Source organism: Camellia sinensis, chromosome 14, assembly GCF_055761805.1.
Source record: "Camellia sinensis isolate YWXY chromosome 14, ASM5576180v1, whole genome shotgun sequence".
Taxonomy (NCBI): domain Eukaryota; kingdom Viridiplantae; phylum Streptophyta; class Magnoliopsida; order Ericales; family Theaceae; genus Camellia; species Camellia sinensis.
In genome coordinates, this window is record NC_138974.1 from 45,873,795 (window position 1) to 45,945,883 (window position 72,089).

Genomic DNA, 72,089 nt, shown 5'->3' on the forward strand with positions numbered 1-72,089 from the left:
AAATTTTATTAAATATCTCACATGGGTTTGAGTCTCACATGAAACCCACATTATATGAATACTACACCTATGTAAAACATTTAGTAAAATTTTTAAGGTCTAACATTATTATAATGGATATAAAAATATGGGACTGGACAGCATAAAACCAAGTGGTTATGAAAAGCAAAACACAACAAAAACACTAGGTCTTCATTAAGGGAAGAATTAAATATAACAAATAAAAAAAAAAAATAGGAAATATATTTCAAGGCAGCTGGATTGATACTGACCGGGCAGACAGTTTTCATCTGTTTAAAATAACGATGTGTCAACAAATTTCAATGGGGTTTTTCATTAAAACCCACAAATATAGATGTCCAATAAAACAATACTGTTGAAAAATGGAACACAATCCTTCTGAACACTTAGCTCTGTGCAGTATTTGCATACCCGTGTCTTTGCATCACCCTTCGGGTTGCAAGTGCTGCAGCCTCACTGGCACGTAATGTCCCACTTGCCATAATGGCAGTGAATTCAGCGCAGATCTCCTCTTGTACCTTGTTCCGGGCATTCCCAATAGGATCATTGACAGATGACTTTAACTGTGACACCGTTTTGTCCGTCTTCTTTGACTCCCCAAACTTGGCAAGTTGCTCTTCAGATTTCACTTTACTTCCACTCTCTTTGAGATTCACTTTTGTTGTTGATGACTTGCTACCACTAGCTACAGATTTCCCGACGGTGCTTGTTGGCTGGGGAGTCTGGGCTTGTGTAGGGGGGCGGAACTGTGGCACTTGGGGAACAGCACCTGCTCTCAACGTTGTCTCCAGTTGCTGTATCATAGGCACTGCATGAAAAAATAATAATAATAATCAATTAAATTAAGCAGTTGCTCAAATAAGGTTTCTAATACAATCCGCTTCACTCGTTCAATATCATATCTAGCCTAAGAGAAACTTCGATTCAGACACAAACCCACAGATTCATAAAGAAACTATAAAAGACATTAAAGAACAGAATTCATTTTCAAGCTTACAGGTGCTCTAAAATTTTGCAGACAAAAATTCAGCAAGAGTCCCATTTCTCAAGTGACTTGCACCAAAAGAACAACACTTCCAAAATAGGAACCACGATGAACATGATGCATTTCAATTAATAAGCTCAAAGAAATCTAAAGATAATTGCCTTTGGAAAAACTTGGGAGGTTTTGGACAAGAAAACTTACATATCATAGCACCCATTGGACTGCTCATAACTTCATTGGGGAGGTTCAAGATATAGTCTGGAATAGTTGCACCCACCAAAAATTGAGCAACCTCATTGCTGAAATTGTTGCAATTGTGAGTGAGCAAACTGTAAGTTTCTGCAGCGTACCGGGGACTGATATCCTGCAAATACATTTCAAAAACTTCCTGGGGCACATGCGTGACACCAAGATCTACCACTCTCATTGGGGTTCCATATGGCGTTGTTCCAGCAGGAGAATGCTGTATACCACCACCAAAATAATATTCATTACCATAAACTACTACTCCTGTGTGCCTGTCATTCAAAGACGTAAAACAAACCATTAACTTTCAAAACCAGAAATATGCAACAGCATAATTCTAATTGGACAATGTTAGTAGGCCCCCTCGTGTAACCGGTTAATCAAACTGACAGGCTGGCCTATTTAGTGCTCCCAAAACGACTTCCCACATATTCCCCCAACCTCTATTAGATGAGGACAAAAAAACAACATTTTTTTTAGTATAAAATAAATATCCATACAGAATGATGTAGTTGTTTGTGGTTCTTCCATTTCAAACCAAAACACCCATCATTATTTGATAGATTTTAGGTGCAAGAGTTTTGATTGTGAGACATTTTCATAATAATAATAATAATAATAATAATATATCAGCCACTAATTAGCATTGTGAATCGCATTCATTGTGGAATTGGATGAATCACTGGAAAGAACCTATTTCAAGCTTTATGGAGTATATTTGCTGAATCAATTTTTCTTGAAAGTATTGACCTCCAAGACAATGTCACCACTCACATTCACTTATTTCCAATTCATAATTACCTCCAACAAATAAAATACTTACCATATCGCTTCAATAGCTTTTCCCAAAAAAGTTGTGGAGAGCTGGCGAGCCAATCCTTGGCTCAAGTCATACACATTCAGGGAAACCTTGTGACCCTCCTGCCATCAAACAGTTGTCCAAAGAAACAACATAAAATTGAAAACACCAGGCGCATTAGGATAAACCTGGAACAGTAGGTAACACATAATTAACAATCAAAAGCATTAAAATAAAATTTCCATTACCTCTTCCATCTCCACAGGCTTCACTAGTTAAAAAAATAACCCAAATGGAATTTTTTACGTCGTTGAACAAGATAACCTATGTAAATCACCAATAAATCAGCAATTCAGTAGCATACCAGAAAAAGCAAATAAGTAATGGCAACCATGTAAAAAAAAGTCAGAACATGCAAATAAATGTCTTACAATAATAAGTAATACAGACTGTGCACCAAAAACCTTTCGCTCAATTTTACAAACGACATGACCATCTTATTTATTTATTTAGGTTAAAAGCATCCATAAGGAAATATCAATAATCATACATATAATTCTCAATATTTTGAACATTGAACTAAAGAAAAATTACAGAAGATTAAGGGCCAAAAAACTTCAGTTACATGTGCTCCTTTATCCATTCAGTTATGAGCACTTGAAAAAAACAACATATTCAAGTAATAAGTGCTTAGTAATAGCTCCACTGAAATCAAAGACTACTTGGACCCAATAAAAAATTTCAAAAAAAGATAAGACATGAATATGAAACCCAATAGCGATGTGCAATCAGCTATCGTATTCGGCCACGCATGCATTTTCCATTATTATGTGCAATAAACCCATAAGTATGGGATGGGTGCAAAAACTTGCAAAGAGAAAAATGATTCATATTCGATCCAAAAAACTCCACAGCTTTGAAAACAATCAAGCAAAACAAAACTTTCCATTTTCTAGACAACACAACACTAACACTCCACAGCTTATATACAATCAAGCAAAATGAAACACTCAATTGCCAGACATTAACTGTAGTAACATGAAGAGGGAAAATAGTTTGTTTTGATGAAAAATATTTTTGACAAAAATATTTTAGTCATTTTCTGTTATTTAGTTGAACAGAAAGCAAGTAAAACATTTTTTAAAGAAATATCATTTTCTCACAAGTGATTTAATTTTAAAAATTCTATAAGGCAATTTTTATAAAATTGACTCTTACTACTTTTTCAACACATTCAGCTTTTTAAAATAAGTATCTTAGCTCAATAAAAAGTCATAAATAACACTTTATTAATCAAAATTTCTCTTTCTATAGATAAGATACTTTTGTTTCAAATGTCAACCAAACGCCAAAACAAAAACAAAATTATTTTTTGTTTATGTAAAATCAATTTACAAAGAAAAATATTTTTTGTGTAATATTTTACATCGAAACAAGCGGAGCCTAAAACCAAGATAACAAAATAAAAATTGTTACAAAGCTCCATAAATGGCTTGCAGTCTCACAGTCCCCACGTTCAAACTCCCAAAATCCTAAATTTTCCCTAACCAACATAGAACAAAATCAAAGATCTGTCTCACAATCCCCACATTCAAACTCCCAAAATGCTAACTTTTCACTCAATTGAAGATTATTCAAGATCTCGAAACATAATTAATTCCACGTAACCATCATAGGTTCTGTATAAGTCATATCCTCAGCTTCTCTGCCCAACACTCTCAAAATCTCAAATCCAATAGACAAAATATAATTAACAGATTCTTAAAAAAACCTAACATTTCATTTTTCAATTGTACCAAGGCCCGAACCTTCTCAAAACACAAATAAACGAATATCGTATACAGAATGCATACACACTCACCAAATCAAAACTACATTCATACACATCAAAACAAAAATTCATCCAAATCTCACAGATCAAACACAAAACCCTAAACTTGGCGCCCAAATCATCAATTTCAATGGAATTTCGGCACATATATACAAAATTTCTTTTTTTTTTTAAAAAAGGTACAAATACAGAAAAGATATACATATAAATGTGGATATGTAGAAGAAGACAATGGAGATTGGAGAGGGAATGTACCTGATTGAGGAGGAGAAGGAGCGAGAGAGCAATCGATGTTGCGTCAAAGAACAGAGCTTTGGAGAGGGACCGAGAGAGAGGGTGGAATGCGCCTTTTATAGTCGAACAAATGGTAAAAGCAAAGGGGTGGACCGAGTACCTCTCGGAGTTTCGATTCGCATTCTATGACCTTCTAGAAATTACTGGCTTCTTTGACGCGCAATGTTCGTTTTTGGACCTTTTCTGTTTTTTGTAATAACAAATTGGGAAAAAGCACCAATAAATTTTAAATTTGAAAATGTTAATCTATTAAGTTTTGAAGGGTTTTTGTTGGACTAATAGGTCTAATTTCTTTAAAAGTTTATTATAAGCCTTTTTTTGTTAAACATTATTCATCAAACATTAAATATTAGCAACGTCAGAATTATTTATCAAACATCAAACATTAGCAACGTCAGGATTATTCGTATAATGTCGGTGAAAACATTAGCAACGTTAGAATTATTCATCCAACATCAAGCATTATCAACGTCAGGATTATTCATCAAACATCAACCATTAAACATTAAGATTATCCATCAAACATCAAACATTATTCATCAAACATCAAACCCAACCATTAAACATTAGGATTATTCATCAACCATCAAACATTATTCATCAAACATCAAATTGGCCTCTCAAAACAAAAAAACAAAAAAAAAACAAACAAAAAATCATCATAACTTCTTTGATAATCCATTATAGTATACATCATCTCAGATTCAAATCCTGATTCAATTTTCCAATCGAAAACCTTTGACTTCAATTCAATTCTCATTTCAAATCCATTTCCTTTTCATTCACCTTCAACAATTTCAATTCCAAATCTCTATCTCTTCGATTCCTAGGGTTTCGTCTATGCCGATCAATTTGACTCCGAACGCGATTCCGACAATAAACGCCGCAAGGCAGACTTCGATCACTACCGACTTGGCATCGCGATCCAAAACCCAGATTCGATGATGTTCAATGTTAGAACAAACCACGAAAGCGGCGCAGTCGCCATCGTCTGCGGCGGTTACGGAGTAGGAGCTAATGGTGCGATGGATGGATCGCCGCCTAGGGTTTCATGATCTGAGAGAAGAACGTACCGCTGAAGGCGATGCCGGAGGTAGCGACGACGCAGGGTCTGAATGACGGTGTTCTCTTGGCGAGTGAAAGACTGTTTGAGGAGTCCAGACTTGTCCAGAAACTTGGTCCATGTCTTGACGAAGAAGGATCCCAAGAGCCCCGCAGAGACATTGAGAGAAGGTATAAAACTTGGTCCATGTCTTGTGATGTTTGATGTTATTTTGATGATGATGTTTGATATTGTTTTGATGATGATGTTGTGATGTAAAAAATGGACTAAATGGTTTATAAAAAAAATTCAGGACTAGATAGAGTAACATTTTCCAATATGGGACTCAAGAGTAATTTTTCCTAACAAATTTTCATTCTCATTTTTTTTTTAATTATTATTTTACAATTCATTTTTTGTAATCATTTTTTTTTATTTTTTATGGAAAATATTTGTAAAAAAATAAAGATAATGAATTGACTTTTTATTATTATTTATTATTATTATTATTATTGAGTATTTAGCTAATTATTAGAGTACCTCTAACAGACCACTAATTTTTTCATTCAAATTTATTTTAAATTTGAGTGTTATTTTAACAACACGCTAAAGTAGTTTTTTTTTAAATTCTAAAAAAAACAAAATTAACCCTTTTATCTAATTTTCTCCACTTTTTTTTGAAAAAATTGAAAAATTAACTAAAATAACTAATTCTCAAAATAACATTAAAAAACTTGATTTGATATCAACATTACTCCAAGCTTTACATTAAATTTCATCAAAACATTTTTACAAATTCTTTTGTTTTCTCAAATTTCTGTTTCATCAAATTTGATAAAATAAAAAATAAAAAATAAAAAAAAGTCATTTCAAATGCTTCATTTTTTAAAAATTTTTATCAAATTTGAAATATTTGATGAGTTTTCAATTTGATGGAAAATATGTCTCTCCCTTTATTCGATGAATAATTGATGAAATGATTCAAAATGATTTTTAAATTTTTTTTTATCAAATTTAAATTTAATGAAAGAAAACGTGAAGGTTTAGAGATACATTTATAAATTAGTTTTTATAATTACAGTTGTTTGTTTTTAAAAATATACTTATCATTTATTTTTCTAAGACAAATGTCATAAATTGAATAAATTGTAAGAGGGTGTTTGAGATGATATAAATAAATATATTTTTTGATTTAATACAAAAATATGTACAAAAAAATAGAGAGATTATATGACTCGAAAAGATGAAAAGATAAAAAAAAATACCACTTTTGTAGAGGATGTCGAATATTGCCTAATTATCATATTAACTTAATTTTTTTTATTTGAATAATATATATAAAAAAAAGGGTAAATTACATTTACCTCCCTTGAGATTTCTGACAAATACAAGGACCTCCCCTGTGGTTTGAATAATTACAGTAATCTCCCCTACTTTACCTGATAATATAAAGATTTCCTCCTGCTGTCAAAAATCACTAAACGGTGTTACTTTTTTCTTAGAAAATTACCTTATTGCCCTTCCCTTGAAAATATTAAAAAATGTTTTTGGATTGGAGGATAGGTTTGGAATGTTTGGAACAGTATTTTTGGATTTATTTTTTAAAAATATTAAAAAATGTTTTTTTAAAAAATATTTTTAATTTAAATATATAATTTTTATTTAAATATTTTATTTTATTTTGTAAATATTTTAATATTTTAATTTTAATGTTTTAAACTCAAAACACAATTTCACACTCAAATCATAACCAAACACATAACTCAAAACTCAATTCAAAAATTATTTTCAAACCTCATAACTAAACACATAACTCGACACTCCACACTACTTTCAAAACTCTACATTCAAATCGTAACCAAACTCATAACAAAAAAATTTAAATATTTAAAAATATATTTATAAAATAAAATAAAATATTTAAAATAAAACTATATATTTAAAATAAAAATATTTAAATTTTTTAATATTTAAAAAATATATTTAAAATATTAAAAAAAATATAACACATAGATGCATGAAACATAATGCACATTAGAATAAATAAATAAATATTTAAAATATAAAACATTTACCCTAAAAAAATAAATTCAAGAAATTATTTCTAATTGGAATTGTGATTCTATGAGTTTTGAAAAGATTTTTGAAAATTTCTAATTGGAATTGTGTATTTGGTTAACAATCTATGAGTTTTGAATTTTTTTTTGAAAATTTCTAATTAGAATTGGAATTCTAAAAGAGAACCAAACATGATTCTAAAAAAATCTTTTTTCGGAACATGTTTTTACTCAAAACTCAATTCAAAAATTATTTTCAAAACTCATACCCACAAACTTAAAACTCAATTCAAATCTTTTTTCAAAACTCAAAACTCTTTCAAAAACTCAAAACCAAACTTTTTCAAAAACACTATTTAAAAGAAAAAAAAATTCAAAAAAGTTTATTTTATTTTTTAAAATTATTTTTAGAATCATGATTTGAGTGTAGAGTCGTATTTTGAGTTATGAGTTTTGAAAAGAAAAAATTTGTTTGGTTATAAATTTTGAAATTTTTTGAAATTATTTTTTTAGGGTAAATATTTTATATTTTAAATATTTATTTATTTATTTTAATGTGCATTATATTTTATACATCTATGTGTTGTATTTTTTTAAAATATTTTAAATATATTTTTTAAATATTAAAAAAATTTTAAATTTTAATTTTTATTTTAAATATATAGTTTTTATTTTAAATATTTTATTTTATTTTATAAATATATTTTTAAATATTTTATTTTTTTGTTATGCGTTTGGTTACGATTTGAATGTAAAGTTTTGAAAGTAGTGTGGAGTGTTGAGTTATGTGTTTGGTTATGAGGTTTGAAAATAATTTTTAAATTGAGTTTTGAGTTATGTGTTTGGTTACCATTTGAGTGTGAAATTGTGTTTTGAGTTTAAAATATTAAAATTAAAAAATAAAATATTTACAAAATAAAATAAAATAAAATATTTAAATAAAAATTATATATTTATAATAAAAAATATATATTTTTTAAAACAGTTTTTAATATTTTTAAAAAATAAATCCAAAAATACCGCTCCAAACACTCTAAACCTATCCTCCAATCAAAAAATATTTTTTAATATTTTTAAAGGGAAGGGAAATAAAGTAATTTTCGAAGGAAAAAGTAACACCGTTTAGTGATTTTTTATAGCAGGGGAATCTTGATATTGTCAGGTAAAGTAAGGGAGGTTACTGTAATTATTCAAACCACAGAAGAGGTCCTTGTATTTGTCAGAAACTGCAGGGGAGGTAAATGTAATTTACCCAAAAAAATATAAAACTAATTATCAAAATAAGATATGAACCTCTAATTCGCCCTTCAGCGACTATTAGGCTACTGTAGTCATGTTCATAATTACTCCAAACACATTCACATGTCGAGTCTAATGCATTGACGTGGTGAACAAGCTACTTCGTCACATTGTTTTTAAAATTAATTTTTTTAGTAATTTTTTAATTTTTTATGAAAAATATGTATAAAAAAAATTTAATAAATTATATTTTTTTGTAGTAACTTTTTAAAATTTTAAGTTGACAAAACAACCCTAAGTTTAATTTTTAGATCATTGTTATTTTTTGTATATTTTCCTCTTATTGATTGTAAAAAATAATAATAATAACTATATCTGAAGTTTTTGTTTTGCATGCAAAACAATAACTTAAAAATAATTTTATTCTTAAATTTTTAATTTTATTTTACAAGCTAAAAGTATTTAATAATTTTATTCTTAAATTTTTAATTTTATTTTACAAGCTAAAAGTATTTAATGAAATGTTTTATTTTATAATTTTTTTTTTTTTAGTTTTGATAATATAGTTTTATTTTTTATATCAAACTAATGATTTGAGACCGAGGAAAATACAATTCACAATTATGAAAACACAGATACATTTGCATATACACAAATAGAAAGAAACAAAATCAGTAATCGTACAACACCAAAAGCAACTAAAAGTCATTGACTTTTAATTTACATAAATAATATAAGGTAATGACTCGTGACACCGCTTAATGATTTGCCCACAATTCACAACCCATAACTGCTTATAGCACATGAAAAGTGACGTGGTAGTGGGTCTTATCTACTGTCACATGTATTTTGTGTCTTAGGCCCTCTTTGGAGACTTACCATTTTAATTAAAAAGTCAAAAAGTTACATTTTTAGTCAAAAAACCAACAACTTATACAAAAAAGTCAAAGATTGTCTTTTCTCTCTACTTTTTGCATATCTTTTCGTAATTAGCCAAAAAGTCATCCCACACATATAAGTTTTTTTTACCTACTTTTTTAGCCAAATAGCCAAAAAGTTACTAAATTAGCATGTTCCCAAACGAGGCCTTAGTTTTTGATTTTTTTTTTTACTTATCACATCATTAGTGATGGTGTTAGTGGTAAAAATGGTCTGTAGCGTTGTTGTATAGCACATATGTTCTGTTTGGAGTTAAATTTATTTTTTATTAAAATATGAGATTAAAAAAATAATATATTTGAGAATGATTTTTTAATTTATATATATATAAAATAATAGGAATAATAAAGTTTTTTTGTTTTTTTAGTATGAGTTCAATTTTTTAAAAACATTTGTAGTAACTTTTAGTTAAAATAGTCATTTGTCAAATGGCATATTGCAAATTTTGAATTTCTATCAACTAATTGCAAATTTTGAAAAAAATTGTTGGACATTTTTATTAAATACCAAAATTAATTTCAATTCTTGCAAACCATAACCCTACTTTTACGTCAAATCATTACCTAAGGATTTGTTTAGGGTGTGGGTTGATTTTTTAATTTTTTTGATTTTTTAGTTATTTTAGTTTTGAGCTAAAAAAATCTCGTTTGGAATATATTTTTTTAGAATTTTTAACTTTAGTAAGAGAAAAAATAAAATAATTATAAATTAAATGTGACATTTTATCATATTTAATTAAAATAACATATTTTGTTCTGTATAATTATTTTAACCCCAACCTTTATCCCAGACCCCGGGGGGAGGTTTAAAGCTCCTGTTCACCTTCTACTATCACCCATCAATTTCCTGCATCTTTGTTTTTCAATGTCTTCACTTTCTATTTCTCACTTCACAAATCTGTTTTTTCTTATTTTTTGTTATTTCAAAATTATAGCTCTATAAATCACGCGAGAGAGTCACAAATAGAAAATACAAAGATTATATTTGTTTGAACGAATTGGATAAAGAAAAATTATAATTGATCGGATTGTTAATCTTATGATACATAGTCTTTAAATTATTTGGTTAGAAAAGATATGTATCCTATATTTGTTTAGTCATGAAATTAGATGTATGAAAATAACTATTCCATTAAATCCTAAATTTGTTTAAAATATTATGAAAAATGATAAATATTTAAAAGACAATTTTCCTATTTTAAGTTGTTTACTGAATAATAGCAATATTAAACTTGTCTTTAATATTTTTATTTTTTTGTGCTAGATTAAATAAAAATTTATTTTATTTTATTTTTAAATTAAATAAATTTATTTTTAAAAATTAAAAAAATAAAATATCAATAAATATTGTGTTGTTTTTTTAAAATAAATTTACTTTAAAGGGAAAATTAGTCTAAAGTCCCTCTTCTATTTTTAATAATGGAAGATGTCCACAATATTATTTTTTGATATCTAAGGTCCCTCCCATCTATCACAGAGAAATTCAGCCCCCTTCCTTTTGTCTACTCTCACTCATCACCACAATCAAACACGCACACACAGAGAGTTCACTACACACAGACATGTACATACATACAAAGAGAGAAACCCAGAGCTTTCTAGAGAGAGAAAATGAAGATGATCGGAAAAACAGTCCTTTCTCTCATACTCATCCTCATCATCTTCATCACCTACTCTATTTATATCGGAACCGTTGATGTCATATCACACTTCTTTTCCCGGTTGAGGAGCGACGATCCAGAGGCGTTGCTGTCGCTGGAGAGATTTAACAGAAGGTAAAAAATGGCCGGAAATGGCTCGACTGACAATGGTGGCGAGCTCGATGTTCATGAGGTCGTCGAGGGCTGGGATGTTCTCGTCGAGCTGGCTAAGAAGCGGCGATCCAGAGGCGTTGCTGTCGCCGGAGAGATTTAACAGAAGGTAAAAAGTAGTCGTCTGCTCCGCTGCCACACCCACACGACGCTGCACCATCACTCTGTTTCCAGGTGATGGCATTGGCCCTGAAGTCATCTCCGTTGCCAATAACGTCCTCCAGCTCACTGGCTCTCTTGAAGGTAAACCCTTGTCTAAAAAATCCCAACTTGATTTCTTGTTCGGTTGGTGAGAAAATATAGAAGAAAGATAGGAAAATAACTGATTTATTAATTTCAATTTCTTGGTGGACTAAATGTTGTTCTAAAGGTCATCAACAGTGAAGAGTTTATGCTTAAAAATTTTCTTACTTATTTCACAAACCAAACAGAGTTGTTATTTTATTTCAGTGTTCTTGACCAAAATATACACATATCTCAGTGGCCAAACAGGTTCTTATATATACATCAAACTGGTTCTTATATACACATCAAACTAGTGTTTGACCAAATAGGTTCTTATATACACATGCATATCAAACTGGTTCTTATATACACATCAAACCTAGAGAAAATTCAAATTTCTCTGGGTTTTCTGGGTTCATTTTGACCAATTTTCTCTGGATTTTTAAATTTCTCTGGATTCATTTTGATCAATTGAAAACCGGTGAAGTCAAAGAAATTTTCAAATTTCTCTAGAGTGTTGAGTCTAGAAGAGGCAGGGAAAACAGAGAAATTTAAAATTTCTCTAGAGATTTAATTTTGTGGAAAGACAGAGAAATTTCTCTGGGAGAGTGGGAAGTATATGGAAGGTAGAGAAATTTGGAGAAGGTGAGAGCAGAGAAATTTACAGTGGAAAATTTCTCTGTGACGTGAATTTTCTCTAGACCAATTTTTTCTGGATCAACTTGAGGGATCTTAAACATTATGAAAATATTGAGTGTCCTTTATACTGTAAAATCATAATGCCAGTGACCTTAAAAGAAAAACCTACTTTAAAAGATAATAATAATTAAATAAAACATCAAAAAAAATTTAAATAATGAAATTAAAAAATATCAATAAAATTTTAAAATAAAACATCTATAAAAATTTATTTTAAAAAAATTAAATAAATAAAACATGAATAAAAATTAAATAATTTTATTTTTAAATTGAGACATTTAAAATTTATTAAATATAATACATAATTAAATCAAATACTTTGAAGACAAATATGTCATTTTATCATTTAATCCTATGAGATAATTATCCCATCAATTAGAATACAATAATTTCACAAATGTAAGATGGATAGTCCAACCGAAATCTTGATCCGCCTTACCAATTTACAACCAAACAATAGCCTATATGATCCAATGGATATGACACCTATGTTGTGTTTGGTTAGGGGATTTGAGGAGGGAATTGGAAAAAGAAATGAAAAAGATTGGTGAAATGTGAATAAAACATATCTATATTTCACATAGTTTCACACACTTTTTTCCTTTTCCGTTTCCCTTTCCAAATTTCTCCATAAATCCTCAAACCAAACACTCAAACCAAACACTACACTAAGAGCATCTCCAGAAGCCTCTCTATTCCTCCATATTTGTTACTATAGCTAGCTTGGAAGGGTAAACGATGGCTCCAGCAGACTCGCCCAAGCATCGCCAAGATGATTGTGAGCTACAGTACCTCGCCAGGACAAGCGAGGTACTGTTCATGCACCTTTTAATTTTTTATTTGTTTTTGGCTGCTGAACTTTGTTTTTGGCGGTAAAATTTTTCATTTCTGTTTATTTTGTTCATTTTGTTTTTTGCTTGATTTGAACTCTGACCCAAAATTAATGCCATTCTGTTATTATTATAATTTTGATAGATTACAGAAAATATTGATCAATCTTTAATGGGTTCAGAAAATATTGATGAAACAGAGAAGAAAATTTATACAGACTATTTTGTTTCTTTATTTCTGGCTAATAGTAAAATGTATTTATGAAAAATCAAAGATTACATCTTGCATATATTTGAAATTGTTGAATTTGGTTTAGTATTTGATGTTTCTTCGGATTTGGATAACATAGAACACAATTTAATGTTGTTGCACAATGGCCTGCCAACTGTTTGATAAAATGCTTATAAGAAACTTAGGCTACTAAAATGAAGTGAGTGAACGTAATTGGGTTTAGTATTTGATGTTTCTTCGGATTTGGATAACATAGAACACAATTTAATGTTGTTGAATTTGGTTTCCTGGGCACGTCTTTGGAAACTAGAAATGATTTCATAAATCTCTTGCCTCCTTGTATGATTCAAGCTTCATACATGATAAAAAAAAAAAAAAAATTAAAAAAGGCTTCATGCTTGATAAATGGGTGGCACCGTGGAAATTTATTCTTAATGATAAGGAAGAAATTTAGAACAAAATAATTTGTAAGTAGAAGTAAGAAAATATTTAGGATGACTAAATGCTGATATCAAGTAATGAAGTTATTGATTGATTCCTTGTGGATGAGATGGAACATAGTAGATAAGCAGAAGAGGACATGATTCTGTGTTATTATTTGTTTTCTGAAATATGTAGATTTTGTTTCCACAAAAAGTAACCTTTGAAGTTAGTCTATTTGTTTTTCATTTGTGGGCTCATTCTAGGATTTCAAGAAAGCACATAATTGGAACCATTTGACTATCTTTGTGGTTGCTAGTATTTTATTTGTTAGATGAACTGATGAACTGATAGTGTTATAGTTCATATTTAGATGAACTGATCTCATACTAGAACCTATTCCAATTTCTTTTTTGAAGATCAATATCTGCTGGAAATCAAACTGCAAGTTAATGGGTAGGATGCCTCATTATTCAGTGACTGATTTTTTGGTTAGAAGAAATATTTTTATTGTGACCACATTAGTACAATTTGATTGGATTTTGGTTATGTTGAGATTTTTTTGACAATTCCTGAATATATTATGCTATGGAAATACATGTTTGTAGTTTGTTCCCACGGTAGAGACAGTAATTCAATGATGGGTTTATCTTTAGTCTTGACACACATCATTTGGAGAACTAGTGTACAAGTATAACTAGTGTAGTCTGTTAAGATTCAAGTACCATAACAGTTTTGACTTTCTAGACTAAATTTCAGGGCAAGCTTAAAGGTGGATGAAGTGTCACTTTTTAAGTTGTCATTAGGGCTATACCAATATAATATATCTGATCTCATTAAATAGATGATAAGCCAATCCTTTTCTTTTCTTTTAAGTAATTTCCCCCACTCTTCTCTGGCTTCAATCAAATGGTTCCTAATTTATACTATTGCAGGACCAAAATCTCGTAACGGTATGGCTGAGGATATTCCAAAAGCAAAAATAAAGTCTGTGGCCAAATCATCCAAAATAAGGAGTTCAACTCTAATGCAACCTACAGCAAGTCACTTGGCAAAGCTAAGCCAAGGAAGAGAAGTTCATTCCATCCGATTCTTGGAAAGGTTATAGTTGTTCTTTCTACAGTATGATTGAATATTAACAGTTTGTCATTATCTTTTAATTTGTTGCCTGCACTATTGATAGTGTTTTTTGATTTCCAACTATCGTTATTATTAATTTCTGGTTTGTTTAGTATCATTCCGGTATATTTGCTTCCTTTTTGTCCTCCCCCTCCCCACTTGTCTATTTCTGATTTTCTGTATCTGTTTCTTCAATTCACTTTGCTGCCTTTAACTGCCAGGTCACAAAAGCCATTAACTAAATCAGATGAGAGAAGTTTGAGGAATCCTCTTGGGGTAGACAGAGATGCTACCAAAAGGCAAAAACTAGAGAATGGTTAATTGTGTAAGGTAAATTTGATGTATTTACCCATATTTTGGTGGACTTGAGTCTTGATGTATGCATTATGAATGTAGAATCTGTATGAAAACCAATATCTTTTTGTCAATGTATTCATGTGTTAATAATTAAATACATCACACACATGTTATACCAATTACCTTGGTATTAATCTGGTTTGGAAATTGTGTGTGCATCATTTACTTTCTAGAAGCCAGACTGAACTTGAAAGCTGAAGCCTGAAACTATTTTGACAAGTTTTAAGTGAATTTTAAGGTTTACTTCTAATGACTTTCCATTTAGAGTAGAATAACATATGGAAATGGGAAGAAGATAAGAGTGGAAATATAATTAAAGTGAAAACCATATAATTAAAGTGAAAACCATAGAATTAAAATGATAACCATATAATTAAAAGACATATAGAATTATAAAATTACACATAAATTAAAAGCATATACTGATTACATTCAAAACTAATAGCATACTACATAAAATGAAACTTCAAATTCAAAACTTTTACAACTCGCTGTGTAATTGCCACAAGTGTTCGACAAGGTCCGATTGGAGATGAGAATGTGTTTGCCTATCTCTAATGTTATGATGGCATTGAATGAATTCCATAAGTTCAGTAGTTCTCTCCTGTAACATTGTTACATGGGGACTGTCATCGATTTGATCATAATTGAAATCTTTTACTCCATTGTCATCCCGCTCATCTTCAATGATCATATTATGTAGAATTATGCACGCCTTCATAATATATTTAAGCATTTTAGTATTCCAAAAACGTGCTGGTCGACGCACAATTGCAAATCGTGCTTGAAGCACTCCAAATGCACGTTCTACATCTTTTCTTGTCGCCTCTTGAGCTGCAGCAAAAAGTTTTTTCTTATTTCCTTGAGGAGAAGGAATTGTTTTCACAAATGTTGACCATTGTGGATATATACCATCGGCGAGATAGTATCCCATTGTATATTCATTACCATTGATGGTGTAATTGACTGCAGGAGCACGCCCTTGAGCAAGTTCGGTAAATACAAAAGACCTTTCTAGCACGTTGATATCATTATGAGACCCAGGTAATCCAAAAAATGCATGCCAAATCCAAAGATCATATGATGCAACAGCTTCCAAAATAATTGTTGGTTCATGAATGTGACCAGTATACATACCTTTCAACGCAGTCGGACAATTTTTCCATTTCCAATGCATACAATCAATGCTCCCCAGCATTCCAGGAAATCCACGACTTTCACCAACCGCTAGTAGTTTAGCGATGTCATTGCTGTTTGGTGACCTCAAATACTCATTAGAAAAAATATCAACAACTGCTTTAACAAAATATTTTAAGCTTTCTATTACAGTGCTTTCTCCAATTCTCACATATTCATCCATAAAATCAGCGGCTACTCCATAAGCAAGCATCCTAAGTGCAACAGTTATCTTCTGAAGAGAAGACAAACCAAGCTTTCCAGCACAATTTCTTTTTTGAAGAAAGTATGGATCGTGCGCTTCTACTGCAGCTTGAATTCGAAGAAAAAGTGAACGCTTCATCCGAAACCTCCTTCGAAATAGCTCAGGAGGATATACAGGCGATTCAGCAAAATAGTCGAGAAAAAGCCTTTCATGACCTTGAATATGATCACGATGAATGACTTTACGACCTCGAACAGAACCACGACGTGAGCTTGATCCTATTTCACTATCTAGTAGTTCTTTATCCATAGTAATAGCTTTGAGCATCTCCAAATCATCATCAGATTCGGAGAAGTCAGAGTCATTTACAAGCATATCATAAAGAGAATTGGAAGCCATAGAGAGAGATATGGAAGTTTGGATGAAGTAGAAAATTGAGTTGAGGATAAGATCAAATGATAGGGAATGTCTTATTTATAATAGAAAAGTATAAAAATATGACCGTTGCAAAATATGACCGTTGGAAAAATATGACCGTTGTAAAAATATGACCGTTGTAAAAATTTGAAAAAATATGACCGTTGGAAAAATATGACCGTTACAAAAATATGACCGTTGAAAAAATATGACCATTTGAAAAATACGATAGTAGAAAAATGTAACTTTCACAAAAATATAATTATATTTAGAAGAATGAAAAAAATAATAATTTGAAAGAAGTTAGTTTTTTTTTTTTTAGATTGGAAAGAAGGTAGTTAAAGTATAAGAATATTTTAATAGAAGATAGCTAAAGTAGATAGCCTTGTTGGAGTGTATATTAAAAAAATGACTAGCTAAAATAGTAAAGTGAAATTTTAAATAGCTATTTTAACTAGCCTTGCTGGAGATGCTCTAATCTCTCTCTTTCAATCCCTCCAAACAAAAACACTCATAAGAGAAAATCGCAAGGGTTGGGATAGGGACAGAATGGGGTTGGCAGTGATGTGGGGTTGCAGGGGTGGAGGACTGAGCGAGAGAGGACGAGGATAGTGACATTTCAAGAGTTATTGTGGAGGTTCATGTAATTATCAAACTTGCAAGGAAAATCAGGTAATTTTAAGCCGATTAAAATATAAAATGGTCCTGGTTGCAGCCCTACTGGTTAAAGATCGAGCACGTTGCACCTTCGCTGGCCTCCACGCCAAGCCCCGCACGCGTTCGGCGGACGATACACGCGACCTACCGTTCGCTTCAGTGAAGTCGTTCGACATTTAATGCGTATACGTAATCATCCGAACCACGATGACGAACCAACTAACTGTCGAACGCTTCTTACCCGAACCTAAAACCGAGCCAACAAATTTAACATGTATGCAGGGACAGGTACTTGTTTTCCGAACCTCAGGTTTTCGGACCTTCTGACAATCTTCCCTGTTAAGTTCGCCCTCGCCGTGCCTACTGTTATCTCTCTCTCTCTCCTCGCTTTATCTCTCTACGCTTTTATCGGTTGAAGCTGGGGCTTAGGTCAGTCAGAATCCACAATTTTCTCGGGAATTGTTTAATTTTCTTGGCTGGTGTTTATAGGAATTATGTTTTCAGATGTACTACTGCATATACACATATAGGCTTGAATATTTGGGATCGCGATCGGTTTATAAACTATGATTATCTGTACTGTTGACTGTGAAGGTGTTTTTATTTAAGTTCAATTTATAATCTACGAACTTCAAGTGAAGAATCAAAGTTTTCACGAGTTAAAACCATGATAAATTCGAACTCTTTTGACGTGCTATATGTATTCGTGAATCCAGATCGCTATCACATTGAAGGTTTTTTTTTTTTTTTCAATCTTGTAATAATTATGACGGGGAGTTTGTTCTCGCTTCTGAATTTTGTTAATTTTGTTTGAAGTAGGGTTTGTGACGTGGAGATCTTGTTTGGATCGGCAATGCAGGCCTTGATCTATTGGACTGGTATGTATTGAGTTTAATTTTGATGAGTGCAGTTTGAATTATCTTATTTTACTACGAGGACTTGCTATCTAAGTGATTTGATTTATTATTGGATAGATTGAATTGCTTTTTAACAGAGATCTGAATCTGTAGGACTTGATTGGGGACAAGCATAGTGATTGGTTTCTAGCTTTGTAATTGTTGGTGATTGCACCAAATCATGGCGCAGAGTAATTGGGAAGCTGATAAGATGTACGTTTGATTTTGACTTGTTTCCTTTTATCAGCTTCACTTCACTCCATTTGCAGGAAAAAGAAAGAAAATTGAATCTTTTTTAATTCAATGCTATACCCTGTTTTTGTTTAAGCAAAGCATGGGAATTGGTTACTAGATTCTAAGGAATTGGGGGTGGGGGACTTGCTCTGGATCCACATAGCATTGTCTTACTATAATTAGCTTAAACTTGTTGATCGATCTTCTGTTTCTTTGGCTCTTTTGTTCCAGGCTTGATGTTTACATTCATGACTATTTGTTGAAAAGAAAATTGCATAATTCTGCAAAAGCTTTCATGACTGAAGGGAAAGTCGCCACTGATCCAGTAGGTAATATTTGTGACTAATTGTTGACATCTTATGTTTTAATGCTATTTTATATAGTCTATTAGTAGGTTTTACTGAGTTCTGATGTAAGTTTACTGGTAATTTATCCATAGAACATTGCTATTGTTCCAATATTTGATTAAAATTGTTTAAATAAATCTGAAAATTTAAGCTTGCAACTCTGCGAGTCATCTGGGTAGTAAGTCAGAATTTGAATTTGCAGCTATTGATGCACCTGGGGGATTTCTTTTCGAATGGTGGTCTGTCTTTTGGGATATATTCATTGCAAGAACAAATGAGAAACATTCTGAACCTGCAGCAGCTTACATAGAGGTGTTTTTGAATTTCTCTCTTTTTCGCTCTTACTAGTTGAATCCTGATTTGAATTATATTTTTGCAGAATTCAGTTGACATATTTTCCTTTATTTTTCTTGAAATGAAAATCAGACACAACAAATGAAAGCAAGAGAGCACCAACAACTGCAAATGCAGCAGTTGCAACTCCTCCAACAGCGTAATGCTCAGTTGCAACGAAGGGACCCTAATCATCCTCCGCTTGGTGGTCCTATCAATGCTATGAACTCCGAAGGAATGATGGGCCAGCCATCAGCCAGTGTTTTGGCTATGAAAATGTATGAAGAACGAATGAAACACCCGCATTCAATGGATTCAGAGACTTCTCCAGCTATTATTGATGCCAATAGGATGGCCCTTCTCAAGTCAGCAACCAATCATCAAGGGTGGGTTAGTTTTTAGGAGTTATTTACTTGAACACAATTTTTTTTACTTGCACCTTTTACCTAGTTTGAGGTCATTCATTCTCTTGTTCCTTTGATTGATTCAGCCAGTTGGCACAAGGCAATTCTGGCTTGTCTGTGGGTTTGCAGCAAATTCAGGGACGAACTCCACTGACCACTGTAACTACGTTGACAGTACTCTTTCAGTTGCACTTTGTGAATTGTCCCTATATAATCAAGCATTTCACCATGCTCAGGCTGTTTATCCTTTTGAAATTTGTAGGACATCAAACAAGAAGTTAATTTGGGCACACCTCAGAAGTCTTTGCCAATGGATCCTTCATCGATATATGGACAAGCAATTTTACAACCAAAGTCTGGACTTGGTGGTGCAGGTACAATATCAAATCCTTCAGAATGAAGTAATTATAGTATATAAGCATACAGTTATTCGTAATTGATAATATATGGATGTAGTTTTTTCTTTTCTTTTTTAGTGTGTGATGGGCATGTTACTTGTCAAAAAATAAAAGTTTGTTAAGGGCATGTTGATTTGTGTACAAGTTTCTTTTTTTCCTCCTTCCAATTTCCTTAATGAAATTGCAAAACTTCTGGAACAGAATATCTTAGTAGAGTGATATTTTTGTTGCAAAAAAATGGAATTATATTGGTTCTATATTTGCTTTTCAAATAGTTCTAGTCAGCTGGCTATGCATTTTAGGCTAACTATAATAGAAATTGACTTACTATGGATGCTTTGTTTGGAAGTTCACCCCTTCTTAACTAGCATTCTTCTTAGTCCTCAGATTTTACTAATTACCATAAAATGATAAAATGCCACCGATGCCAATCAATTTCGTTACATACACAATTAAATGGGAAACTTGAGAACTTGATGGATCCTAGACAAGGTGTCTACAAATTTCACATTGCAAATAAAATTAAGTATGACAGCGAGTTAAAGCATATTGGAACTCATTTATCAAAAGTAGAGCAATGATACTGGACATTAGGAGCATTTGCTCCTTAGGACCCATACAGATGGCCTAGGTATTGTACTGTACATTAGGAGCTCTTGCACATTAGGACCCATAGAGATGGCCTAGGGACTGGACATTAGGAGCACTTGTGCCTTGGACGTGGCTTAACATGAACACAAACCGGCACACTCTCACACGCACGAGAGAGAGAGAGAGAGAGAGAGTACTTCTGCCTGAATGGGCATAAAGAAAAAACTAGACATGAATCATGATGATTGACTTTACGTAACAGGGAAAGATACTTCTCATGAGATAACTAAATTACCTTTTGTAACGAGAACCTCCTTTCCAATTGTGATGGCTCAAGCATTCTGGGTCTTGCCATGATGATTTGCATACAAGAAATGTTGATCTTGTTCAATGTGAACTGCCTCCTTTAGTTGTACAACTGGAGCTTGGAAAGCTGAATGACATACACATGGAAAGAATGGCGGAGGCAAAAATGCAGTTGTTTGTGACATGCCTGAGAGAATGGCATGTTGCACTTGAGCACCTATACCATTACCATTTATTAAATGCAGGGAGCTGGTTTGTTTTCTCTTTTGATTATTATGGTACACGATATTATTAAAAGCTAGGTGCTAATACAGAGGTTGGGTAATAAGCTTTTGGAGCAACAAGGATACAAAGAGAAGAACAAGAAAGAACAAAAAAGGAACTGCTTTGTAAAATGCAAAGCTCATAATAAAAGGAAGTAAAGGGGGAAAAAGTAAGAGGAATTGTCACTTCCAAGTCAAGTGCTTAGAACTTGAAAACCATCTTTCTCTGTGTTTAGGAGTCTGCTGCCTATCAGGTTTCAGGTCGTCAAACTAAAGAAGGCTGATTGTAAGCAAAAATTAATGAAAGGGGGGGATCAGTAATATTCAATGAAAGTCGAATCCTAAGGCCCTTGCAATGTGTATTTGTTTCGCTTGTTTATAGAGAAACAGCTTGAAGTGATTGCTTCACGCCATGAAATTCTTCATAACCAATGAATTTGGAACAGCAACAGAAAATGATTTAATACTGACATCATAACCAATGATGAGCTTCAACAAGATCTGGGAATAAGCAGTAGAATTACTGGTTCCTGCTTCTTAACATGATTATGTAAGTTGGTAACAAAATGAACTTTAAACACCTCTGATACCTAACCAACCCATAGTATCTGGAAAGCTTTCATCACAACTGAATTCTCCACAAGCCAAGGTGGAGTGAAAAAGTGAATCCCTTCTTATAGAGTCAACACAGATATTATTAAACTTGAAATTCGTGTTGAAGTCACATTAAAAGTTATTCTACTCAAGTACGAGTCAAAAAAGACTTACTCTTCTTTGGAATGCTATCTTCCACCTTGCCTGCAGAGATAATAACTTTTTAGTTCATTTTAATATTTTCCCAGTTAGGTTAAAATTGTCAGCCATGTCATTCAGCTGAATTTAATTAGAAATCAACGGGTGGATCATCTGCTTTATATTAAATAGTCCTCATAATTTCCATTTTCTCAGGATTAAATCAAGGTGTCACTGGTCTTCCATTGAAGGGTTGGCCTCTAACTGTGAGTTATGCAGGACCTTTTCTATTTTAGATATTCTTGGTAAGTTCAGTTTGGTAATGCATTTGTGTTTGACTATTATCCCTGACATGTTATCCAGGGGATTGACCAGTTACGACCGAGTTTAGGTTTACAAGTACAAAAGCCCAATCTACAGACCCAAAACCAGTTTCTTTTGGCATCACCACAACAGCAGGTCTTAGCACAAGGCAACCTTGGAAGTTCACCTAACTTTGGTTTTTCTGGTTTGCCAAGGGGTAGCTTGAACGTTAAAGATGGTCAACCCACAAGAAATGATGGATCTATATGCTCTCCCGCACAATCAAATTCACCGAAGGTTAGAATATCTTCTTGAGATTACTAAAGAATTTTTTTGCCAGGTTGTCATTTTGAAGCGCACACACACATGCAAAGTGGACAGATGGGATATTACATTCGTACATTGGAGATCTTTAAAAGATTTTTTGCTTCGTTATCTCTTCTACACTTGTATTTATTATCATGCACAATCTGCACTTGGAGAATGTTGTCTGTACTGTTACCAAAAAAAAAAGGGGGGAAGAGAATGTGATTTTCCATTGCTTTGCATTTTTGTAGTTTTTGGCAATAGGCACTGTAGACTGTATATGATAGAACAAAAAGAACTTATGTATTTGAGAGTATTTTTCAGTATGTATTTTTGTGGGGCTTCAGAAGAGATTGGGTTAATACATTATTGAGCTCATGTTTCCTTGGTCTTAGCCTTTCAAAGCCTACGTCAATGCATCTTCTTGTCTATTTAGGATATAGGAACTGTATATCTTTTTATTTGATTGGATCTAAATTTATCTAGGTTTGGCTAGTCTTTATTTTATTTTTATATTTTTCTTCTGACCAGCACAGCTTTTTACCAATACTAGCTGGACATGTGAAATGGTTAAAACTTTCTGTAGCGATACTTGTAAAATATTCAAACCAATTTCATCATAATTAGCTGTTTTTATTTTTTCCGTAACTGTCAAAAAGATAGGAAACAGGTTTCAAGTGTATCTATAGTTCAAACCTTTTTTTTTTTTTTGTAAATGCAGAGATATCTTCCAAAATGAGTTATAAGCACTTCCATCTATCTCTTCCTTTATTATTTCTATGAACACATACGGGATAGCCTTCATTCATTGCCACTGATACTGCATATGGCCTTTTGTTACTTTGGTATTATTTGGTGATTGGGGACATTATTTTAATTTTGAAGGTATGTAAATGCCTTCATCTGATTCTTTAGTGGATATTTAACAGATGAAGATGGCTCAGATGCAACAGTCTTCTTCTCAACAACAGGATCAGATGCAGCAGCAGCAACTGCAACAGGTAGTACTTGTTCATGCAAATTTAATTAGTGGAAGTCTTTTAAGGGTTTGAATGGTTGACGTCCATTAATATATGATGTTTGCAATGACAACTCAATTTCTTTTGCCATTTTTTTTTTCTTTCTTTCTTTGTGTTTAAACTGATAAGTATTCAACGGCTGTTTATCATGACATAGAATAATCGAAAAAGGAAACAACACTCTTCTTCTGGACCTGCCAACAGCACAGGTACAGGAAATACAGTTGGCCCCTCACCAAACTCTCCACCATCAACTCACACACCGGGTGATGGAATTACTACCGCAACTAGTCTGCAGCATGTCAACAGTGTGTCAAAAAGCTTGATGATGTATGGGTCAGACGGAGCAGGAGGTCTTGCGTCGTCTACAAATCAGTTGGTATGCCCGTTTAAGTTTTCACATATACATAGTGCTTTTTTCTCAAACTAGCATCATATGCATGGTGAACTGTAATTTGTTTTCTCCTTGGATGTCTAATATCCATGGTATATTTTGATCTGTTGATTTTGTGCATTCTTCTCAATATGTGCCGTTTCTCAACTAGGAAAAACATAGTTGTAACATTGAGAAAATTTTGTTTAGTGTGAAGTCTGTATTTAATGAATCTGTCTCATTGATGAAGTTTCTGAGTAACATGAAGCTAAACATTGATTATTAGTGCAGGAAGACATAGAACATTTTGGAGATGTCGGTTCTCTGGATGATAATATGGATTCATTTCTGTCGCATGATGGAGGAGAGGGAAGAGATCTGTATGGCACCTTAAAACCAGGTCTTACTGAGCATAAAACAGAGTCTTCTAAGGGTAATCAATTGTTGTATTTTGTGTGCGCTATGTTTGGCCTAACTGTTTGAATGGTACTAAGAAATGGTCAAATTCTCCATTTCAGGTTTTTCCTTTGGTGAAGTTGGTTGTATAAGGACAAGGAATAAAGTTACCTGCTGTCATTTTTCTTCAGATGGGAAGTTGCTAGCTAGTGCTGGACATGACAAGAAGGTAAAATACATACATTAAAAAATAAATATAATACCTGAAGACTACAGTTGCCAGGCTGGACACAACGGTTCACTTTAGTGATATATGACATGCATAAATTTGGCATTGTGACAAAGGATATTCTCCTTTAAGATCTATATCAATATCGTTAGTTACGTGTATGTATTTGTGGTGCGTGTGTCTGCTAGTTCCAGCCACTGATTGAACTAATGTTTCAATAAGCATACCTTAGAGTAAAAGTAATGTTAGCATAGATAAGAAGCACTGATCCAAATGGCATTATGGTCAATTATTCCTGTTACATGCATCAGGTTGTCCTCTGGAGTATGGATACACTGAAAACAGAAACCACACCGGAAGAACACCAATATTTGATTACAGATGTACGTTTTAGGCCAAATTCGTCTCAGCTAGCAACAGCGTCATTTGACAAGTCTGTGCGATTGTGGGATGCGGCTAATGTAATTGTCTCTACCCTCTCTTTTATGATAATCTTTGTAATTCTTGCATTTACAAGCCGCGTGTCTGCTGTTCACATTCTGGTAACCTAAAATTTGCAATGTATGAAGTTTGTATTTATTTATCATTACCACCACAAACACTTATTGGGCTTATTTTTGCAGCCAAGTTATTGTTTAAATGCGTACACCGGGCACCCTAATCATGTTATATCCCTGGATTTCCATCCCAAGAAGAACGATCTTTTCTGTTTTTGCGATAGTAACAATGAAATTCGCTATTGGAATATCAATCCATTCACTTGCGCTCGTGTTTCTAAGGTTGGATTTTGTAACCTTCTCTTTTGTTTTTCACATGTCTCCAAATTTCTATTGAAGCTGCACTGTATTAACCTTGATTTTTGATTATCTGTTACTTGGTGTAGCAAGGAGGCAGTGCTCAGGTGAGATTTCAACCAATAAGTGGACATGTACTGGCAGCAGCATCAGATAAGGTGGTGTCCATCTTTGATGTCGAAACTGATAGACAAACTCACGCATTCCAGGTTTGTATTTGTCTTCTATTATTCCATTGATGATTATGTTCTGTATTGAGATTATGGAATCATTCATGTGGCGTATTGAGATTATGTAATCATTCATGTGGCATCGGTACCTTCTGGAATCAGGGGCACTCTGGAGTGGTAAACTACCTGTGCTGGGATCTTAACGGAGACTATTTGGCATCTGTCAGTGAGGAATCCGTGAAAGTTTGGTCGTTAACCTCAAGGGAGTGCATTCATGAGCTTAGCTCCAATGGGAGTCAGTTCCATTCTTGTGTTTTTCATCCAAGTTATTCAGCTCTCTTGGTGATTGGTGGAATGCGGGTACATGCGTTCATTCTAGTTTAATTTTATATGACACGTGATCAACAATTTCTTTAGTAAAATTGCATTGAATAATATAAAATTTCGTTGAAATTTCTCTTCCTTTTCCTATAATTTTAGTAATCTTAGGATTCAACAGATTATAATGTTCTTTACTGCTGCATATGATGATCATACATATGTTTCCTTCTTCTTTAGTAATGCACCCATTGAAGGATTGTTCTGTTTTTAACTTGAGCGACTCTATGTTCAAACATATGATTGTAGTATAGCTATTAGGTTTTCTGATTTTTATCCATTGCAGTCTTTGGAGCTCTGGAACATGGCCGATAATAAGAGCATGACAATCTCAGGTCACGACAATATAATTGCAGCTTTAGCACAGTCACCTGTTACAGGAATGGTTGCCTCTGCAAGTCATGACAGCTCCGTGAAGTTATGGAAATAAGTTTAAACTACACTTAATTGGAGCTGCCTGCCTTAATCCCACCAATATAGAACCTGGGAAAAGACTCAGCAGGGTGTTGCCAACTGTTGGATGTAAGTTTTCTATGCATTATTGTAAGAAATGTGTTGTTTCTTGTAATTTAAGACACATTTCAAATTAGGGCTTTTTTATTTGTTTAAAGCTGGTGAGAATCTAAACACAGGGAGCAGACAGATGATAGATTGTTTGGTGGGAAGGTGAGGGAGAAGAGTGTATGTATGTTCTTCAATATTTTGATTGTTCTGTGATAAAAATGACCCCATGGTGGTTATAGAAAGCACAGTCCATCTCTTGTAAACACTTGGTGGTTGGACTTTATTGACGATTCTCATGGTCTTTAATTCAAGGCACAATTAGCACAATGCCAGATTAAAAATGGTGTACAAATGGAAAATTTTTATATACAAATCTCGTCACATTTAGAGTCAGTAATAAACATTTTGTTATGAAAGGAGGTGATATAAAGAGGCACCTCATTGTGAATGAAATTTTTTATTTAAACAATTGTATTTGTGTAGTATTTTGCTGAAATGCTTAAAGCATTCCACTGGCAATGTTTACAAGAGTGAGTTCTCTTATCACATACTCCGTTTCATGTCATTAAGGATGAATTAGGAGTGCTCAATTAGAATTTCCAAACATTTTTTTTTAAGAATTAAGGCCTTGATTGTTTACCATATATAAGGAACGGATATGATGATGGGGTTAGGTATAATATAAGATGAGTTATACATGTGTTTTTTATCTCCTTACATCTTGTGTTTGGTTGTTCCGAAGATAGGGAGTCTGAAAATATATGATGCAATACCCTCATAATATTGTATATCCCCCTTGGATATAAGAAATTTTTCATTTCAAAGATAAAAAAATAATCACTTTTATCTTATTTCATCTTATATTCTATCTTAATTAAATATAATATAAGTGACCTTACAGTACATATTATACATCTCAAATTTTATAACATATTATATCTCATCTTTACTTTTAATTATTACATATTTTCTTCAAATCTTTATATTTAATCCACATAATCAAACAGGCCTAAGAAAATTAAATATTAAATTTTTTAAAGTTGAATAATATATCTTAATTTTGTTTAATTAATTAAGCAGAGCAGAGAAGGAGTAGCGGAAGGACGTGAAAACACAATGGGGGTTAGTTAAAGGGGAAATTGCCCACAGGTCCTATATGAAACATGTGGATACTATTTAATCCAGTAACTTTTTGAGTAAACCCAAAAGTCTTACTTTCTTCTCTCTCTCTCTCTCTGTTTTTTGCCTGACTCTTTACGTTTTCCTCTCTTTTGTTTTGCATTTTTCTCTCATCTTTTTTGTCATGGACAACTACCGGTGATCATGTCTTTCTTCATTGATCGGGATTCATCGAAAACCACCAACCATCGAAATCAACTCGTGACTTCACCCTCACCGACGGCGAAGATGATATATTTTTGACGAAGAAGATGAGTGGATCTACTTAGATCTACATCAGATTTGGCTAGATCTAAACAAAAAATAGTTGCCGGAGTACAATCCTCTCTCTATATCTGCCTTTCTCCTTTGATCTCTCATTTATTTTTTTTTATTTTCTCTGCTATACACTTCTGTTTTTCTATTCTAATGGAGAAAATTTTCAAACGGTGAAAACTGTAAAATTTTACAGTTTCAAATTTTTTGGTGTTGGAATGAATCATGGTATAAAACTGTAAAATTTTACAGTTTTATAACATTCTTTAGAGCTGTAAAATTTTACAGTTTCATAACATGTTTTTTCAGTTTGATTCATAAGGATAAATGTTTAATAGGTTTTTACTTTGAAACTGGAACATTTTACAGTTTCAAAACTTACTTTTCAATTTGATCAATATTAGAGATTATTGCTTGAACTTTACAAAAATTGAAAATAGCATATATTTTTCCCATTGTTGCTTTTTTTGTCGTTTCATTTTTTTTCCTTTTAGTTTGTCAATATTTAGCACGCTTTGCTATTTTTTTTTGCTCTAATTTCTCTATTTATTCTTTTTTTTTTTTTTCTAGCAATATTCTAGATATTCTGGTGAGTCTTCAGTGATATTCTTAACGTCCAGTGAACATTCTGAACATTTCGGCGACTTCCATTAACGTTCTTAACACTCCGGTGAACTTCCGACGAAACTTCGGCGACTTCCCGATGGTGTTGAACATTTCGACGAGTCTCCGACGACCGTTTGACGGAAATCCGACGGTAGTAAAATGTAACAATGTCTGTAAATTTTTTTTTTTTAAAAAATTTTTTTTTTAGTAACAATTAAAAATGCATAAGATTAATTGGTACAAGTATTTTGTTTGAGGATTAGTTGGGTCTTGAACTTTGTATATGGACTTATCAGTAATTTCTCCGTTAAAGGGGAAATTATGGGGAAGTGTGTTCACTGTAAACTACTGACTTAATCCTGAGTCTGATGATGAGTCATCATAGAGATCCGACGAGAGGCTATCGGAATTGTGTGTTATCATTAGCTGACTAATCAATCTCCATCGCACGTTGGATCAAAATACAAAAAAAAAAAACAATGATTCATCCCATTAAAAATATCACCACTAATAGCACTAATGCATTAAAAAAAAAAAAAAATACAACTTCAAGATCAAAATATCACATCATTAATAACGGGACCCACTGCCACCTAATTAGTAGGAGCACTAATTAATGCTCCCAAGCATTTTTCAAAAAAAAAATCTCCATCGCTTGTTTGCCCTTTGTACGGCCTCTCTCTTGGCAATTATTTTTTTATTTATCTACGCTGTAAAAAGGAGAAATTATATTTTGCCCCATGGGCAAAGTTATGTGGTACTCCAAATGGAGTTTGGTTGATTAAAACAATAAATTCTATATCACCATGCTTGGTTTTATTTTTCAAAAAATATTTTTTAGAAAATTTTACTTTCTTATTTTTCGTGTTTTTTTGTTTTTATTAATTTTTTTAATATTTTAGGTAATTTTTAAAATTTTTAGACATACCTAACTTAGATGTATCTAAAAAGTAAAAAATTTGTGAAGAAAACCTTTTAAAAATTCACTAAATACCCAAAATACAAAAAAAAATACGAAAATTTAATACATTTTTTTGTATTTTTATGTATTTATTAATTTTTTAAAATATTTTTTTACAAATTTTTTACTTTTTTGATACATCTAAGTAAGGTGCATTTAAAAAGTAAAAAAAAAATGTTTAAAATTTAAAAAATATTCACTAAAAAGAAAAAAACACGAAAACCAAAAAATTTAATTTTCAAAAAATTTAATTCAAAAAACTCAAACTAAACACACTGATTATTTTTGTGTCTCATTTGAGAAGACATATGGATAAATACACAAATGCCCAATTGTAAGTAGTGTGGAGCAATACTCTAAAATCACTCAATACCTTCTCTATAAAAGGGTTTGCAAATAATTATAAATTAGCCTATCACTCGTGCTATGCACGGGATAATTATAGATATTTATATTTTTTTTATATTTTTTTTAATAAATAAATTATGTTTTTAAAGACTTTTTTATAAAAATAATTTAACAATCTTATCACTAACCATAGTGTATGAGAAAAATTGAAAATGATACTGCAATAACTATATATGGATTGTATGTATAATTATAAGTATGAGGGGATTTTAAATACTGATCAGGAGATTTTGACCACATCAATAAATCAATAATTGTGTTGGTCCAATTCATCAAATATAGTAAATTAGTAATCCATGTATGAGTGTATTGTGGTTTATTTAATATTATGACAGTCTAATCTTGTAAATTAAAAATCCATGCACGTGTGTTACTTTGGTTTATTTTCTCTGTATCTAAATTATCATTTCATACCATGGTTTAAATAAATTGTTTATTTAAATGCTGTACATTTATTTAATTTCCCTTGATATTTCAAAAAAAATTTGGGGCGTCTCAACATACCCACAGTTTCCTCACTTTCCTGACTTGCCACCAAAACCCACCAATTCCATCATTTAACCTTTTTCATTTCTTTAAATTTTTTTAATCTTCTTTCATTCCTTCATTTCCTCTATAAATCAGCCGAGTGTGGGAGCTCTTTACAACCATTTATTCATTCAGTTCTCCCCTTCTCATAAATTATATAGAGTAGAAATATTAAGTTTAGATACGGGAGTGCTTAGAGTGAAAATGAGTATTTTATAAAATAAATAAATAAATTGAGAATTGTAGATTTTATTAAATCATACATACTTTATGTTTTAGAAGTTTGATCAAAGCTATTTTTGGAGATCCATGGAGCAATTTCAGATTTATGGTGATGGAATTAATCATTTTGACGTAAATTCCGGTTGTATACAATATGCTCTATTTAAATCTCTTTGCAAAGAGTTCTATATTTTTAATCATTCTCAATTTGTAATCCACTTGATTAGTGTGGTTATTAATAGATTTCGTAAAATCGTTCATTGTTGAATCGTTGATATTCTGATCGTTTGGTTATGTACGAGAGTTGGATTACCCTATTAAGATGTCAACTTTTTAGTTTATTAAGTTATTTTATTTATTTAATTTCCCTTGATGTTCCAAAAATTTGGGGCGTCACACTATATATGTGAATTGTAATTTTTAAATGTCTTTTTTCTTTTTTCCTTTTTTTAAATGTCTTCTTTTTTTTCTTTTTTTATATTATATTAAAGTTTAATATTTAGATAATAATCATATGTGTTGGACTTTTCAATGAATTAAATGTCTTATTTTTTTTATTATATAATATTAAAGTTTAATATTTTGATAATAATCATATGTGTTAGACTTTTCAAGAAATTTTTTTTATACTTATTTTTAATGCATTAAAGTGTTATTATGAGGGATAATAATCATATGTGTTAGAATTTTCAAAAAATTCATGTGTTGGATTTCAAAGAATTTTTTATGCTTGTTCTTAATGCATTAAAGTGTTATTATGAGGGTAAGATTTGGGGGTTGAGAAAAATTAATAAATGCTAAGGTTTTTTTTTTTAAATCAAAAAATTAAAAAATTTAGATTAGGAGATTGGAGTTCGCACTAGGCTTGGGGTTAAAAACCCCCTTTTGCTTAATATATAGTACTAGCATATCACCCGTGCTATGCACGGATTGTGTTTACAATTATCTATAAAATATAGGTAGATATCTACAACTTTAACAAAAAATATTATTTGATTTTTTGGGAAAGAGAAAAGGAATGCAAGTTTTAATATTTTTTTTTAAAAATTTGTGAGAGAGATTAGTTGGGAGAGATTATGAAATATTTTTGTTATTAAATAAATAAATCAGTCAATAGTTTTTTTAATTTATTTTGTAAATTAAAAATCAATAATTTTGAAATTTTGATTAATTTGTCTCATTAAGTGATTTAAAATTTTGAAAAATACATAATTATATTATTAAATCATAATTCAAATTTAGATGTTATATCTTTTTGAGATCTATATCTAAATTTTTTTTATTTTTTTTGTGTAACCATAGTGTATGGAAGAAATTGAAAAGGGTGTTGCAATAATTATGAGAGAGTCAAAAGGGATTGTGGGTTAGGAGAAGTCAATAAATGCTGAGGTTGGGTTGGAAGAAGTCAATAAATGCTGAGTTTTTTTTTTAAATTAAAAAATTAGAAAATTAGGATTAGGAGATTGGAGCTCCCACAGGCCTTGGGGTTAAAAACCCCCTTCTGCTTAATATATAGTATAGATAGATTAGTTATAAATTTTATTAATATTAATAATTATAATTATAAAGTTTTTCATATATATATATGTATGTAATTATTTTCTATAATTATCATCTGCAAGTAATTTTTTTCATTATTAAATGCAACTATTTATTTGGTTCAATTTTTTACAAATGAAAAATTAATAAGTTTTATTTTGTAATTATTTTTTTAATCAAAATATTTTTGAATAATAAAATTTAAAATATTATATATCATAAAAATATAACATCATTCGTGAATTACAACATATCATAATTTACTTTAAAAATTTGTGTAATATGTATTCACAAAAAAATATTTCATTTCTTATGTGATATTGTCACAAATCAATTCAAGTCATTACTTATGCGGATCCCAAGTAAATTTCACGCAAATGAATAGTTTGGATTAATTTATAAAATTGCCACGTCAATATTTTTGGACAATAAATAATTGCTTATATTTGCGAGAAGTTATTGGTTGGTTTTGAGGTAAAAATTGTCTTGAACCTCTAATTTTAGATCACAACCACTTGAAAATTTCACTAAAACATAAAAATCGTTCAATAAGTGCTTATTATGTCATTAGAGATTGGTATTGCGGGTCTAACATTGAGAGAAGTTATTAGTTGCCCTTGGAGTATTGCCATATGGTGCCCCAAAGGTGTTATGATTGGTAAAGACGTTGAGATCCATGAATTTGTGTTGGGTGACTCGGGAACATGAGAGGAAATAGTAAATTGTGATGAGTGAGAGGCATGACCACGTGGCATTCTTGGACCAATTAATAATTTTTCTAAAAATTAGTGGGATGCAATATTACTGTGTCTTCGTTTGGGATGTGGGTTAGTTTTTTGATTTTTTGACTATTTTAGCTTGGAGTTAAAAAGTCCCGTTTGGGATAGGCTTTTTGATTTTTTTGAATTTTGTGAGAGAAAAAACGAAATGATTATGATTTGTATGTGACATTTTGTCTTATTAACTTTTTAGTTTATTTTGTCTTTTTGTGACTAAAATAGCCTAAACCCAACATTCCAAACATAGCCTGTGATACTCCAACAGTATTGTGATTGGTGAAAGGAATGAGATTCATAAATTTATATTGGATGATTGAAAAATATATATAAAAAAAATACTATAATAAATTATACAGTCATGCTAGAAGTCTCGACATTTCGAGGTTCGAATGCCTTGAATTTTGGTTTGGTTTATTTATTTATTTTTTGAAAGGTGGGTTACGTGTAAGGGTGTGCTAAAAAACTAGACATCCCGTACCAACTCAGCCAATGTAGCTTGATAAGGTGTGGATTGGGTTGGACCGGTTAGGTGATAAAATTGACTGATCAGTTAGGCTGCTGATTAAAATTTGTTAATTCTATATAATTTTGTACGAATCCCTACTATATTTTTATTTCAAATCAAGAAGACTCGATGGAAATCAAAGCCATTTTATCTTCCTCTGAGTCTTCCTGATTTGAAATAAAAATATAGTAGGGATTCGTGCAAAATTGTATGGAATTAACAAATTTTAACTAATAGTCTAACTGATCAGTCAATTTTATTACCAAACAAGTCTAACTCAACTCATTCATCTTATCAAATTAAACAAATTGAGTTGGTGCGAAATATCTAATTTTTTAGTACACCCATATACATAACAACCCCTGAAAAAAAAAATGAAAAATCAAACCAATACAACCTAAAAAAAAGCAAAAACAATTTGCAGGCACCCGAGCCTCAAAATTTCGAGGCGTCGAGCATTTTGTCTAAATTATAATTAATAATCGTAATGTAACAACTAAGGCCTTGTTTGGCAAGAGGCTATTTTAGCTAATTAGCCAAAAAGTTACTAAATTAGTCAAAAAGCCAACAACTCATACCAAAAAGTCAAAGATTCTCTTTTCTCTTTACTTTTTGCACATCTTTTCGTAATTAGCCAAAAAGTCATCCCAAACATACAAGTTTTTTTTACCTACCTTTTTAGCCAAATAACCAAAAAGTTACTAAATTAGCATGTTCCCAAACGAGGCCTAATGAGCTTGTTTGTTTTCATTTTTCAGAAAATACTTTTCAGAAAATTTTACTTTTTTATTTTTCGTCTTTTTTTGTTTTTATTGAAGTTTTTTAATATTTTAAGCAATTTTTTTTTTTTTTACTTTTTAGACACACCTAATATAAATACACCTAAAAAGTAAAAAATTGTAAAAAAAATCTTTTAAAAATTCACTAAATACCAAAAATACAAAAACATTTTTTATATTTTTGGTATTTAGTGAATTTTTAAAAGATTTTTTTTACAATTTTTTTATTTTTTAGATACATCTAACTAAGGTGCATCTAGAAAAGTAAAAAAAAATGTTTAAAATTTAAAAAATATTCACTAAAAACAAAAGAATACGAGAACCAAAAAACAACAAGGCTTCAGACTCCCAGTACGGACGACCCTCAGTGCCACGTGTCGGCCTAGAGTTGGCTGAAAAAAAAAAAAACAAATTTTTTTTTGCCCAATCACAAACGACCCCAGCACCCCCAGTTGGGAATCTAAGTCATTTCTAACCAAAAAATTAATTTTCAAAAAATTTAATCTAAAAACTCAAACCAAACGGAGTGAATAATTTTTCTGTATTCACGTGAAATTTGTAAGACGGCAGGCAACCTGTCTCTAGTGGAAGGTGACGTGGCAGGTCCATTTTTAGACCAATGAGGGGGAGTGTCTTGGCGCGAAAGTTTTTTTGGGAAAAGGAAAAAAAAAAGAAAAGAAAACAAAGATTCCTTTCTCTCTGACCTCACTGGCTAGGTTAATAGCTGATATATAAATTAAATTAATTAATAATTAAGAAATTAGCATGGGTTAATGTAAACTTATTAGTAGGATTAATCTATATCTATACTATATATTAAGTAAAAGAGAATTTTTAACCCAAAGTTTTGTGGGAGTTCCAATCTTCCAATCTAAATTTTTTGATTTTTTTATTTTAAAAAAAAAACTTAGCATTTATTAATTACTCTCAACCCCTAAGTCTTACCCTCATAATAGCACTTTAATACATTAAGAACAAGTACAAAAAAAATTCTTTGAAATCCAACACATGAATTTCTTGAAAAGTCCCAACACATATGATTATTTTCTCTCATAATAATACTTTAATGCATTAAAAATAAGTATAATTTTTTTTTTGAAAAGTCCAACACATATAAATCCTTGAAAAGTCCCAACACATATGATTATTATCCCTCATAATAACACTTTAATGCATTAAGAACAAGCATAAAACAAATTCCTTGAAAAAAAGTCCAACACATATGAATTCCTTGAAAAGTTCAACACATATGATTATTATTAAAATATTAAACTTTAATATAATATAAAATAAAATAAAAAAGATATTTAATTCCTTGAAAATCCAACATATATGATTATTATCAAAATATTAAACTTTAATATAATATAAAAAAGAAAAAAAAAGACATTTTAAAAAAAAGACACTTAAAAATTGCAATTCACATATATAGATAATTGTAAATACAACCCGTGCATAGCACGAGTGATATGCTAGTATATTATAAAGGAAGAGGGGTTTTTAATCTACAAATTTTGTGGGAGCTTTAATATTCTAATCTTAATTTTTTAATTTTAAAAAACAAACCTTAATATTTATTGATTTCTCCCAATCTACAAACCTTTTTGACTTCTCTCATAATTACTGCAACACTCTTTTTAATTTCTCTCATACACTATGATTACATACAAAAATTAAAAAAAGATAAGAATTTAGCTATGAAACTCAAAAAGATATAACATCTAAATTTGAATTAGATTTAGTAATATAATTATCTATTTTTTTGATATATATCTATCAAAATTTTAAATCACTTAATGGAATAAATTAATCAATTTTCTAAAATTATTGATTTTTTAAGGGAGACTTATTTATAAGTCTTTTTTCAGACACTTATGGTAGGTTAAGTCTTGTGTAATTTTTTATAGAGTCTCAAGTCCTATTTAGACATGAATGTATTCTACAAAATCCTACATAAACGTAATGTGACGTGACACTTACATAAACGTAACGTCACGTGACACCTACATAAACGTAACATCGGTTCAACTTGTAAATTTAGATTTCAACAAGTGTTAAACATGATCTCGGTTTAATTTCAACTTGTAAATTTAAATTTCAACAAGTGTTAAACATGATCTCGGTTTAACTTTAACTTGTAAATTTTTCACAAATTTCAATAAGTGTTAAACATAATCTCGGTTTAACTTCAACTTGTAAATTTAGATTTCAACAAGTGTTAAATATGATCTCGGTTTAATTTCAACTTGTAAATTTAAATTTCAACAAGTGTTAAACATAATTTCGGTTTAATTTTAACTTCAACAAGTGTTAAACCAACCTTAGCTTGTAAATTTTTCTCAAGCATCATTTTTCAGCCCTCTGCCCCCTAATGTGAACTTAAGTTCCACTTAGGTTCTCATTATGTATGTATTTCAGAAACCTCGTCAAGTATCGTATCAATCACAAGTGTATATAAGAAAAATCAAGCTAAAATTGTATTTATTACTTTGGCTAATAAAAGAGAACAAGAAATCTAATAATAAAAAAATTTCAGATTGCAAGTATCTCAAAGCCTTGGCAACTCTTTGCCTTCATTATCTTCAAGCCAATATGCCCCGTTGCCCAATACGGAGATGATTCTATAGGATCTCTCCCAATTCGGGCCAAACTTGCCCTCTCTTGGATCCTTCTTGTTGCCGACGACTTTTCTCAAGATGAGGTCACTGACTTGAAACTCCCTTGGGCTGACCTTCTTGTTATAAGCCCTGGTATGCTGCTGCTGGTATGCCGCAAATCGAATTGCAGCTCTCTTCCTTCTTTCTTTTAACAGATCCAGATCTTGGGCAAATAATACATATTTAGTCTCATTCTCTACCCCCTGAGTTCTGATTCCTGGGATTCCGACTTCTAGAGGAATGACTGCTTCTGTGCCATAAGCCATGGCAAATGGGAATTCCCTAGTTGATCTTCTAGGCATAGTCCGATATACCCAGAGTACACTTGGCAGTTCATCCACCCACTTTCCCTTTACTGTTTGCAGCCTCTTCTTAATCCCATCCAAGATGACTTTGTTGGATGCTTCTGCTTGTCCATTGCTTTGAGGGAAACTTGGGGTTAAAAAAAAATTCTTGATTTTGAATTTTGCATAGAAACTCTAGATTAGCTTATTGTCAAATTATGTTCCATTGTCCGTAACTATTGCTCTTGGGATCCCAAATCTGGTGATGATGTTCTTCCACATGAAGCTCTTCACGTCCACGTCTCGAATCTTGGCAAGGGGTTCAACTTCTATCCACTTGGTGAAGTAATCTGTTGCTACTAGTAGGTACTTTCTTTGCCTAGTTGCTTGGGGCAGTTTTCCAACAAGATCCATGCCCCATTGAGCGAACGACCAAGGACTGGATACTGAGTTTAGGTCTGCTGCTGGCTTGTGTATCAGAGGTGCAAATCTTTGGCACTTCTCACACTTTTTGACATGGGCTTCTGCATCTTTCTGCATGTAGGGCCACCAATATCCCTAGGTAATGGCCCTATGAGCAAGTGATATGCCCCCTGCATGGCTTCCACATAGTCCTTCATGTATTTCGTATAAAAAATCTTCAACTTGTAAAGGATGTACACACCTTAAAAGGAGTCTAGTACAGGATCTTCTGTAGAGATGTCCTTCTGCTGTCAAACTAAATCTTGCCAACTTTAATTTGATCTTGTGTGCCTCTTTGTGATCATCTGACAGTTTTCCTTCTTTCATAAATGCTATTATTGCGTCTATCCAACTTGGTCCCATGTCCACACACATTGCTTCATGCTTTGTGGTCAGTGGTTCGATGCTCGGGCCCGACAAGTAGTCGACCATTATTGTCCTTGCCTTTCTAGGTTGGATTGCACTAGCTAAGTTGGCCAGGGCATTGGCGTAACTATTATCATCTCGGTTAACCTGATGTAGTCGGCAATTCTGAAACAAGGCCACCAACCTGTCTACTTCCTTTGCGTATGTCGACATACGTTCATCTCGGGTTACGAACTCACATGTTTTCTGGTTAACTATAAGCTGAGAGTCACAGAAGACTATCACCTCATCTGCTTCTAATGCTGCTGCCAGTTTTAGTCTTGTAATTAGTGCTTCATACTCTGCTTCATTGTTTGAGGCCTTGAACCCCAAATGAATGGATTGTTCTAGTATTTGTCCATCTAGAGATACCAGTACTACTCCTGGCCCCGCTCCTTGTCGGTTTGAACTCCCATCAACAAACAGTCGAAAGGAGTCGCCGGTGTAAATGCTGTAGGGCCTGAGTTTTTTTTCTTTCCTTTGTTCTGTTGCCTTCGGCTGGGCTCATTTTCGCTCTCTTGGACATCGTTCACCTCGGCTCAATAGAGCCCGATGTACGATGGCTCCTGGAGTGAATTCGGCCACAAAGTTGGCCAAGACTTGGCATTTGATTGCTGTTCTGGATCTGTATTCTAGGTCATACTGTCCCAAGGCTACTGCCTATCTGTCTATTCTGCCTGTCAGATCTCCCTGCTACAACAGGGACTTCAAAGGATGCTCAGTTAGCACCACAATTTGGTGGGCTTGAAAGTAATGGTTCAGTTTCTTTGAAGCCATTACTAAAGCCAGTGCTAACTTTTCCAAGGGTAAATACCTGGTTTCTGCATCAGTTAGGGTTTTGCTTACATAATAAACAACTATTTGTTCCCCTTTTTCTTCTCGGATTACCACTGCACTTACTGCATGTTCTGAGACTGCCAAGTACACGAACAGCTCCTCTCTAGGTTCTCGATTTGAGAGAACTAGAGCCGTAGTCAAATACTTCTTCAAGTCAGCCAAGGCGACTTCGCACTCTCCTATCCATAAGAAGTCAGTGGCCTTCTTCACTAAGCTGAAGAAGGGTTTGCATTTGTCAGAACTTCGGCTTATGAACCTATTCAGGGCTGCAGCCCTTCCAGTCAATATCTGTACTTGCTTTGCCGAGGTTGGGCTTTTCAGTTCTAGGATGGCCTTGATCTGATCTGGGCTGGTCTCAATGCCCCTTCTGGTCACCAAGTATCCCAAGAACTTACCAGATCCAACTCCGAATGCATACTTCGATGCATTGAGTCAGAGCCGGTATGATTTTAGGATGTCAAAGACTGCCTTTAAGTCTTCCAGATGGTTCTTGGGTTCCCTAATCTTCATGACCATGTCGTCGATGTATACCTCCACTGTTCGGCCAATCAAGTGTCTGAACATCATGGTTACCAATCTTTGGTAAGTTTGTCACACCCTAAACCCGCCCCTAAAAGTTTGGGCATGACCCATTCGAAAACAGACACTAATCCTGTTATACATATCATACGGGGCCTGAACGGAAGCATTCAATAATATAAAATACATAGAATAACATCCATTGAGCTATTCCTAACATGCCAGGATCTCAACTTCACACTAAGTAAATATTATACAGAAAGTTTACACACATATGCCTCGACTCAACCCCACAAATTGGTTGATAACAAAAATATTAATGAAGAAGGAATTATATACAATCAACCATAAATAGACGTTCAAAGCATAAATCAAAACTCAGCAACAATACGTAATGCACGGCTTCAGGTGGTGCCTGGACGCATCAAAGTTGACAAGACAAACACAAGCCTTAAGGTTAGGACCGAACTCCCGGTTGGTTACCTACAGAAATAAACAGACAAAATACAGAATGAGCGAACTCAGTGAATAACAGTACATAAATAATGTAATATTCAACCTGAATAATCAAACATATAACAGCAGATACATATGATTAACTACATGCCGTAATTATGTCCAAAACAGCCATGGGTTCAATTTCCGTAACAGAATGGCTTTAAGCCCAGTATATACAGAACAACCATAGGCCTACAGATGCCGAACGACCATGGGTCCGGAAATGACAGAAATAACAGAAATAGCAAAAATAACAAAAATAACATAAATAACATAAACACCAAAAATAATAGAACTAACAGAAATAATAGAAATAACAGAAATAACAGGACTAACAGAAATAACAGAAATAACGGAACTAACAAAAATAACAGAAATAACAGAACACATAAGCGTGGGGTAACAGAACGCATAAAGCGTAGTAACAGAACGCATAAAGCGTGGGTAACAGAACACATAAAGCGTGGTAACAGAACGCATAAAGCGTAGGTAACAGAAATAACAGATGTATGGACTCAAGAGGTGGCTCGTACGAATTCTAGAGGTGGCTCCCACCAAGGTGTAGCACTTAGTTCCGTACAGCACTTTGTTCCATACCAGAAAACATAAGAACAGATTAATACAGATAAGCACATTATTCCCATTGATCACATCAATAAACATAGATACATAAGCTTAACAGAACGTTGCCGATAACAGAGTCGTAACATTAATTATCAACAGCAAACTAAACATATGGTACAATGATGGGCTTAGATTTCCTCATGGTTCTTTGTACATAGACATACTTGTTTTGTAATTAACAGAACCTTGACATTACCAATACTCCGAAGGTAAATCAAACCAATTCATAAACCAACTTCACAATGTTAATAGTTGTATACAATTTTTATACAGAAGTATAGGCAATTCTTAGGACGACACATTGACAGTAATCATTAGCCATAACTCAGAATACGGAGTAGGTTCAGAATCATATCGATGTGCGCTAACTCTTTCAATGTCCACGTCAGTTCTCAATCAACACACAGGTCAACATATTAGGTCACGGAGATTAGAATATTGTTCATAATATTTCTTAACGGTAATTACGGTGCATTTGCAGTACTATTACTCACAGTGTTCAGATGCTTGGTCCACCCCTGTAGTTGACCCTACACAATTCATCATAGTACAATACCATTCAATTTCCAATATTATTCAATGCAACATGATCCAACAAAGTCAGCACCACTTGGTTCATCAATACCATTTGCAACTTCACATAATTCACAATAAATCCTTGAATCCTATTTCAACATTCTAAAACCAAGTTCATATCATCTATATCCTTAATAGATTATTTCTCTAATTTTCCTTTACATGATAGCATGAATTTCAACATTTATAACAAGGTTCATTCGCAAATTCTAAACATAAGTTTCAACATTCCCAAATTCCAATTCAACTTGAACACATATACTTCAATACTTTAAACTTGAGCCAATTCATTGGCTGTCATCATTAATCAACCTAGGGTTTCCAAGAAAATTGGGGGTTTTCCTCTTTTCTTAGTGAAATCACCGAATCAACAATTACTATATGCCAATATGCTAAAAACATTCAACATCCTTTGTGAAGTAGAGTGGAAGCCCCAATTGTGCATAAACATAAAGCCATAAGTGACCCTATCCCATGATCAACTCAAGATTCCAAAATGTCAATAAAATCCCAAAGTACCAACAAAATCACTTTGAATCATAAACATTCAAGGCTAAGAGAACCCCCTACCTCGAAATTAGAAGCAAAGAAGCTAGGTTGAATGCATCCTCTCGAAGTCCCAAAATCTAATCGGTTGGAAAAGTTGATCTTCACTTCTTCTTCACCCTTGATGCACGATCCATGGTGGATTGTTGGTAAAAATAGATGAAATCAAAGGTTTGAGAGTTAGGGTTTCGGACTTAGGCAAAGAAGAAGGAAGAGGGAAGAAGAAAGATATAAGAAATGATCTAAAATCCCGTTTTTAAAGCTGCTGTCCCGAAAAACCCGCTCGAGCGTCCCTATTCCCGCTCGAGCGGACCTGCTCTCAGCACAGATTCCAAAACTTCAAACAGGTGTAACTCTCCCATCCGGACTCCGTTTTAGGTCGTTCTTGTGTCCAAATTGAAGCTCCAAAAATAAAATTTCCAATGGTTCTAACCTCACATCCAAATTCCAAGTGTGGAAAAAGAAAAGGGCAAAAGAGTGACAGTTGGTCGTAAACGAATTATTCAAATTAAAGTTTTTGATCCAATCTTACTTTACCATCATATTAACATCTCAATCAATAACCCAAAATAAGGTAAGAACATTCCAAACACACTAAGAAGAACATCAAAAATGAGTCCACGTGTCTCAGAATCAAACTTAACCAGGCGACCCGCTCGAGCGCCCACTTATACGCTCGAGCGGAAAATCACCTCTCCCAGAATTTCAGTATGCCTGCAAAATTACTGGAAACCCCAAAAGTACGCTCGAGCGCCAACTACTTCGCTCGAGCGGAGGGAAAAATTTCAGATTGTTTGGTAAAGGTCACCAATTCAGTTTCAAAGACATAACTCAACGGATAGTTCTTTAATTCCAATAGCAAACACATTAACCCCTAATTAAATAAGGATAACTTTCTATACGCACTTTGGGGTCGTTACAAAGTTGCTCCTGTATTTTTCAACCCAAAGGACATCACTTTATAGCAATACAGACCCTTTGGGGTGATAAACGTAGTCTTCTCCTCGTCTGGGGGGTACATGGCTATCTGATGGTACCCCTTGTAGGCAGCCAGGAAACTCATCCTTCTATGCCCTGAAGTGGCATCCACCAGTTGGCCAATCTTGGGTAAAGGAAAGTTGTCTTTGGGACAGGGCTTGTTTAGGCTGGTAAAGTCCACGCAGACTCTCTATTTACCATTCTTTTTCTTTACGACCACTGTATTTGATAGCCATGTCGGGTAATTTACCTCTCGAATGACTCTAGCCTCCAGAAATTTGTCTACTTCCTCTTCCACTGCCTTAACATGCATCAACATCAGTCTTCTTGCCCCTTGGATTACAGGTTTGGCCGATCTGTCTACGTTCAGTTTATGACAAGTGGCCTCGGGGTCAATGCTTGGCATTTTGTAGGGTGTCCAGACAAACACTTTAATGTTTGCTCTCAAGAAAGCCTCCAGTTCTTTTTTCTCTTCTTCGGCTAAGCCCGAGCTGAGAAGGAAGAAGCGCTCTTCGTCTCCTTACTGGACGAGGATTTTTTTCAGTGCTTCTTCACTCTTCTCGGCTGGCTCCTTGCTGACGTCCTCTAGGACCTCCACGTCCTCGTCTTTGATCTCTGCCCTCTTTGGTTCTCGTATGCTGCAGGTGGATTTCACTGCTGCCATGGAGCAGTTCTTTGCCTGCAGCTGATCTCCTCTGACCTCCTCTATCCCATGCTCTGTTGGGAACCGCAATAGTTGATGCAATGTCGAGGGAACAGCCCCCATTGCATACAACCATGGTCTTCCCAAGATAACATTGTAAGGGGAGAGTTTGTCGATTATGGTGAACTCTGTCTTTATCTTCTTGGTGTCAGCCTGCACCTCCAAGCTTGTTACTCCCAGTGGCCACGTCGGTGTTCCATTGAACCCGACCATTGGGCCATTGGATTGCTCCATATCGTCTGGGTGAAGGCCAAGCTCCTTGTAACACCTGACATACATGATGTCACAAGAGCTGCCTTGGTCAATTAGGATGCGTTTCACTTGGCACTCCCCAACTTGGAGGGATACTACCAAGGCATTGTTGTGCTGATGTTGGACCATTTCCAGGTCGGCTTCAGTAAAGGACACTACTGGTCCCAGGCATTCCTCGGTCCGAGGTCTCTTCTGCTGGACCTGGTACACATGCTGCAAGTGCTTTACCTTCTGGGTTTCTCCCCGTATTTCGTTTTCGTTGACCTTCGAGTGAATTACATTAATTACCCGAGGTCCGCCTTCTTGCAGTTACTGTGCTGGGGGAGGTGGAGCTGCTGGTGCCTGAGGCAGTCTTGCCTGTTCTTTCCTCGTCCTGGCCTCATCCACAAGGTCCTTCAAATGGCCTTGGCTTACCAGGTCTTCCAAGTGTGCCTTTAGGGCTCTGTAACCCTGAGTCAGATGCCCATCTTCATTGTGGTAAGCACAATGCTTACCAAGGCTTCTTCCCATAAACTCTCCTGGTACCCTTGCTGGTGCTCTGAAATAGGGTTGGGTTCGGATTCTATCCAGGACTTTGTGAATTGGGACTCGGAATACAGTTGTGACTGCCTGTGCAGCCCTTAGTCTTATCTCTTGCTTATTGGATCCGTTGTTACCTCGGCCTCACTTCGGCGAGCCGTTTCCTTTCTCTTGCTTTGTTGCCTTGGTCTCTGGCGTGTCCTCCTCGGCCCTGGGATATTTCTCAATTCTAGCCATGAGCTCTTCCATGCTTTTTGGCAATGTCTTTGCCAGTGATTTTCGGAGTAGGCAACCATCTTTCAGGTTGTTTTTAAATGATACAACGACCACTTCTTGGTTGCATTCTGGTATTCGGTTGAATACCTCGTAATACCTCTTGGCGTAGGCCCTCAGGCTTTTGTCCTCGCCAATCTTTAGAGCCATCAGGGCGTACACCCTTAAGGGCTGTAGTTTGTTTGTCACGAACCTGGCCACGAACATCTCGGCTAGGCCTTCCCAGGTCTTCACACTTCCTTTTGGCAATTTGTGAAACCAATCCGATGCAATCTCCTCGAACGATGAGGGGAACACTTTGCAGAGCAACGGCTCGTTCCCAGTGTACAATGCCATCGAGTTCAGGTATAATCCAACGTGGAAGTTGGGGTTTGACTTACTATCGTATATCTGGAACCTTGGCATACTGAATCTTTTTAGAGCCTCAAATTTGTCCAACTCCACCGAGAATGGTGTTCTCGACTTAACAGGGGAAGTTACCTCGGCATTTTGTTGCTTCTTCTTGTGGTAACCTCTCAAGTCCTCTTTGGTCCGCCCAGGAGCTCGACTATCTCCTGACTTCAGTCTTAGTGCGCTACTCTCAGCTTCGTTGTGAGCCCCTTTCGACCTTTTTCCATTAGTTGTGTCAAAGCACAGCTCCTGCCTTTGAACATGCCAATATTCTCTGGGGTCTGCTTCCTTGGTGCAATGTGTCCTTCGAGATTCTTCCCTTCTCGATTCTCCTCGCCCGACCTCCCTTGAAGGCCGGTGAGAGTGTTTTTCGCTCCTGGTGTGATGGAGGGCTACATGGATGGTTTTCTGTCCTCCCTTCTGGGCATTGGCCGCTGGAATCGGCGTGTCCTGCAACTGGAACCGTGGTTGCATGACGTTGTTTTGCATCATGAAATTGACGAATGATTGCAGGTCTGCTAATTTGTTCGCCATCTCTTTTACCTCTTCGTCCCTCCGCAAGCATCTATCTTTCTATACTTGGAGGTCGTCCTCGTTGTGATACTCGCTTCGATCCATTTTTTCAGTACGTCGCCCTCCTGGCCGACGTCTTTCCTGCCGTGATTCTAGTTCTGAGTCTTCTCGTTGTAACCATTTTCCTCTATGTTAGGGTCAACGTGTTTACTGTTTCTAGTAGGGATTTCGTCCCCAACTTTATCCTTCTGTCCTTCGCTGGCCAACTATTCTCCTTTCTTTCCCATAGACGGCGCCAAATTGTGTGAGTGAATTTCTGACCGCACTGGCAAAATAGATGGCGCCTGATTGACCTACAACAGAAAAAAGAGATTCCGGCGGTGGTTCGTCCATCCGGGGGCACTCCGACGATCAAGTCAGTTATCTCTCAAAGATATCAAGAGTGCTTAATTCACTATTCAGAATATAAATTGCGTACTTTAGACCTATGGGGGTGCCTCTCTTTTATAGTTAACTCAATCTTAGTCCGAATAGAAGCCTAGCTTCAATGGACTTCCGCTCAGTGCTTATCTTGGACTCTCTAATAGATAAAGATAAACTCCCTAAGAACTTTATCCTTATCCAGGCTAAAGTCCTTCCTCATTCTAGGACTCTTGTCCCGTATTCGCTTATCCCGAATTCTGATATCTTCGGAGATAACCTCGGCCTAGCCGAGATAACCTCGGCATCACGATCAGGACACGTGGCACCTCGGCTGACACGTCGGCGTCACCTTGGCCACGTGTTGATACTCAGAAATTATATCCCCACAATTGTGTGAATGAATTTCTGACCACACTGCCAACTCAGTGTTCAGCTGAAGAGCACTGACAGAATAGATGGCGCCTGATTGACCTGCAACAGAAAGAAGAGATTCCGGCGGTGGTTCGTCTACCTGGGGACACTCCAACGATCAAGTCAGTTATCTCTCAAAGATATCAAGAGTGCTTAATTCACTGTTCAGAATATAAATTGTGTACCTCGGACCCATGGGGGTGCCTCTCTTTTATAGTTAACTCAATCTTAGTCCGAATAGAAGCCTAGCTTCAATGGACTTCTGCTCAGTGCTTATCTTGGACTCTCCAATAGATAAAGATAAACTCCCTAAGAGCTTTATCCTTATCCAGGCTAAAGTCCTTCGTCATTCTAGGACTCTTGTCCCTTATCTGCTTATCCCGGATTCCGATATCTTCGGAGATAACCTCGGTGTCATGACCAAGACACGTGACACGTCAGCTGACACGTCGGCGTCACCTTGGCCATGTGTTGGTACTCAAAAAATATATCCCCACAACTAAATTGTGTGTGTCAATTTTCGACCACACTGCCAATCAAGCACTCAGCTGGAAAACACTGGCAGAATAGATTAAGCCCGAACGACCTGTCACAAAAAAAAGAGATTCCGGCGGTGGTTCGTCCACCTGGAGGCACTCCGACGATCAAGTCAGTTATCTCTCAAAGATAGCAAAAGAGCTTAATTCACTATTCAGAATATAAAAAGCATACCTTAAACCCATGAGGGTGTCTTTCTTTTATAGCCAACAAAAACTTAGTCCCACTAGAAGCCTAGCTTCAATAGACTTAGAATTGCTGTTAATTTTGGACTCCCAGTAGGATTGGGATAAACTCTCTAAGAGTCTTATCTTTACCCAAATTGAAGTTCTCTCTCATTCTAGGACTCTTGTCCCTTATCTGCTTATCTCGGATTTCGGTATCTTCGTAGATAACCTCGGCCTAGCCGAGATGATCTCGGCGTCTCAGCTGGCACTTCGGTAACACCTTGGCCACATGTTGTCATTCAAAAATTATGTCCCCACAACTGCCCCCTAGGTTCTATTACCTCGGCATCCTGAGGTGATGGAACCTATATCATTCCTTCCTTTAATCATGACCTCGGTTTAATTTCAGTTTGTAAATTTTTTAAAATTTTAACAAGTGTTAAACACGACCTCAGTTTAATTTCAACTTGTAAATTTAAATTTCGACAAGTGTTAAACACATCCTCGGTTTAAATTCAAATTGTAAATTTAAATTTCAACAAGTGTTAAACACATCCTCGGTTTAACTTCAACTTGTAAATTTTTCTTAAAAATTTCAACAAGTGTTAAACATGTCCTCGGTTTAACTTCAACTTGTAAATTTTTAAAATTTCAACAAGTGTTAAACCAACCTTAGCTTGTAAATTCCAACTCCGAAGCATCATTCTCCAGCCCTCTTTGATTCTCCATGCCTGAGCTCCCGTGAAGGCCGGTGAGAATACCCCTTTGCCCTGTCGTGCTGAGAGACTACATGAACTGTGTTCTGCCCCCCTTTTTGGGCATATTTCTGTCTGTCGTTGGCCATCTATTCTCCTTTCTTTCCCACAGACGGCGCTAAATTGTGTGTGTCAATTTTTGACCACACTGCCAACTTAGTACTCAACTGGAGAATACCGGCAGAATAGGTTAAGCCTGAACAACCTGCAACAGAAAGAAGAGATTCCGGCGGTGGCTCGTCCACCTGGGGGCACTCCGACGATCAAGTCTGTAAAATATCTCTCAAAGATAACCAATAGTGCTTAACTCACTAAACAGAGCATAAAAGACATACCTTCAACCCATGAGGGTGCCTTTCTTTTATAGCCAACACAAACCTAGTCCCAATAGAAGCCTAGCTTCAATGGACTTAGGATTACTGCTAATCTTGGACTCCCAGTAGGATTGAGATAAACTCCCTAAGAGTCTTATCTTTACCCAAACCGAAGTCTTCTCCTCTTCTAGGACTCTTATCCCTTATCCGCTTATCTCGGATTCTGGTATCTTCGCAGATAATTTCGGCCTGGCCGAGATGATCTTGGCATCATGATCAGGACACGTGGCACGTCGGCTGGCACTTCGGTGACAACTCGGTCACGTGTTGTCATTTAAAAATTATGTCCCCACAAATGTGTATTTCAAAGTGTACAACCAAACATAAGAATGAATTGTTTATCTTTTCCTTTTTTCTTTTTTCTTTCGCATTGTGAAAGAAATATTCTTTGATAAACTTATTGCCTTAGAATCACATTCATATTCATTAAAATGTCCTGGTTGAAAACATATAATGTCGAAAACTAATGTGAATGTTGTTTATTTAAATTCATTATATTTTTAACTGTTTTTTCAAAATACTCATATTTGCCCCTTTTGTTGCTTCCAGCAATCATATATTAAATATGAAAGGTCATTCATGGCCTCTTATTGGAGGCAATAGCAAGCAAAAGGCTTCATTTTCTCCATCAACTAATCAATCAACAACGTATTGTGTTGCCCTTAATCCCGATCGTTCCAAGATTTCCAAGCCATCTATATCAAATGAAACTATCAATGAATTTGTTCAGTTAAAACAAGAAATCGAGGAGTTCTTTTGACGGTTTAAGAAGGAGGAGATCTATTATAACAAGGCATCAACTGGAACTCTGCCGGCTCTACTCACCGAATACCCAAAGCTAGAGCTACTTATTTAATATGAAAAAAAGATCTCAGAAGATATTGCTAAAAAAGAAAAAGAATTTATAAAGAGATACGATGATTCTGAATTTGAGTTGCGTAATGATGAAAGTAGTGCCTCATCTTAGTTTTGTCTTCGATTTTTGTATTATGTAGTTCTTTATATATAGATATATATTGCATGTTGTTCAGTGTACTTGTTATTAAGATCCAAACATAATTTCAAATATTTTAAACAATTATAGTTGTTGGCTTTTGTATTTATGCACATGTAAAAAGTTGTACTACTTTTTTGTATGCATTCTTTATTTTTTTTCTACTCTCTGTATTTATGTTTTTATTCTTTTTCTAATAGTCTCTTACTTCAATTGCATTTAAACTTTTTGAAGTACAATGTTACCTTTTATTAAGGTGCTCATACACTGTACTAAGTTTAGTACATATAAATTTTCCTTCTAGATTTCATATGCTTAATTATTATTATTTTTCTTAGATTAACATATCGTTAAAATTCCTACTGATTTGCATGTGATATTGTCTCATTTTGGCTATGCTATGTTTTTTTCCCAAGGTTTGAGCAGTGAGTTGTTGCTATACCATCGTTAATTTGCACCAAATATATAATATTTATAAAATGAAGTTCTAATCTTGGCCTTTTGAACTAGGATGTTTTATAATATTTATCAAAATATACATTAAATTAAACCTTGCTATTTTACTATTTTAGTTTAAAAAATATAAAATATTCAAAAGCAAACAAATAAGATAAATTTAGTCATATATATACCCCCAAAAAAACAATTAATTAAATTTATACATTAAATTAAATGTTAATACTTATATTAATAAAATACACAACCCAATTTTTTTTTAATTGTTGTTTATATATATACATTATAATTTGTATAAACTACAATATTTATCCTTTTATGTTATATAAAAATATAGTATTTATCATGTTGCATTGTGCATTTGGTGTTCAATCAATAAATGGACATTAATCATTAATTTTTTTAGTGTGTTAGATCCTTTCCATTGTAGCCACATGTGAAATATAGCCATTTCACTGCTGATTTTTCCATTAAATGTGTCAAATCAATTTATGAATTGATCATCTCCACTTATAATGTTTGACTCTTTCAAATTCTTATTTGATTTTTTTTACCATTATATTTTCAAAGAAATCTCATACTTAGCAAGAGACCCTTCACTCTTTTACCCCTTTATTTATTTTCGTAGAAAGATAATTTTCATAATTTTATGATCCAAGTGACATATACTCCTCTTATTACTAATTTTTGCATTAAAATAAATGTTAAATCAATTCACAGATTAATCATCTCCACTTAGGGAATTTTATTTGCACACTATACAAATTTTCAATAAACATCATAAATGGTATTTAGATATAAATTTTTGAATAAAAGTTAAATGTTCAGATTTTAAGTTATAAACAACAATAAATTATTCAAATATACATTCTATTCAATTGGTTACATCTCAACAACTTTTTTTTTTGTATAAATTTTTTTATATTTAAATATTTAATTTTTCTTTGTAAACTTATATTTGAATCACATTTGTAATATATACTAAAAGTTTGAGTGGTGTCAAAATAAAATTAATCTCTAATTGCTTCACTTTTTTACCATTATACTTTCACAAAAATATATTCCTTCTGATGCTGATTTTGGCATTAAATATATGTCCAATCAATTTACGTATTAAAGATCTTCATTTGTAGGGTTTGATATCAGTAATTACTATTTTACATTTTTACCCTTTTACTTTCAAAGAAATCCCCTACCTAAATAAAACTAAAAATAAAAAATTCACCATTTTACATCTATGCCATTCATCTATCATGATCACTACCATACATAGTCCTATTTGTTTTATTATATTCATATTTAAGAAGCAAAATCAATCACAACTTGTTTACAGTTGCTCTAATTACTTCTGCTGCAAATGAAGTTTTTCCTTAGTTCTTACAAAGCAAATTCAAAAGAGCTCTTTTTTTGTAGTATTCAGCATTGAATTGTAAGTTCTCAATCATATTTATTACTCTTTAATTTTTAACTGTTTATAGCATCTCCAATTCTTCACCAAACCGTAAAATTTGATGAATTTTTCGTGTGAAAATGAAGTCAAATCTTTTCATCAAACTTGTATAAAATCAACAGAGAATTAATTTTTTCACCAAATCAAGGACATTTTCACTATCAAAGACATTCTTTTCCTTCTTAACCAAGACAATTTGCATTTTGCTCATTATTCTTATCCTTATATTACAACTTTCACAAGATTGTAAACTACACCAACAAATAAATTTTTTTTCAATGATTTATTCGTTTACTTATACTAATGATCTCAGAAATGTCTTGTATAATTCTAGCATTTAGTGCTAATTTTCAAAGTAAAACTATTTTGCTAAAATTAGTTGATATAAAATAAATACACATATTAAACTTCTGTAAATTTCTCTTACAAATCCTTAAAATAATTTTTTTTTTCCATAACTGTTGTTTGCTAAAATATGGTTTTTGCTTTTCATTAAAATTGAAAATTTTATTTTTACATCATTATTAATAATTATAAAGGACAATTAAAAAAAAATTCACTATTTGAGCCTTATAACAAAATAAATTCTAAGTTTTCAATTTCTTTAATTTAAATATCAATCTTTTGATTTCTGTCCAATCCAAACCATTTGGCTATTTTCAATTTCTAAACTATCTTTCTTTTTGTATCTGCAGTAGTCACAATTGCACACTCTCCTACCAAGTTAACTTAGCTTTGTCAGGTTCTGTCTTTGCTTAAACTCTTTAGCTACATTTATAAATTTGTTCCTTTCATAATTTTTTTGCATGTTATAAATTATCATTCTTTAATTTATTTATTGAGAGGGTAATTTTTAGTGAAAATTGGGCTGAGCTATGAGATGGACTTCATGGCCCAAGTACGACGGACTGGGTAAAATGGGCCGAGAAGTTACTCCGGCCCAAGAGAAATAAAGTTACTTCGGCACAGGAGTTGTGAAGCTACTTCGGTTTGGACGACTTGGAGTTAGTCCTGTAACAACCCCCACCTTACTCTTGCCATACTTGCATATATTCTTGCATGGTCTTGCTTGTTATTTTGTTTTGAAAGTTTTATCTTGCCTTGGTTTGCTATAGTTGCTTGCTTGATTTTGATCCTTGCTTGTGTGTGTGCGTAGCCGAGGTCATCTTGAGCTCAGTCCGCCTTTGACCCTTGTACTTAGAACTATCTTGAGACCTTGTTCAACCCCATCTTCACCTCGGGCATTCATTGCCGAGATGTCTTGCACATTAGTGAACCTTGTCTGCAGGCAGGTATGGCCTAGGCCGAGATGTGGCACACCCCGGCCAAGGTGTGGCACAGCTTAGTCAAGCGTCGTCCTCCCTAGCCGATGTCTTTGTTATCCTGTTGCCGGATCCTTGATTTGAGCCGATGTCATTTCTTGCCGATGTGTCTTACCCGAGCTTGCTGCATAAGCTTTGTCAGAGACTTGTCTTGTCCATCAATCACCTTTTTGGAGCTGAACCAATCCGATAACGCCACGTGTCCGAGCTGTTTGTTAAGGCAGCCGGCAGACCCTTAAACAAATCATTTTCCTTGTCTCAAACCTTTGTTTTAGAGAGAGAAGCTCTAGAGTTGAGGAAGAAGAGTTCTTGAGTGAGAATAGCCTTCCAAGCTTGATCCTTGTGGCTTAAACCGTTAGATCCGAGTTTTGAGGTTAGAATCTTGATCTCCTTTGGTTGTTCTTGCTGTATGTCTAGCTGCATTGCGTGATTGGGTTTGTTTTGCATACCATGCATCGTTTTGAAGTTGGTTTTGGAAAGAGAAAATGGTTTTCCATGTGTTCTTGAAAAAGGTCTCATTTTGATCGAAAAGTTTGGAACGAAAATCATGTTTTGTGTTTGTTCTTACATGCCTTTCTTTGATGGGTACCCAGGTCCATATATTTTGAACTCTTGGCATGAAAACTCAGATTTTTATAACAAGTTGTGAGCTTGCATCCATCTTTCAATGATCATGTTCTTCATATTCTTCAAAGGAAAACCCAGGTTTTTCCTGACTTCGTTTAGCGGAACCTCGGCTTAGTCCTGGGTGGTACCCAGTATGTTTCGAGAAACGGGAGCAGTGATTAAGCTCCCAGCTTGTTTTGTTTTGTCTTTGACTTGTCTCTGGCAAGAATGCCGAGATCATTTGCATGTACATATAGAGCTTGCTTTGAGAATGTGACTTGCCATGTGATTGTAGGTCCTTGATATTTGCTTGAGTCTACACCTGAAGAACTAGGTGAGTGGTATTTCTAATAAAGCTATGTTACACCTGCTTTTGATAAATCTTGTTTTGTTTGTTTTGACGTGGTATTTGCTAAGCATGAATAAATGGCCTTGTTTGATTGTTAACCTCGGAAAGTCCCTTGTGCTGGAGGACTCTAAACTTTCGCAGTACTATGTGTAAAGGATACGGTCCTTGTTAAATCGGGCTACGGGCCTAAGTAACATAAGTCCCTTGTGCTGGAGGACTCTAAACTTTTGCGGTACTAAGTATAAAAGGATACGGTCCTCGTTAAATCGGGCTACGGGCCTAAGTAACACAAGTCCCTTGTATTGGAGGACTTTAAACTTTCGCAATACTTTTGACCAAACGATTACGGATCGTACAGCTTATGATATTTGAATGATGAATACGGTTCATCCCTTGTTTCGCCGATGTTATGATATTTGAATGATGAATACGGTTCATCCCTTGTTTCGCCGATGTTATGATATTTGAATGATGAATACGGTTCATCCCTTGTTTCGCCGATGTTATGATACTTGAATGATGAATACGGTTCATCCCTTGTTTTGCCTATGTCAGTAAACATCTCTGGATACTTGTAATAATTGATTGATGAATACGGTTCATCCTTTGTCTTGTTAGAGTTCTGATGTGTTTCGTTTTGAAGGACCTCGGCTTTATTCATGCAAAACCTTTATTTTTAGTACCATTCACTGAGTTTTGTACTCACCCCTCTATATATATGTAGGTGATGAGCAGGACGGCGGCGACGCCTAGTTCGTTTTGGATGCTTGTTTTGGATTCGTGTATATGTCGGCCTTACTTTTGTATTTACGTCGGCGATGCCCTGTTTTGCATGTCGGCAAATCTTGAAAATCATGCTTCTTGACTTGTATTAGCTGTATTTTGTATATGTCGGCTCAAGAAGCCTTTTGATCAAGATGCAACATGTATTTTACCTTGTTGTATTTAAGTTGTAAAGTTAATTGGAATGTTTGGCACTGCTTTGATCTACGCACAGCTCTTATGGACCACTTGTAATTGATTTATTACTTCCGCATTTGTGAGCCCCCTATATCCATACTCTGATTGTGTTAAGTTTTGAAAAGTTGGCCTTCGGTAATTACGGATTACTGGCCATCACGACACCAAACTACTAGGGGCGGTTTGGGGTCGTGACAGAGTGGTATCAGAGCACAAGTTCCTCGATATACGTTATTCACACACTTTGAGTCCTGAAGAGCATAGGATTTCCCTTAGAAAGATGTTAGGGTTGCATCATGGTATTTGTTGTTTGAGTGGAATGTGCATTGTCTTGATATGCTTAATTGTTGCTTGCCTACGGGGTTATTTGTTTATTTGTTTAAAAGTCATACTTTGCACGCTCATAGCATCATGAGGAGAGGTAGACCACCGCTTGGCCAAGATCAGCCCGAAGATAGAATGGACAGATTGGAAAGATTAGTTGAAGGTTTGGCCCGCGAGTTGAGGCAAACCAGACAACAGTTCGCGAGTGCTACGTCGACTCAGGCCGAGCAGACCAACGGCCGAAATGTAGTTCCACCTCCTCCAGTGCCGCAGATTCCCCCGCAACCAGCCTTGTATGGGGATGGAACGATAGCTTTGATCAGGGAGTTCAAGAAAATGAGACCACCGAGGTTCTCTGGGGGTATAGAGCCGATGAAGGCTGAGGCATGGGTTTTGGAAATGGAGAAGTTATTCGAGATTTTTCCTAGCACCGACGCTCAGAAAGTGACGTTGGCAGCATTCACATTAGATGATGACGCCCGCAGGTGGTGGATGATGGTTAGAGGGAGCAATCCAGATTTGACCTGGACCCGATTCTTAGAGTTGTTCTACAAGAAACATTTTCCCCTAAGTGTTCGAAACCGTAAAGCTACCGAATTTCATACTCTGACGCAAGGTAACAAGACAGTGGCGGAATATGACCGCGCTTTCACTGAATTGGTAAGGTTTGTACCTCACATGACCAACGATGAATATATGAAGGCCAGGAAGTTCGAGTGTGGGCTTCGTGGACCGATTCAAGACCGGGTCAACTTGCTTGATATGTCGACTTACGCCGAAGTATTGGACAAAGCCATCCAGGCCGAAGCTAATCTGAACCGATACCAGAGCTCGGGAGAAAACCAGCGAAAAAGGCAGAACTATGACAATCGCCGAGGACAACTGAGCACCAAGAAGAGAACGAACATGGGCAGTACTAGTAACGTAAGGCAAGAAGGGAGTGCTAAACCGATGTGTTTGGATTGTGGGAAACAACATTTCGGGATCTGTCGACGAACGTCTGGAGCCTGTTATGAATGTGGCGAGATGGGCCATTATGTGAGAGATTGCCCCAAGACAAAGGCTGATGACAACAAGAAAGGAGAGAATACCTCGGGTTCCGTTCAGAAAGGAAATGCTGGGAAAGGACAGATGAGACAGGGCAGAGTGTTTGCATTAGTACCAGGAGACACCCAAAATGCTGAGGCAGTAGTGTCAGGTATACTTCTAATTTGCTCCCAAGATGCTTATGTGTTGATTGATTTGGGTTCTACTCATTCGTTTATATCTACTAAGTTTGCCGAGAAAATTAATAGAGAACTAGAGCCCCTTGGTTATGTGTTGTCTGTATCTACTCCATCTGGGAGATCTATGTTTGTTACATCCATTTACAGAGCATGTGTTGTTGTGATTAAGAATGTTGAATTGCTAGTAGATCTAATGCCTCTAGACCTAGCTCATTTTGATATCATACTGGGAATGGACTGGTTAGTTGCAAACGATGCATCTATTAATTGTGTTTCGAAAAGTGTCACACTGAGACCCCCAAACCTAGCCGAGATTATTTTCCAGGGTAAAGGGATAGTGCCCCCACCATACTTGATTTCATCCATTAAGGCCTGTAAGTTAATTCAGAAGGGGTGCCGAGGTTACTTGTGTAGTATACTGAGTGATCAGAATGGAAATGTTAACTTTGCCGACATTCTGATTGTTAAGGATTTTCCCGACGTCTTTCCAGACGAATTGCCTGGCCACTTGACCGATAGAGAAATAGAGTTTACTGTTGACATCATATCGGGAACGCAGCCGATCTCCAAAACACCTTATAGGATGGCCCCCGCCGAACTTAGAGAATTGAAACTGCAATTGCAAGAGTTGTTAGATAAGGGATTTATTAGACCGAGCACTTCACCATGGGGAGCACCTGTTTTATTTGTTAAGAAGAAGGATGGCACACTCCGTCTTTGCATTGACTATAGAGAACTTAATAAAGTCACCATTAAGAACAAGTACCCGTTACCTAGAATTGATGATTTGCTTGATCAGTTACAAGGAGCACGAGTCTTTTCTAAGATCGACCTTCGATCTGGTTACCATCAGCTTAAGGTTAAAGCCGAAGATGTTGAGAAGACTGCTTTTCGAACAAGATATGGCCACTACGAGTTTTTAGTAATGCCTTTTGGAGTGACTAATGCCCCTGCTGCATTTATGGATTTAATGAACAGAATCTTCAAACCGTATTTAGATGAATTTGTAGTTGTTTTCATTGATGATGTATTGATCTATTCCAAGAGTGATGTTGAACATGAAAACCATTTGAGACTTGCCTTACAGATTTTGAGGGAACGAAAATTGTATGCGAAGTTTAACAAGTGTGAGTTTTGGCTTTCTACCATCTCATTTCTGGGTCATGTAATTAATGAAGAGGGTATTTCAGTAGATCCTAGCAAAGTTGAAGCCGTAGTAAATTGGCCGAGGCCGACTAATGTGTCCGAGATTCGTAATTTTCTGGGTTTGGCAGGTTATTACAGAAAGTTTGTGAAAGATTTCTCAAGGATTGCAATTCCGTTAACGCAACTGACTAAGAAGGGAACACTGTACGAATGGACTAAAGATCGAGAGTCAGCTTTCCAGGAACTGAAGACGAGGTTAATTACAGCACCAGTACTTGTACTACCATCAGGTAACGAAGAGTTTCATGTCTATAGTGATGCATCGCATAAGGGTTTGGGTTGTGTATTAATGCAGAAGGGTAAGGTTATAGCTTATGCATCTCGTCAGTTGAAACCTCATGAGAAAAACTATCCTACCCATGACTTAGAATTGGCGGCCGTGGTATTTGCTTTAAAGATTTGGCGTCACTATTTGTATGGAGCTACTTGTCAGGTTTTTACAGATCATAAGAGCTTAAAGTATCTATTCACTCAGAAGGAATTGAATTTGAGACAGAGACGGTGGCTTGAATTGTTGAAAGACTACGATATGCAGATTCAATATCACCCCGGGAAAGCCAACAGTGTAGCCGACGCTTTGAGCAGGAAGTCAGAAGGAAATTTGGCATGTTTAACCGCGATGTCAGCGGAGCCGACTATTGTTAATGAAGTAAAGACAAGACAGGTGGAGGATAACTTCCTCAAGGAAATAGCCGAGGAAATTGGCACAAAGCCGAGACCAGGGTATACCATCGAAAACCAAGTACTCAAGTTTGAAGAAAGGTTATGCGTGGCCGACATTCCAGAGCTGAAGAAAAAGATTTTGCAAGAAGCTCATAGTTCTAAGTTTGCTGTCCATCCAGGGAACACCAAGATGTATCAAGATGTGAAACAGACCTTCTGGTGGCCAAATATGAAGAGAGAAATAGCCGAATTCGTGTCCCAGTGTTTACATTGTCAGCAAGTGAAAGCAGAACATCAAAGACCAGCAGGACTTCTTCAATCCTTGCCGATTCCTGAGTGGAAATGGGAGCACATCTCCATGGATTTTGTGATTGGTTTGCCGAAAACACCAAAGAGTATGGATTCAATTTGGGTTGTTGTCGATAGGTTAACTAAGTCAGCACACTTTCTACCTGTTAAGACTACCTTTAACGCCAATCAACTTGCCTTGCTATATGTGAACGAGATTGTCAGACTTCATGGAGTGCCGATGTCAATTGTTTCAGACCGAGATCCTAAATTTGTTTCTAGATTTTGGCAGAGTCTACAGAGGGCTTTCGGAGCCGAGCTGAGATTTAGTACAGCCTTTCATCCCCAGACAGATGGGCAAACTGAGAGGACAATTCAGACGCTTGAAGATATGCTTAGACTTTGTGTGTTGGACTTCCAAGGAAGTTGGGAAACACATTTGCCCTTAGTAGAATTCGCTTACAATAACAGTTATCAAGCTAGCATTGGCATGGCGCCGTATGAAGCCTTGTATGGAAGAAAATGTAGGTCGCCGATATGTTGGACCGAAGTCGGAGACAGAGCTCTGCTTGGTCCCGAATTGATTCAAGTGACAACAGAAAAGATTAAACTTATCCAACAGAGGATTAGAACTGCCCAGAGCCGACAAAAGAGCTACGCCGATCAGAGAAGGAATGAGATTGAGTTCGAAATTGGGAATCATGTATTCCTAAAGGTTTCACCAATGAAAGGAGTTTCCAGATTTGGGACGAAAGGTAAGTTAGCACCTCGCTATATTGGGCCATTTGAAATTCTTGAGAGAATTAACCCCGTTGCCTACAGACTTGCTTTGCCGCCAGATTTGAGCCAAGTCCACAACGTGTTCCATGTTTCGATGTTGAGGAAGTACATTCGAGATCCACTGCATGTAATTGATCATTCCGAGATCACAGTTAATGAAGATTTGGGCTACGAGGAGAAGCCAACGAGAATTATTGACCGACAAGTGAGGAAATTGAGGAACAGATCGATACCAATGGTAAAGGTCGAGTGGAAGGAACATTATGGCATAGAAGCCACGTGGGAAAAGGAAGAGGATGTGAGAATCTGTTATCCAGAACTGTTCTTAGAGCAAGGTAATATAAGTTTGGGGACCAAACTTCCTTAAGGGGGGAAGGATGTAACAACCCCCACCTTACTCTTGTCATACTTGCATATATTCTTGCATGGTCTTGCTTGTTATTTTGTTTTGAAAGTTTTATCTTGCCTTGGTTTGCTATAGTTGCTTGCTTGATTTTGATCCTTGCTTGTGTGTGTGCGTAGCCGAGGTCATCTTGAGCTCAGTCCGCCTTTGACCCTTGTACTTAGAACTATCTTGAGACCTTGTTCAACCCCATCTTCACCTCGGGCATTCATTGCCGAGATGTCTTGCACATTAGTGAACCTTGTCTGCAGGCAGGTATGGCCTAGGCCGAGATGTGGCACACCCCGGCCAAGGTGTGGCACAGCTTAGTCAAGCGTCGTCCTCCCTAGCCGATGTCTTTGTTATCCTGTTGCCGGATCCTTGATTTGAGCCGATGTCATTTCTTGCCGATGTGTCTTACCCGAGCTTGCTGCATAAGCTTTGTCAGAGACTTGTCTTGTCCATCAATCACCTTTTTGGAGCTGAACCAATCCGATAACGCCACGTGTCCGAGCTGTTTGTTAAGGCAGCCGGCAGACCCTTAAACAAATCATTTTCCTTGTCTCAAACCTTTGTTTTAGAGAGAGAAGCTCTAGAGTTGAGGAAGAAGAGTTCTTGAGTGAGAATAGCCTTCCAAGCTTGATCCTTGTGGCTTAAACCGTTAGATCCGAGTTTTGAGGTTAGAATCTTGATCTCCTTTGGTTGTTCTTGCTGTATGTCTAGCTGCATTGCGTGATTGGGTTTGTTTTGCATACCATGCATCGTTTTGAAGTTGGTTTTGGAAAGAGAAAATGGTTTTCCATGTGTTCTTGAAAAAGGTCTCATTTTGATCGAAAAGTTTGGAACAAAAATCATGTTTTGTGTTTGTTCTTACATGCCTTTCTTTGATGGGTACCCAGGTCCATATATTTTGAACTCTTGGCATGAAAACTCAGATTTTTATAACAAGTTGTGAGCTTGCATCCATCTTTCAATGATCATGTTCTTCATATTCTTCAAAGGAAAACCCAGGTTTTTCCTGACTTCGTTTAGCGGAACCTCGGCTTAGTCCTGGGTGGTACCCAGTATGTTTCGAGAAACGGGAGCAGTGATTAAGCTCCCAGCTTGTTTTGTTTTGTCTTTGACTTGTCTCTGGCAAGAATGCCGAGATCATTTGCATGTACATATAGAGCTTGCTTTGAGAATGTGACTTGCCATGTGATTGTAGGTCCTTGATATTTGCTTGAGTCTACACCTGAAGAACTAGGTGAGTGGTATTTCTAATAAAGCTATGTTACACCTGCTTTTGATAAATCTTGTTTTGTTTGTTTTGACGTGGTATTTGCTAAGCATGAATAAATGGCCTTGTTTGATTGTTAACCTCGGAAAGTCCCTTGTGCTGGAGGACTCTAAACTTTCGCAGTACTATGTGTAAAGGATACGGTCCTTGTTAAATCGGGCTACGGGCCTAAGTAACACAAGTCCCTTGTGCTGGAGGACTCTAAACTTTTGCGGTACTAAGTATAAAAGGATACGGTCCTCGTTAAATCGGGCTACGGGCCTAAGTAACACAAGTCCCTTGTATTGGAGGACTTTAAACTTTCGCAATACTTTTGACCAAACGATTACGGATCGTACAGCTTATGATATTTGAATGATGAATACGGTTCATCCCTTGTTTCGCCGATGTTATGATATTTGAATGATGAATACGGTTCATCCCTTGTTTCGCCGATGTTATGATATTTGAATGATGAATACGGTTCATCCCTTGTTTTGCCGATGTTATGATACTTGAATGATGAATACGGTTCATCCCTTGTTTTGCCTATGTCAGTAAACATCTCTGGATACTTGTAATAATTGATTGATGAATACGGTTCATCCTTTGTCTTGTTAGAGTTCTGATGTGTTTCGTTTTGAAGGACCTCGGCTTTATTCATGCAAAACCTTTATTTTTAGTACCATTCACTGAGTTTTGTACTCACCCCTCTATATATATGTAGGTGATGAGCAGGACGGCGGCGACGCCTAGTTCGTTTTGGATGCTTGTTTTGGATTCGTGTATATGTCGGCCTTACTTTTGTATTTACGTCGGCGATGCCCTGTTTTGCATGTCGGCAAATCTTGAAAATCATGCTTCTTGACTTGTATTAGCTGTATTTTGTATATGTCGGCTCAAGAAGCCTTTTGATCAAGATGTAACATGTATTTTACCTTGTTGTATTTAAGTTATAAAGTTAATTGGAATGTTTGGCACTGCTTTGATCTACGCACAGCTCTTATGGACCACTTGTAATTGATTTATTGCTTCCGCATTTGTGAGCCCCCTATATCCATACTCTGATTGTGTTAAGTTTTGAAAAGTTGGCCTTCGGTAATTACGGATTACTGGCCATCACGGCACCAAACTACTAGGGGCGGTTTGGGGTCGTGACAAGTCCGGTCTCCGAGTTAGTCCGGTCATGGCATATTCTTGATAGATCGGTCAAGGCCTTGCTGCTCGGTAGCTTGGTCCCAACATGTCATGATTCATGCAAAGGAGAACCGAAATGAGAAGTAAAAGGAAGGACCGAACTAAGGATAGTTCGGCCTACTTTGTGGCTCAGCATGGCCAGTTTTACTTCGGTCAATTCGTAGTTCGGCCGCGGTAAAAACCATCCCACTTGGTTTAAGCAGTGGGGGGGTGTAAAAGGATAAGCATTATCCTTTAGAAGTATGAATCCTAGGAGGACTCTGCATGGAGGAATAAAAGTCCTACTAAGATTGTGCCACACGAAACCTATAAAAGCTCACAAGCATCACCTTGGAGGAGGTAGCATAACACAACCTACAATTTTGCTTCTTGAATACATTGAGCTTTGTCTATTTGTCAAGTTTTCTGACTTAGGCATCGGAGAGGTTTCCGACACACACCCGCCGGCTAGCTCACGTTTGTGTTTTCAGGTGACAAAGCGACGTCGTACGGAGGAGCGTGGACTTAGTCAACAGGATTATACGAGGAGAATTATTTCTTCCCCGTACAATTGGCGCCGTTTGTGGGAAATACAGACAGAACAAAACCTCTTGATTAAAGCTTCTCCCCTTTACGATCAATGGCACACATTGAAGAATTGCCGCAATCCGCCGTCGATGGGCTAACTCTAGAAGGGGGCGCAAGGCGTGAAGGATTACCCTCTGTCCCTCCCATGGCGGACTTGGAGCCCCAACAACATAACACTAGGAGGGATACAAGGGGGAGGCGAACTAGCAGCCCCCGTCACTCTCGTTCGCAAAGTCCTGACAGACAAAGGCGGAGGATTGACCCTCAAGCTCTAGAAGATCGCGTGAAAGAGCAAGATGAATTGATAAGAAAGATGGTGGCGGACATGGAGGCCTTGAAACGCCAGATGAAGAAAAAAGAAGTGGCGACAGGAGAGGGGCGCAAAAACAAGACGCCCCCTCGCCACTCAGAAAATCGTAGTAGGAATACTACACCCTCACAAGGAGAGAGTAGAAGCCTCAGGACAGGCGATACTCAATCATGGTCTTCCAGAACTCGTCACTCCAGGTCTGAGAGGACGAGGTCTGAAAGATCATACACTGAAGGAAGCACATACTGGCCCTCTCATTCGCATCAAACTAGATCTAGACAGACGAAATTACCCAGATCATCCGACTTACGAACCGTGCTCGAAGAGAAAGCACGATGCAAGGAGGATGCCAGGGCGCGGGATCCGCACAGAGTTTCTGCCTTACAGCGGTTGGCTCCTCGGACGTATGGAAGCGTCGAGGTTGGAATGCCAATACCGCGCCTAGCCTACGAACCAACGGACAAAGCATTGGCAAGACTACAGACTTCGCCGTTTGTTCCAACGATCAAAAACGCGCCCCTACCATCAGGCTTCCTTCAGCCGAAATTCACCACATATGAAGGGAAGACGGACCCGTACTCACACTTAAGCCACTTTCGCCAAGTCATGGCCGTTTACAGGCGAAACGAGGCCTTAATGTGCATACTCTTCCCGTCTAGCCTTGGCGACCTAGGCTTGACTTGGTTCGAGAAACTTCCTGAGGGCAGCATAGCCTCTTGGGCACAATTGGCAGAAGCGTTCGTAACAAGGTTCCGAACGAACACTAAAACCCCGGTGGAGATCGACCAGCTACTCTCCATCGACATGGGCGAAAAAGAGACCCTAAGATCCTACAACAGTCGCTACTGGGAGACATTTAATCTGATTGGGGACTGCCCCGCCAATCTCACCATTGCACAGTATAAAAGAGGCCTTCCAGTTGGGAACAGACTAAGGGACTCGATCACCATGACGCCACCCCTCACTATGGAAGCCCTGATGGAAAGAGTGCATCAGCACATCAGGGTAGAAGAGGATGGCGCACGAGCAAAAGAAAAATCTAGTGCGACCGCAGTACCAGAAAAGAAGACCTTAGCAAAGGTCAATACAGTAGATCGTCAGAGCAAAAACGGGCGTGGCAGACGAGATAACGGAGAAGACCCGGATAAAAGATGGTTGAGAATCCGCACTGCCATAACCACGGTGTTCAAGAAACCGATATATCGGATTCTTAGCGAAATAAGAGATGAGCCTTTCGTCAAGTGGCCAGCCAAGTTAGGAGAAGCCCATAAGGACTATGACGAAAGATCGCGGTGCACCTTCCACCAAGAAAAGGGACACCGCACGGAGAATTGCACACCATTGAGACAACACCTGGAAGAGTTAGTGGCAGCGGGCCACTTGGACAAATACATTGAAGGAGGGACGCAACCAGCCCCCCAGGATCACAATAACCCCAACAGAATGCCAATCGACGCCCCACCTCAAGGCATTATCAATGTAATACATGGAGTCTTTGAACCTGAGCGTGTATGCGAGCTCAGGGGATCAATTAAGAAGGCTGAACACTTTAGAGAGGTGTTAAGTGCCCAACCTGCCATCAAGAAGGGAAAGACAGAGGCAACAAACGTCATGTCTTTTTCAGATAAGGACCTGGATCGAATATACTGTCCTCACAATGATGCTCTGGTCGTCACTCTCCGAGTCAAGGATTTTGACGTCAAGCGGATTCTGATTGACCAGGGTAGTTCATGTGAGATCATGTACTACGAAACATTCAAACAACTGAAGCTACAAGACAAAGACTTGGTGCCTGTCGTATCTCCCTTAATTGGATTCAACTCCATGCCAGAATGGCCCGTTGGCAAGATAATTCTTCCGGTCAGAGCAGGAAGCGTAACAAAACAAGTGGAGTTCTGGGTATTGAAGGTCCCCTCCACTTACAACATCATCTTGGGCAGAACGTGGCTACACGCCATGCGTTCGGTGGCGTCATCCTACCACCAGGTAATGCGGTTCCCCAACGACACCGGTATAATTGAAGAAGTCTATGGAGATCAGATCATGTCAAAACAATGTTTCGCCACGGTAAATGGCAGCCGTGCTGCCAAAGGATACGCTCATTCGGTAGAAGAACTTGAAAGCAATGAACTATTCACGGACGTCGGCAAAGAGGCTGATCAAAAAGCGGTGGAGGACTTAGTGGAGGTAAAAATAGATGAGAAGAACCCGGATAAGTTCTTCTTGCTTGGCTCATCGTTGTCCAGCGCTGAGAGATTAGAGGTCTTGGAATTCTTGAACTCTAACATCGAAGTGTTTGCCTGGACGCCCTATGACATGCAGGCATTGATCCAAACTTCATCAGTCACCAACTCAATGTCCACCCATCCGCCAGACCGGTCATTCAGCGCACACGCAGATCGGCACTCCACCACGCCGAAATAGTGGGGGAAGAAGTAGGCAACCTACTGGAGGCAGGAGCAATTAAAGAAGTGCACTACCCAAGATGGATCTCCAACACAGTCGTAGTGCTAAAGAAAAATGGCAAATGGCGAGTCTGCGTCGACTACAAAACAGTCAACAAGGCGTGCCCAAAAGACAGCTTTCCTCTACCGCGGATAGATCAACTAGTGGACCTAACGGCGGGGCACAACCGACTTAGCTTTCTGGATGCATATAGAGGCTATCACCAAATCGCCATGCATGAACCAGACCAGGAGGTCTCATCTTTTACAACTCCAAGAGGATTATACTGTTACAAGGTCATGCCCTTTGGCCTGAAGAACGCAGGGGCAACATTCCAACGGATGGTCACCAAGATGTTTGAACCATTGTTAGGCAGAATAATGGAAGCTTACATTGACGACATGGTGGTCAAAAGCAAGGATGAGAATGACCATCTTAAGGACCTAGGTGAGATGTTCCAGATCTTGAAGAAACACAAGTTGCGCCTCAATGCGTCCAAGTGTGCATTCGGAGTAGGATCTGACAAATTCCTGGGCTTCCTCGTGACCAACCGAGGTATAGAGGCAGACCCCTCTCAAATCAAGGCAATCCAAGATCTGAAGAGACCAAACTCAGTAAAAGAAGTGCAGCATCTCATCGGCATGGCAGCTGCACTCAACCGGTTCATAAGCAGGTCGTCAGACAGACTACGACCATTTTTTCATGCCTTAAAAACCAAGTTTGAGTGGGATGAAGAATGCGACCAAGCTCTGAAAAGCTTGAAGGAGTATATGTCTTCCCCACCACTGCTCGTTACCCCAGTACCTGGTGAAGAACTCTTCTTGTATCTGGCAGTCTCTCAGCACGCAGTTAGCGCAGTGTTGGTTCGTGCACAAGGAATTCAACACTTGCCCATCTATTATGTCAGCAAGACATTGCTGGGAGCCGAAACAAGGTATTTGCCACTGGAAAAACTGGCATTAGCCTTAATGATGGCCTCCAGGAAATTGGCACACTACTTTCACGCCCACACTATAGTCGTCCTCACAGCTTTCCCACTAAAAGCTTTGTTTGAGAGGGCAAACTTTTCTGGGCGAATTTTGAAGTGGGTAGTAGAGTTGGGACAATTCGACATCAAGTTCCAACCCAGGACCGCAATAAAAGCCCAATCTTTGGCAGACTTCGTCGCAGAGTTTACTCCTGGAAGTCATCATATCTGCCCAGTCGACTTAACTGACACAACCGAACTAGGGACGGAAGTTGACACCGGAATAGCGCAACCCCTAGTAGAAGGTACTCAGTCAAACTCCAAGGCAGACCAGACTAAGGACAACAAGGAAGAAACGAACCAAGGCTCACCAACAGTACAATCAGATGGCGAGGGGCAAACAGCAAGCATGGACCTTGAAGAAAACACCATTCTTGACCCCATGACATCATCTGACCCCTCCACGTGCTGGAAGTTGTTCGTTGGAGAGATGTGGAAGCTCTTTGTGGATGTAGCATCCAACCGGCATGGAGCAGGGCTTGGCATAGTCCTCATCTCCCCAGACGGCCTGGTTGTTGAGCAAGCAATCAACCTTGGCTTCCCAGCATCAAACAACGAAGCGGAGTATGAAGCGCTTCTCGCAGGACTCAAATCAGCATACTACATGAAGGCCACCGAACTAATGGTTTACAGCGACTCACAGCTGGTGGTAAATCAAATTTCTGGCGACTATGAAGCAAAGGATGATAGGATGGCCAAGTATCAAGAGTTGGTCAGAACAGAAATCAAGAAATTTGAGGTAGTAAGGATAGAGCAAATCGGCAGGGAGGAAAACGGCAGAGCAGACGAACTAGCAGGCTTCGCCTCAATGGCAGATTCCTCCATATCTCATCTACTACTAATCGACTACCTACCTAGACCAAGCATAGAAGACCCCGAAGCATAAGAGGTATGTTGCGCAGAACTGGGCCCCTCTTGGATGGATCCCATCATCCTATTCTTAAAAGACGGCATCCTACCAGAAGAGAAAAAAGAAGCCAACAGAATAAGAGCGAAATCGCAGCGATTTTGGCTCTCCCCATCCTTAGCATTATACAAGAAGTCATTCTCAGGACCCTACCTAAAGTGCGTACATCCTAGCAAAGTAGAAGCTTTTTTGTACGAGATACATGAAGGGGTGTGTGGAAGCCATCAAGGCAGAAGATCGTTAGCTTACAGGGCCATTTCACAAGGTTACTGGTGGCCATACATGCAAGCAGACTCAGAGAAATATGTAAAGAAGTGTGAGAAATGCCAAAAATTCGCACACCAAATTCATCAACCAGCAAGAGAACTCCTACCATTGACCAGCCCATGGCCTTTCACAATGTGGGGCTTGGATATAGTAGGACCGCTTCCAACAGCACCCGGCGGCAGGAAATTCTTTCTCGCAGTAACAGACTACTTCACAAAGTGGGTAGAAGCAGAAGCATTGGCATCAATCAAGGAAAAAGATGTGAAGAAGTTCGTCTGGCAAAACATTATCACTCGATTTGGCATACCAAAAGCCCTAATCTCAGACAATGGTACTCAGTTCTACGACAGAATCTTCAGAGGCTTTTGTGAAGAATACAAGATAGAGTTCTACAATTCTACACCGGCATATCCTCAAGCAAATGGCCAAGCAGAAGCATCAAATAAAGTCGTCTTGGATGGACTTAAGAAAAGACTAGAGAAGGCAAAAGGCAAGTGGGCGGACGAACTTCCTCATGTTTTATGGGCTTACCGCACCACACCTCGACGATCAACAGGAAAAGCGCCATTCTCCTTAGCATACGGAATAGAAGCAGTAATCCCACTGGAAGTTGGCCTCCCCACAATTCGAAGCGAAAATTTTGATCCAGACTTAAATGAAGAAGCCATAGCATTGGAACTCGACCTTGCGGAAGAAAGAAGAGAAAGGGCACTGGTTCACATTGCTTCATACCAACAAGAATTAATTAGAAAATACAACAAAAAGGTGCATCCAAGACAATTCAAGATCGGCGATTGGGTGCTGCGCAAAGTAATGGGAAACACCTTGGTACCAGGAGATGGCAAGTTAGGGCCAAATTGGGAAGGTCCTTACAAAGTGGTTGGATTAGCAGGCAAAGGAGCATACCACCTAGAAGACAAGGACGGCAAAGCAATCCCTAGACCATGGAACACGGCCAATCTCAAGTTGTTTTATTTTTAGCTTTTTTTTTTCTTTCAAACATGTAATTTCTTCTTTTTTCTTAATAAGACAACCAATTCTTTTTCAGCATGAGTTGATCTTTGTAAAAGTCCGTTTTAGTAAAGATAGGAATATTGCAAACTGTTTGTTCTAAGTTAGCTGGAAAAAACTAACTTAGAGGTTGGCTGGAATAAACCAACACCCTTCCTAAGTCCAGGATAAGGATCCAGGCTGCAGGACGTTTGGTCGGAATAACCAAACAATGTTCTAAGTTAGTTGGAAAAAACTAACTTAGAGGTTGGCTGGAATAAACCAACTCTTAGTACTCTTCAGCCGAAGTATGAGTATGGCTGAAGAGTGGTTGGCTAGAATAAACCAACTCTTAGTGCTCTTCAGCCGAAGTATAAGTATGGCTGAAGAGTGGTTGGCTGGAATAAACCAACTCTTTGTACTCTTCACCCGAAGTATGGGCACGGCTGAAGAGTGGCTGGCTGGATTAAACCAACTCATTGTACTCTTCAGCCGAAGTATGGGCATGGTTGAAGAGTGGTTGGCTGGATTAAACCAACTCTGAGTACTCCACAGCCGAAGTAATTATTTCGGCTAGGGAGTGGTTGGCTGATAAGCATAGTTAGTTTAACCATTTAAAACCGAAACGGCAGTTGGAACAATAGAAGACATTACAAGTGCAAGCACACATCAAAAACCGGAGTAAGAGTTCAAACAAAATTTTCATTCATTAAAAAGCAAGTACAGAGGGGCATAGCCCGGTTACAAAGACAAAAGATAACCCAAAAAAAAAAAAAAGTGCAAAATCAAGAGAAAAGATCTTCAATTTCGGCGTCGAAGGCAGCATCGGCATCAACATGAAGATCGGTTTCGGGCGGGAGCTCGCTTTCAATCGCAAGAGTGGTTTTGGTCGGAACCACAGTTTCAACTGGTTGTTCAATAGACAGAGTCTTCATCAGAGTCTGAGCCTTCAAGGAACTGCTGTTGTATGGCATTTGCATACTCCACAAGGGAGTTCGGTATGAAGTAGGCTGGAGGGTTGAAAACCTCGGTCTGTGGATCATGACCGAGCTTCTCAACGGCTCCCCTCCAGCCGCACTTAAAGAACAGATCCTTGGCGGCCTCACACTGCTTGGCATATACATCTTCTGCCTTCTTGAAGCCTCTCTTTTCGGCCTCTTTTGCGCTCTCCTTCGCTTGGGATATTTCGGCATCTTTCTTCCTCTCAAGCTTTACCAGCTCACGCAGGTACTTGTCCTTCAGAGCAATGGCAGCCTTCTACTTTTCAGCTTCGACCGAACTAACCAGTCCGGTCAGTCTGCCGATCTCACCTTGTAGCTTGGCCATTTGCTTTCTGGCCTCCTCTAGCTCGGTTGCTTTTGCTTCAGCCTCTGCCGCGGCCTGCCTTGTTATTTTCTTAAGCTCCAGCACTTTCCTATGAGTGATTTGGTTTTTCTGAATGGCCTGACAAAGCAAAGATTTCCCTTTAGCCGAAGTAAAAGTTGAAAAAAGAAAAGTAGACAGAGAGGCGACCGAAGCCACTTACCAGAATCATGGATTTTGTCGTTGACCGGATGGCCTTTAGTTCGGTGTTCAGTTGTTTTTGGTAGTGCTCCATGTCTTTGGGGAGGCACACACCCTTGGCCAGATTGAAGGCCAACTGATGGTCTTTTTCAGCAACAATCGAGTCCGAGGCTTGGATGTCTCGGTTGTTGAAAGTAAGTTTCAGTGTCCAGCACCCGGTCGTTCGGTCAGAGGGCTCCGGTTGGGGGCTCGGTGGTAAGCTCGGTGGAAGAGCGGGTTCTTCTTCATCGACCAAAGTTTGTTCGGTTTCGGCAGTCCGAGCTCGCTTGGTTCGGCGGGAAGAGGACGGCTGTTGAGTGGGGAGGGCCACAACAGCAGGCTGCGATTGGCTGGGTGGCGTTACTTCGGGCCTGGTTGTCTCGGTTAAAAGGGCCCTGACTTTATTCTTTTTTGCCATCTCTTCTTCAGCTGTAAGTGGGACTAGTCTAATCTCGGGCAAGGATGGGTCCGATTCTGGGGCGTCTTCAAGAAGGAAGTCAGTTACTCTGGCTTTCCGGCGACCGCTGTATCGGTAGGTCGACTCAAATTGCAGCAATTTGGCCCAGCAACGTTCTGGATATCGTAGTGCGGCTCGCAAAGTTGCAAGGTTTGGATAACTGTATAAGGAATGAAGGTGGGCAGAATCTGCGAAAGAAGAACTGTTAGTTTGGTTGATACACTAACAAACCGAAATAAAAAAATGCAAGGAAGAAGACCGAAGTTAAATTACCGGGCTCTCCTTTTTTCCAATTTATAGGTCGGCCAGGAATTTGGGCTTGAAAATCCTCAAAGTTCCCAGAGACCCAGAAAAAATCATCGTCATTTACGTCTTTGTCCGGTGTATATTTAATTATCTTCTCTCGGCGGCGACGTATTCTAAGGTAATAAACCCACCCATCCTCTTTTGAGCCAATGGAATATTGATGAAAGATTTCGGCCAGGCCAAGGTTTAGGCCGGCTTGACGGTTCAGTTCGGCTATTCCCATAATGATGCGGTAGGAGTTAGTAGATAGTTGGGTTGGGCATAGTCTGGTTTGCCTAAGGAACTCGCAAATCAATGGCTGGACTGGAAACCGTAGTCCGGTTTCTATAATGGATAAAAGGGTGAAGGGGACGAAGCCTTCATTGTCCCATGGAATGACGTCTTTTTCGGCCAAGACCAGATGGACGTCATCAGGTATTTGGTAGTCCTTCCTGAATTCGGCTAGGCCGCCCGGAGTATTTACTAAGTATCTATACTTCCCCATCTATCGTATAATTTAAGAATAAGTTATGTCGGTGCAAAAATTGTGCTCAGTAGCTCGGTTGAGCGCACGCAGGAGTGCCTGGGCAACCTAAGTCTGCAAAGTAGAAAACACAGGGGTTAAGCACAGATCATTGGACCGTGCTACAAATTAAAAGCGAGGTAAAAGAGTCCTACTTCGGCTTTATGGACAGGTTTTATCTCGGTTCAACCAAAGTGCTTGGTGGCTCGGTTTTTAGCAAGGTTCTTATTAGCAGGCATCTCGGCATACTAGCTTTAGAAACAATTTTGTTAGACCGGTTCATCGTCTAGGGGCAGTTTTCTGAGTTCGGTCTAAAAAAACTAAGAAAGCTGGTTCAGCCCCAATGGCCTAAATCGGTTGAACTATGAGTTTTGTTACTTCGGTTAAGCCACTAGGGGCAGCTTTCTGCGTTTGGTTTAGAAACTAGGAAAGCTGGCTTAGCCCCAAAGGCTTAGCTCGGTTGAAGACCGAGGTTCCTTATTTATTAAAGTCAAACTTCGTTCGGTGGGCTTATATCGGCTAGAGTTATTCAGGAGTTGATAATCTACTGAAACTACTGATTTCTGGAGTTCTAGTTCGGTTATTATCTAAAGTGATCTACCTATATAGGACAAACAGTATCCTAGTTCGGTTGCTACTTGATTTGGGATTCAAGACTAATTTTCTACAGAATTGGTCTTACACGCATAAGTTCTGCTAATGTTTTTTCAAGGAAGTACTGAGGCGAAGTAGAAATGGAAAAAAATATATTTTGCAAAAATACAGTAAACAAAACGCATAGAACAAATGCACAAAACAAACAGAACAGGGAAGATGGATCTGTTTACCAGATTAAAGAAGGGAGAGCTGGAGACGAAAACAGTGGCAGCAAATGAAGAACACAAGCTTGGTAGTTGGAAAAGCAGAGGCACGAAGAGAGAAGATGAATAGAATAGGTGATTGATCCAAGAATGAAAGGGCTGTTTTGTGAAAAGGGAGAGAGGGAAAAAAAGCGAGAACTGTTCAAAATTTTCGTGGTACGAGGGCGGCGTGACAGTTGCTCACAGCCTATCAGAGCCTGCCACGTGTCATTGGTAAGTGAAGCGTTACAGTCAGTGATTGAAGAGACGTTTTGACCGGACAAGCGGAACCCGGAGTAAAGCACGTTCGGCTAGAGAGGCTAAAGGAGGTTTTTTAGTTCGGCTGGAAAGGCTTAAAAACGTTAGCTCGGCTGGTCACTAGGTAATCCCAATCATGTTGTGCAGATGGAATTAAGGGGCAATTGAGAG

General features: G+C 36.7%; 4 protein-coding genes and 2 long non-coding RNA genes across 11 annotated transcripts in view; 4 read left to right on the top strand and 2 right to left on the bottom strand.

Moving 5' to 3' along the window:
* Positions 1–243: 243 nt before the first annotated feature.
* LOC114317736 (PPPDE putative thiol peptidase family protein) lies at positions 244–4,388 on the bottom strand. 2 transcript variants are annotated; one of them, XM_082905696.1, is made up of 5 exons: positions 4,138–4,388; positions 2,300–2,375; positions 2,076–2,173; positions 1,208–1,524; positions 244–829 (listed from the first exon to the last, which is right to left on the bottom strand). In XM_082905696.1, the coding sequence occupies exons 2-5, from the start codon at positions 2,306–2,308 to the stop codon at positions 408–410; spliced, it is 846 nt and encodes a 281-aa protein (XP_082761822.1). In that variant the 5' UTR covers positions 2,309–2,375; positions 4,138–4,388; the 3' UTR covers positions 244–407. The 2 variants fall into 2 exon arrangements, with proteins under 2 accessions (XP_082761822.1, XP_082761823.1); XM_082905697.1 differs by having other exon boundaries at positions 2,300–2,370; positions 4,136–4,202.
* Positions 4,389–12,862: 8,474 nt separating this feature from the next.
* Positions 12,863–15,264, top strand: LOC114288536 (uncharacterized). 2 transcript variants are annotated; one of them, XR_014350584.1, is made up of 3 exons: positions 12,863–12,997; positions 14,605–14,770; positions 15,010–15,264. It is a non-coding gene; the product is annotated as an uncharacterized LOC114288536 (long non-coding RNA). The 2 variants fall into 2 exon arrangements; XR_014350583.1 differs by lacking the exon at positions 15,010–15,264 and having other exon boundaries at positions 14,605–14,924.
* Positions 15,265–17,666: 2,402 nt separating this feature from the next.
* LUH (LEUNIG-like protein) lies at positions 17,667–26,917 on the top strand. 4 transcript variants are annotated; one of them, XM_082905698.1, is made up of 20 exons: positions 17,902–18,029; positions 18,195–18,334; positions 18,420–18,478; positions 18,611–18,709; positions 18,962–19,059; positions 19,280–19,389; positions 19,504–19,796; positions 19,901–19,973; positions 20,077–20,188; positions 22,321–22,370; positions 22,468–22,704; positions 23,643–23,714; positions 23,890–24,111; positions 24,397–24,538; positions 24,624–24,730; positions 25,042–25,191; positions 25,354–25,509; positions 25,614–25,733; positions 25,857–26,054; positions 26,359–26,917. In XM_082905698.1, the coding sequence occupies exons 4-20, from the start codon at positions 18,678–18,680 to the stop codon at positions 26,500–26,502; spliced, it is 2,316 nt and encodes a 771-aa protein (XP_082761824.1). In that variant the 5' UTR covers positions 17,902–18,029; positions 18,195–18,334; positions 18,420–18,478; positions 18,611–18,677; the 3' UTR covers positions 26,503–26,917. The 4 variants fall into 4 exon arrangements, with proteins under 4 accessions (XP_028120283.1, XP_028120285.1, XP_082761824.1 ...); XM_082905699.1 differs by having other exon boundaries at positions 17,918–18,029; positions 18,417–18,478; XM_028264482.2 differs by lacking the exon at positions 18,195–18,334 and having other exon boundaries at positions 17,667–18,029.
* Positions 26,918–27,656: 739 nt separating this feature from the next.
* LOC145807467 (uncharacterized) lies at positions 27,657–28,961 on the top strand. The gene is made up of 2 exons (XR_014350585.1): positions 27,657–28,070; positions 28,592–28,961. It is a non-coding gene; the product is annotated as an uncharacterized LOC145807467 (long non-coding RNA).
* Positions 28,962–36,885: 7,924 nt separating this feature from the next.
* On the bottom strand, positions 36,886–37,296 carry LOC145806950 (uncharacterized). Its single transcript, XM_082904820.1, has one exon. It carries the CDS (start codon positions 37,294–37,296, stop codon positions 36,886–36,888), a length of 411 nt encoding a protein of 136 aa, XP_082760946.1.
* Positions 37,297–70,018: 32,722 nt separating this feature from the next.
* The window catches only part of LOC145806951 (uncharacterized), a 5,375-nt gene continuing 3,304 nt past the window's right edge, over positions 70,019–72,089 (top strand). The window contains exon 1 of the mRNA XM_082904821.1: positions 70,019–70,217. Coding sequence (XP_082760947.1) covers positions 70,019–70,217 — 199 coding nt within the window. The remainder of the gene's footprint in view (positions 70,218–72,089) is intronic.

Excerpts from the sequence above, each read along its gene's own strand:
- LOC114317736 (XM_082905696.1), bottom strand. Across the intron at positions 1,525-2,075 it reads AAAGCTATTGAAGCGATATG|GCACACAGGAGTAGTAGTTT; the intron begins GTAAGTATTTTA and ends TTTGAATGACAG. Across the intron at positions 830-1,207 it reads TCCAATGGGTGCTATGATAT|TGCCTATGATACAGCAACTG; the intron begins GTAAGTTTTCTT and ends TTTTTCATGCAG.
- LUH (XM_028264482.2), top strand. The coding sequence starts at position 18,678 with ATGGCGCAGAGTAATTGGGAAGCTGATAAGAT. Across the intron at positions 18,710-18,961 it reads AATTGGGAAGCTGATAAGAT|GCTTGATGTTTACATTCATG; the intron begins GTACGTTTGATT and ends CTTTTGTTCCAG. Across the intron at positions 25,734-25,856 it reads GACAAACTCACGCATTCCAG|GGGCACTCTGGAGTGGTAAA; the intron begins GTTTGTATTTGT and ends TTCTGGAATCAG.
- LOC145806950 (XM_082904820.1), bottom strand. The coding sequence starts at position 37,296 with ATGCCTAGAAGATCAACTAGGGAATTCCCATTTGCCATGGCTTATGGC.